Source organism: Ascaphus truei, chromosome 1, assembly GCF_040206685.1.
Source record: "Ascaphus truei isolate aAscTru1 chromosome 1, aAscTru1.hap1, whole genome shotgun sequence".
NCBI lineage: Eukaryota > Metazoa > Chordata > Amphibia > Anura > Ascaphidae > Ascaphus > Ascaphus truei.
The window spans coordinates 294,015,864-294,087,952 of record NC_134483.1 but is presented as its reverse complement, the minus strand read 5'-3'; positions in this window follow the sequence as shown (position 1 = coordinate 294,087,952).

The window sequence follows — 72,089 nt, the reverse complement described above, 5'->3', positions numbered from 1 at the left end:
ATACGCCCAGAACCATGGACCCGGTACTTGTGGTTCGGACTGTCTCCAACCAGCCATAATGTTGTGAGAGTGAAATTATGTCTAAGTCCAGCTTTGGTACATTAGAAGCAACTCTGAAACTCAACCTAAGCGTTTTTCGAAGCTACTTTTTGGCTAACTTCTTATAGGAAGGTCTAGGAGCTCTCAAAATGAACGTGCGCGTCTTTCACTCTTCCCGAGGGACTTAGAAGAATTTTGTGATATTTTTTATTAAAATGGTGTATAAGGGTATATATATAAATATATTTTATGCACTGTATATGAGCTGGCGATTTCTAAGTCTGTGGTTCCGAGAGGGGGTAACCAGGCTCACTAATAAAGGTCAAGCCACTTGGCTGCCAGAATGCCCTGCTTCAGCACAGACCAGAAAGGCATTGTGATAAGCGTATCCCCGGTATAGTCAGGGGTTAATGGGAGTCGTCCCCGTCCCCCCAGTATACGGCCAGAACCATGGACCCGGTACTTGTGGTTCGGACTGTCTCCAACCAGCCATAATGTTGTGAGAGTGAAATTATGTCTAAGTCCAGCTTTGGTACATTAGAAGCAACTCTGAAACTTAACCTAAGCGTTTTTCGAAGCTACTTTTTGGCTAACTTCTTATAGGAAGGTCTTGGAGCTCTGAAAATGAACGTGCGCGTCTTTCACTCTTCCCGAGGGACTTAGAAGAATTTTGTGATATTTTTTATTAAAATGGTGTATAAGGGTATATATATAAATATATTTTATGCACTGTATATGAGCTGGCGATTTCTAAGTCTGTGGTTCCGAGAGGGGGTAACCAGGCTCACTAATAAAGGTCAAGCCACTTGGCTGCCAGAATGCCCTGCTTCAGCACAGACCAGAAAGTCATTGTGATAAGCGTATCCCCGGTATAGTCAGGGGTTAATGGGAGTCGTCCCCGTCCCCCCCAGTATACGCCCAGAACCATGGACCCGGTACTTGTGGTTCGGACTGTCTCCAACCAGCCATAATGTTGTGAGAGTGAAATTATGTCTAAGTCCAGCTTTGGTACATTAGAAGCAACTCTGAAACTCAACCTAAGCGTTTTTCGAAGCTACTTTTTGGCTAACTTCTTATAGGAAGGTCTAGGAGCTCTCAAAATGAACGTGCGCGTCTTTCACTCTTCCCGAGGGACTTAGAAGAATTTTGTGATATTTTTTATTAAAATGGTGTATAAGGGTATATATATAAATATATTTTATGCACTGTATATGAGCTGGCGATTTCTAAGTCTGTGGTTCCGAGAGGGGGTAACCAGGCTCACTAATAAAGGTCAAGCCACTTGGCTGCCAGAATGCCCTGCTTCAGCACAGACCAGAAAGTCATTGTGATAAGCGTATCCCCGGTATAGTCAGGGGTTAATGGGAGTCGTCCCCGTCCCCCCCAGTATACGCCCAGAACCATGGACCCGGTACTTGTGGTTCGGACTGTCTCCAACCAGCCATAATGTTGTGAGAGTGAAATTATGTCTAAGTCCAGCTTTGGTACATTAGAAGCAACTCTGAAACTCAACCTAAGCGTTTTTCGAAGCTACTTTTTAGCTAACTTCTTATAGGAAGGTCTAGGAGCTTTCAAAATGAACGTGCGCGTCTTTCACTCTTCCCGAGGGACTTAGAAGAATTTTGTGATATTTTTTATTAAAATGGTGTATAAGGGTATATATATAAATATATTTTATGCACTGTATATGAGCTGGCGATTTTTAAGTCTGTGGTTCCGAGAGGGGGTAACCAGGCTCACTAATAAAGGTCAAGCCACTTGGCTGCCAGAATGCCCTGCTTCAGCACAGACCAGAAAGTCATTGTGATAAGCGTATCCCCGGTATAGTCAGGGGTTAATGGGAGTCGTCCCCGTCCCCCCCAGTATACGCCCAGAACCATGGACCCGGTACTTGTGGTTCGGACTGTCTCCAACCAGCCATAATGTTGTGAGAGTGAAATTATGTCTAAGTCCAGCTTTGGTACATTAGAAGCAACTCTGAAACTCAACCTAAGCGTTTTTCGAAGCTACTTTTTGGCTAACTTCTTATAGGAAGGTCTAGGAGCTCTCAAAATGAACGTGCGCGTGTTTCACTCTTTCCGAGGGACTTAGAAGAATTTTGTGATATTTTTTATTAAAATGGTGTATAAGGGTATATATATAAATATATTTTATGCACTGTATATGAGCTGGCGATTTCTAAGTCTGTGGTTCCGAGAGGGGGTAACCAGGCTCACTAATAAAGGTCAAGCCACTTGGCTGCCAGAATGCCCTGCTTCAGCACAGACCAGAAAGTCATTGTGATAAGCGTATATCCGGTATAGTCAGGGGTTAATGGGAGTCGTCCCCGTCCCCCCCAGTATACGCCCAGAACCATGGACCCGGTACTTGTGGTTCGGACTGTCTCCAACCAGCCATAATGTTGTGAGAGTGAAATTATGTCTAAGTCCAGCTTTGGTACATTAGAAGCAACTCTGAAACTCAACCTAAGCGTTTTTCGAAGCTACTTTTTGGCTAACTTCTTATAGGAAGGTCTAGGAGCTCTCAAAATGAACGTGCGCGTCTTTCACTCTTCCCGAGGGACTTAGAAGAATTTTGTGATATTTTTTATTAAAATGGTGTATAAGGGTATATATATAAATATATTTTATGCACTGTATATGAGCTGGCGATTTCTAAGTCTGTGGTTCCGAGAGGGGGTAACCAGGCTCACTAATAAAGGTCAAGCCACTTGGCTGCCAGAATGCCCTGCTTCAGCACAGACCAGAAAGGCATTGTGATAAGCGTATCCCCGGTATAGTCAGGGGTTAATGGGAGTCGTCCCCGTCCCCCCAGTATACGGCCAGAACCATGGACCCGGTACTTGTGGTTCGGACTGTCTCCAACCAGCCATAATGTTGTGAGAGTGAAATTATGTCTAAGTCCAGCATTGGTACATTAGAAGCAACTCTGAAACTTAACCTAAGCGTTTTTCGAAGCTACTTTTTGGCTAACTTCTTATAGGAAGGTCTTGGAGCTCTGAAAATGAACGTGCGCGTCTTTCACTCTTCCCGAGGGACTTAGAAGAATTTTGTGATATTTTTTATTAAAATGGTGTATAAGGGTATATATATAAATATATTTTATGCACTGTATATGAGCTGGCGATTTCTAAGTCTGTGGTTCCGAGAGGGGGTAACCAGGCTCACTAATAAAGGTCAAGCCACTTGGCTGCCAGAATGCCCTGCTTCAGCACAGACCAGAAAGTCATTGTGATAAGCGTATCCCCGGTATAGTCAGGGGTTAATGGGAGTCGTCCCCGTCCCCCCCAGTATACGCCCAGAACCATGGACCCGGTACTTGTGGTTCGGACTGTCTCCAACCAGCCATAATGTTGTGAGAGTGAAATTATGTCTAAGTCCAGCTTTGGTACATTAGAAGCAACTCTGAAACTCAACCTAAGCGTTTTTCGAAGCTACTTTTTGGCTAACTTCTTATAGGAAGGTCTAGGAGCTCTCAAAATGAACGTGCGCGTCTTTCACTCTTCCCGAGGGACTTAGAAGAATTTTGTGATATTTTTTATTAAAATGGTGTATAAGGGTATATATATAAATATATTTTATGCACTGTATATGAGCTGGCGATTTCTAAGTCTGTGGTTCCGAGAGGGGGTAACCAGGCTCACTAATAAAGGTCAAGCCACTTGGCTGCCAGAATGCCCTGCTTCAGCACAGACCAGAAAGTCATTGTGATAAGCGTATCCCCGGTATAGTCAGGGGTTAATGGGAGTCGTCCCCGTCCCCCCCAGTATACGCCCAGAACCATGGACCCGGTACTTGTGGTTCGGACTGTCTCCAACCAGCCATAATGTTGTGAGAGTGAAATTATGTCTAAGTCCAGCTTTGATACATTAGAAGCAACTCTGAAACTCAACCTAAGCGTTTTTCGAAGCTACTTTTTGGCTAACTTCTTATAGGAAGGTCTAGGAGCTCTCAAAATGAACGTGCGCGTCTTTCACTCTTCCCGAGGGACTTAGAAGAATTTTGTGATATTTTTTATTAAAATGGTGTATAAGGGTATATATATAAATATATTTTATGCACTGTATATGAGCTGGCGATTTCTAAGTCTGTGGTTCCGAGAGGGGGTAACCAGGCTCACTAATAAAGGTCAAGCCACTTGGCTGCCAGTATGCCCTGCTTCAGCACAGACCAGAAAGGCATTGTGATAAGCGTATCCCCGGTATAGTCAGGGGTTAATGGGAGTCGTCCCCGTCCCCCCAGTATACGGCCAGAACCATGGACCCGGTACTTGTGGTTCGGACTGTCTCCAACCAGCCATAATGTTGTGAGAGTGAAATTATGTCTAAGTCCAGCTTTGGTACATTAGAAGCAACTCTGAAACTCAACCTAAGCGTTTTTCGAAGCTACTTTTTGGCTAACTTCTTATAGGAAGGTGTAGGAGCTCTGAAAATGAACGTGCGCGTCTTTCACTCTTCCCGAGGGACTTAGAAGAATTTTGTGATATTTTTTATTAAAATGGTGTATAAGGGTATATATATAAATATATTTTATGCACTGTATATGAGCTGGCGATTTCTAAGTCTGTGGTTCCGAGAGGGGGTAACCAGGCTCACTAATAAAGGTCAAGCCACTTGGCTGCCAGAATGCCCTGCTTCAGCACAGACCAGAAAGTCATTGTGATAAGCGTATATCCGGTATAGTCAGGGGTTAATGGGAGTCGTCCCCGTCCCCCCAGTATACGCCCAGAACCATGGACCCGGTACTTGTGGTTCAGACTGTCTCCAACCAGCCATAATGTTGTGAGAGTGAAATTATGTCTAAGTCCAGCATTGGTACATTAGAAGCAACTCTGAAACTTAACCTAAGCGTTTTTCGAAGCTACTTTTTGGCTAACTTCTTATAGGAAGGTCTTGGAGCTCTGAAAATGAACGTGCGCGTCTTTCACTCTTCCCGAGGGACTTAGAAGAAGTTTGTGATATTTTTTATTAAAATGGTGTATAAGGGTATATATATAAATATATTTTATGCACTGTATATGAGCTGGCGATTTCTAAGTCTGTGGTTCCGAGAGGGGGTAACCAGGCTCACTAATAAAGGTCAAGCCACTTGGCTGCCAGAATGCCCTGCTTCAGCACAGACCAGAAAGTCATTGTGATAAGCGTATCCCCGGTATAGTCAGGGGTTAATGGGAGTCGTCCCCGTCCCCCCCAGTATACGCCCAGAACCATGGACCCGGTACTTGTGGTTCGGACTGTCTCCAACCAGCCATAATGTTGTGAGAGTGAAATTATGTCTAAGTCCAGCTTTGGTACATTAGAAGCAACTCTGAAACTCAACCTAAGCGTTTTTCGAAGCTACTTTTTGGCTAACTTCTTATAGGAAGGTCTAGGAGCTCTCAAAATGAACGTGCGCGTCTTTCACTCTTCCCGAGGGACTTAGAAGAATTTTGTGATATTTTTTATTAAAATGGTGTATAAGGGTATATATATAAATATATTTTATGCACTGTATATGAGCTGGCGATTTCTAAGTCTGTGGTTCCGAGAGGGGGTAACCAGGCTCACTAATAAAGGTCAAGCCACTTGGCTGCCAGAATGCCCTGCTTCAGCACAGACCAGAAAGTCATTGTGATAAGCGTATATCCGGTATAGTCAGGGGTTAATGGGAGTCGTCCCCGTCCCCCCCAGTATACGCCCAGAACCATGGACCCGGTACTTGTGGTTCGGACTGTCTCCAACCAGCCATAATGTTGTGAGAGTGAAATTATGTCTAAGTCCAGCTTTGGTACATTAGAAGCAACTCTGAAACTCAACCTAAGCGTTTTTCGAAGCTACTTTTTAGCTAACTTCTTATAGGAAGGTCTAGGAGCTTTCAAAATGAACGTGCGCGTCTTTCACTCTTCCCGAGGGACTTAGAAGAATTTTGTGATATTTTTTATTAAAATGGTGTATAAGGGTATATATATAAATATATTTTATGCACTGTATATGAGCTGGCGATTTTTAAGTCTGTGGTTCCGAGAGGGGGTAACCAGGCTCACTAATAAAGGTCAAGCCACTTGGCTGCCAGAATGCCCTGCTTCAGCACAGACCAGAAAGTCATTGTGATAAGCGTATCCCCGGTATAGTCAGGGGTTAATGGGAGTCGTCCCCGTCCCCCCCAGTATACGCCCAGAACCATGGACCCGGTACTTGTGGTTCGGACTGTCTCCAACCAGCCATAATGTTGTGAGAGTGAAATTATGTCTAAGTCCAGCTTTGGTACATTAGAAGCAACTCTGAAACTCAACCTAAGCGTTTTTCGAAGCTACTTTTTGGCTAACTTCTTATAGGAAGGTCTAGGAGCTCTCAAAATGAACGTGCGCGTGTTTCACTCTTTCCGAGGGACTTAGAAGAATTTTGTGATATTTTTTATTAAAATGGTGTATAAGGGTATATATATAAATATATTTTATGCACTGTATATGAGCTGGCGATTTCTAAGTCTGTGGTTCCGAGAGGGGGTAACCAGGCTCACTAATAAAGGTCAAGCCACTTGGCTGCCAGAATGCCCTGCTTCAGCACAGACCAGAAAGTCATTGTGATAAGCGTATATCCGGTATAGTCAGGGGTTAATGGGAGTCGTCCCCGTCCCCCCCAGTATACGCCCAGAACCATGGACCCGGTACTTGTGGTTCGGACTGTCTCCAACCAGCCATAATGTTGTGAGAGTGAAATTATGTCTAAGTCCAGCTTTGGTACATTAGAAGCAACTCTGAAACTCAACCTAAGCGTTTTTCGAAGCTACTTTTTGGCTAACTTCTTATAGGAAGGTCTAGGAGCTCTCAAAATGAACGTGCGCGTCTTTCACTCTTCCCGAGGGACTTAGAAGAATTTTGTGATATTTTTTATTAAAATGGTGTATAAGGGTATATATATAAATATATTTTATGCACTGTATATGAGCTGGCGATTTCTAAGTCTGTGGTTCCGAGAGGGGGTAACCAGGCTCACTAATAAAGGTCAAGCCACTTGGCTGCCAGAATGCCCTGCTTCAGCACAGACCAGAAAGGCATTGTGATAAGCGTATCCCCGGTATAGTCAGGGGTTAATGGGAGTCGTCCCCGTCCCCCCAGTATACGGCCAGAACCATGGACCCGGTACTTGTGGTTCGGACTGTCTCCAACCAGCCATAATGTTGTGAGAGTGAAATTATGTCTAAGTCCAGCATTGGTACATTAGAAGCAACTCTGAAACTTAACCTAAGCGTTTTTCGAAGCTACTTTTTGGCTAACTTCTTATAGGAAGGTCTTGGAGCTCTGAAAATGAACGTGCGCGTCTTTCACTCTTCCCGAGGGACTTAGAAGAATTTTGTGATATTTTTTATTAAAATGGTGTATAAGGGTATATATATAAATATATTTTATGCACTGTATATGAGCTGGCGATTTCTAAGTCTGTGGTTCCGAGAGGGGGTAACCAGGCTCACTAATAAAGGTCAAGCCACTTGGCTGCCAGAATGCCCTGCTTCAGCACAGACCAGAAAGTCATTGTGATAAGCGTATCCCCGGTATAGTCAGGGGTTAATGGGAGTCGTCCCCGTCCCCCCCAGTATACGCCCAGAACCATGGACCCGGTACTTGTGGTTCGGACTGTCTCCAACCAGCCATAATGTTGTGAGAGTGAAATTATGTCTAAGTCCAGCTTTGGTACATTAGAAGCAACTCTGAAACTCAACCTAAGCGTTTTTCGAAGCTACTTTTTGGCTAACTTCTTATAGGAAGGTCTAGGAGCTCTCAAAATGAACGTGCGCGTCTTTCACTCTTCCCGAGGGACTTAGAAGAATTTTGTGATATTTTTTATTAAAATGGTGTATAAGGGTATATATATAAATATATTTTATGCACTGTATATGAGCTGGCGATTTCTAAGTCTGTGGTTCCGAGAGGGGGTAACCAGGCTCACTAATAAAGGTCAAGCCACTTGGCTGCCAGAATGCCCTGCTTCAGCACAGACCAGAAAGTCATTGTGATAAGCGTATCCCCGGTATAGTCAGGGGTTAATGGGAGTCGTCCCCGTCCCCCCCAGTATACGCCCAGAACCATGGACCCGGTACTTGTGGTTCGGACTGTCTCCAACCAGCCATAATGTTGTGAGAGTGAAATTATGTCTAAGTCCAGCTTTGATACATTAGAAGCAACTCTGAAACTCAACCTAAGCGTTTTTCGAAGCTACTTTTTGGCTAACTTCTTATAGGAAGGTCTAGGAGCTCTCAAAATGAACGTGCGCGTCTTTCACTCTTCCCGAGGGACTTAGAAGAATTTTGTGATATTTTTTATTAAAATGGTGTATAAGGGTATATATATAAATATATTTTATGCACTGTATATGAGCTGGCGATTTCTAAGTCTGTGGTTCCGAGAGGGGGTAACCAGGCTCACTAATAAAGGTCAAGCCACTTGGCTGCCAGTATGCCCTGCTTCAGCACAGACCAGAAAGGCATTGTGATAAGCGTATCCCCGGTATAGTCAGGGGTTAATGGGAGTCGTCCCCGTCCCCCCAGTATACGGCCAGAACCATGGACCCGGTACTTGTGGTTCGGACTGTCTCCAACCAGCCATAATGTTGTGAGAGTGAAATTATGTCTAAGTCCAGCTTTGGTACATTAGAAGCAACTCTGAAACTCAACCTAAGCGTTTTTCGAAGCTACTTTTTGGCTAACTTCTTATAGGAAGGTGTAGGAGCTCTGAAAATGAACGTGCGCGTCTTTCACTCTTCCCGAGGGACTTAGAAGAATTTTGTGATATTTTTTATTAAAATGGTGTATAAGGGTATATATATAAATATATTTTATGCACTGTATATGAGCTGGCGATTTCTAAGTCTGTGGTTCCGAGAGGGGGTAACCAGGCTCACTAATAAAGGTCAAGCCACTTGGCTGCCAGAATGCCCTGCTTCAGCACAGACCAGAAAGTCATTGTGATAAGCGTATATCCGGTATAGTCAGGGGTTAATGGGAGTCGTCCCCGTCCCCCCAGTATACGCCCAGAACCATGGACCCGGTACTTGTGGTTCAGACTGTCTCCAACCAGCCATAATGTTGTGAGAGTGAAATTATGTCTAAGTCCAGCATTGGTACATTAGAAGCAACTCTGAAACTTAACCTAAGCGTTTTTCGAAGCTACTTTTTGGCTAACTTCTTATAGGAAGGTCTTGGAGCTCTGAAAATGAACGTGCGCGTCTTTCACTCTTCCCGAGGGACTTAGAAGAAGTTTGTGATATTTTTTATTAAAATGGTGTATAAGGGTATATATATAAATATATTTTATGCACTGTATATGAGCTGGCGATTTCTAAGTCTGTGGTTCCGAGAGGGGGTAACCAGGCTCACTAATAAAGGTCAAGCCACTTGGCTGCCAGAATGCCCTGCTTCAGCACAGACCAGAAAGTCATTGTGATAAGCGTATCCCCGGTATAGTCAGGGGTTAATGGGAGTCGTCCCCGTCCCCCCCAGTATACGCCCAGAACCATGGACCCGGTACTTGTGGTTCGGACTGTCTCCAACCAGCCATAATGTTGTGAGAGTGAAATTATGTCTAAGTCCAGCTTTGGTACATTAGAAGCAACTCTGAAACTCAACCTAAGCGTTTTTCGAAGCTACTTTTTGGCTAACTTCTTATAGGAAGGTCTAGGAGCTCTCAAAATGAACGTGCGCGTCTTTCACTCTTCCCGAGGGACTTAGAAGAATTTTGTGATATTTTTTATTAAAATGGTGTATAAGGGTATATATATAAATATATTTTATGCACTGTATATGAGCTGGCGATTTCTAAGTCTGTGGTTCCGAGAGGGGGTAACCAGGCTCACTAATAAAGGTCAAGCCACTTGGCTGCCAGAATGCCCTGCTTCAGCACAGACCAGAAAGTCATTGTGATAAGCGTATATCCGGTATAGTCAGGGGTTAATGGGAGTCGTCCCCGTCCCCCCCAGTATACGCCCAGAACCATGGACCCGGTACTTGTGGTTCGGACTGTCTCCAACCAGCCATAATGTTGTGAGAGTGAAATTATGTCTAAGTCCAGCTTTGGTACATTAGAAGCAACTCTGAAACTCAACCTAAGCGTTTTTCGAAGCTACTTTTTGGCTAACTTCTTATAGGAAGGTCTAGGAGCTCTCAAAATGAACGTCCGCGTCTTTCACTCTTCCCGAGGGACTTAGAAGAATTTTGTGATATTTTTTATTAAAATGGTGTATAAGGGTATATATATAAATATATTTTATGCACTGTATATGAGCTGGCGATTTCTAAGTCTGTGGTTCCGAGAGGGGGTAACCAGGCTCACTAATAAAGGTCAAGCCACTTGGCTGCCAGAATGCCCTGCTTCAGCACAGACCAGAAAGTCATTGTGATAAGCGTATCCCCGGTATAGTCAGGGGTTAATGGGAGTCGTCCCCGTCCCCCCCTAGTATACGGCCAGAACCATGGACCCGGTACTTGTGGTTCGGACTGTCTCCAACCAGCCATAATGTTGTGAGAGTGAAATTATGTCTAAGTCCAGCTTTGGTACATTAGAAGCAACTCTGAAACTCAACCTAAGCGTTTTTCGAAGCTACTTTTTGGCTAACTTCTTATAGGAAGGTGTAGGAGCTCTGAAAATGAACGTGCGCGTCTTTCACTCTTCCCGAGGGACTTAGAAGAATTTTGTGATATTTTTTATTAAAATGGTGTATAAGGGTATATATATAAATATATTTTATGCACTGTATATGAGCTGGCGATTTCTAAGTCTGTGGTTCCGAGAGGGGGTAACCAGGCTCACTAATAAAGGTCAAGCCACTTGGCTGCCAGAATGCCCTGCTTCAGCACAGACCAGAAAGTCATTGTGATAAGCGTATATCCGGTATAGTCAGGGGTTAATGGGAGTCGTCCCCGTCCCCCCAGTATACGCCCAGAACCATGGACCCGGTACTTGTGGTTCAGACTGTCTCCAACCAGCCATAATGTTGTGAGAGTGAAATTATGTCTAAGTCCAGCATTGGTACATTAGAAGCAACTCTGAAACTTAACCTAAGCGTTTTTCGAAGCTACTTTTTGGCTAACTTCTTATAGGAAGGTCTTGGAGCTCTGAAAATGAACGTGCGCGTCTTTCACTCTTCCCGAGGGACTTAGAAGAAGTTTGTGATATTTTTTATTAAAATGGTGTATAAGGGTATATATATAAATATATTTTATGCACTGTATATGAGCTGGCGATTTCTAAGTCTGTGGTTCCGAGAGGGGGTAACCAGGCTCACTAATAAAGGTCAAGCCACTTGGCTGCCAGAATGCCCTGCTTCAGCACAGACCAGAAAGTCATTGTGATAAGCGTATCCCCGGTATAGTCAGGGGTTAATGGGAGTCGTCCCCGTCCCCCCCAGTATACGCCCAGAACCATGGACCCGGTACTTGTGGTTCGGACTGTCTCCAACCAGCCATAATGTTGTGAGAGTGAAATTATGTCTAAGTCCAGCTTTGGTACATTAGAAGCAACTCTGAAACTCAACCTAAGCGTTTTTCGAAGCTACTTTTTGGCTAACTTCTTATAGGAAGGTCTAGGAGCTCTCAAAATGAACGTGCGCGTTTTTCACTCTTCCCGAGGGACTTAGAAGAATTTTGTGATATTTTTTATTAAAATGGTGTATAAGGGTATATATATAAATATATTTTATGCACTGTATATGAGCTGGCGATTTCTAAGTCTGTGGTTCCGAGAGGGGGTAACCAGGCTCACTAATAAAGGTCAAGCCACTTGGCTGCCAGAATGCCCTGCTTCAGCACAGACCAGAAAGTCATTGTGATAAGCGTATCCCCGGTATTGTCAGGGGTTAATGGGAGTCGTCCCCGTCCCCCCCAGTATACGCCCAGAACCATGGACCCGGTACTTGTGGTTCGGACTGTCTCCAACCAGCCATAATGTTGTGAGAGTGAAATTATGTCTAAGTCCAGCTTTGGTACATTAGAAGCAACTCTGAAACTCAACCTAAGCGTTTTTCGAAGCTACTTTTTGGCTAACTTCTTATAGGAAGGTCTAGGAGCTCTCAAAATGAACGTGCGCGTGTTTCACTCTTCCCGAGGGACTTAGAAGAATTTTGTGATATTTTTTATTAAAATGGTGTATAAGGGTATATATATAAATATATTTTATGCACTGTATATGAGCTGGCGATTTCTAAGTCTGTGGTTCCGAGAGGGGGTAACAAGGCTCACTAATAAAGGTCAAGCCACTTGGCTGCCAGAATGCCCTGCTTCAGCACAGACCAGAAAGTCATTGTGATAAGCGTATATCCGGTATAGTCAGGGGTTAATGGGAGTCGTCCCCGTCCCCCCCAGTATACGCCCAGAACCATGGACCCGGTACTTGTGGTTCGGACTGTCTCCAACCAGCCATAATGTTGTGAGAGTGAAATTATGTCTAAGTCCAGCTTTGGTACATTAGAAGCAACTCTGAAACTCAACCTAAGCGTTTTTCGAAGCTACTTTTTGGCTAACTTCTTATAGGAAGGTCTAGGAGCTCTCAAAATGAACGTGCGCGTCTTTCACTCTTCCCGAGGGACTTAGAAGAATTTTGTGATATTTTTTATTAAAATGGTGTATAAGGGTACAGTATATATATAAATATATTTTATGCACTGTATATGAGCTGGCGATTTCTAAGTCTGTGGTTCCGAGAGGGGGTAACCAGGCTCACTAATAAAGGTCAAGCCACTTGGCTGCCAGAATGCCCTGCTTCAGCACAGACCAGAAAGGCATTGTGATAAACTTATCCCCGGTATAGTCAGGGGTTAATGGGAGTCGTCCCCGTCCCCCCAGTATACGGCCAGAACCATGGACCCGGTACTTGTGGTTCGGACTGTCTCCAACCAGCCATAATGTTGTGAGAGTGAAATTATGTCTAAGTCCAGCTTTGGTACATTAGAAGCAACTCTGAAACTTAACCTAAGCGTTTTTCGAAGCTACTTTTTGGCTAACTTCTTATAGGAAGGTCTTGGAGCTCTGAAAATGAACGTGCGCGTCTTTCACTCTTCCCGAGGGACTTAGAAGAAGTTTGTGATATTTTTTATTAAAATGGTGTATAAGGGTATATATATAAATATATTTTATGCACTGTATATGAGCTGGCGATTTCTAAGTCTGTGGTTCCGAGAGGGGGTAACCAGGCTCACTAATAAAGGTCAAGTCACTTGGCTGCCAGAAGGCCCTGCTTCAGCACAGACCAGAAAGTCATTGTGATAAGCGTATCCCCGGTATAGTCAGGGGTTAATGGGAGTCGTCCCCGTCCCCCCCAGTATACGGCCAGAACCATGGACCCGGTACTTGTGGTTCGGACTGTCTCCAACCAGCCATAATGTTGTGAGAGTGAAATTATGTCTAAGTCCAGCATTGGTACATTAGAAGCAACTCTGAAACTTAACCTAAGCGTTTTTCGAAGCTACTTTTTGGCTAACTTCTTATAGGAAGGTCTTGGAGCTCTGAAAATGAACGTGCGCGTCTTTCACTCTTCCCGAGGGACTTAGAAGAATTTTGTGATATTTTTTATTAAAATGGTGTATAAGGGTATATATATAAATATATTTTATGCACTGTATATGAGCTGGCGATTTCTAAGTCTGTGGTTCCGAGAGGGGGTAACCAGGCTCACTAATAAAGGTCAAGCCACTTGGCTGCCAGAATGCCCTGCTTCAGCACAGACCAGAAAGTCATTGTGATAAGCGTATCCCCGGTATAGTCAGGGGTTAATGGGAGTCGTCCCCGTCCCCCCCAGTATACGCCCAGAACCATGGACCCGGTACTTGTGGTTCGGACTGTCTCCAACCAGCCATAATGTTGTGAGAGTGAAATTATGTCTAAGTCCAGCTTTGGTACATTAGAAGCAACTCTGAAACTCAACCTAAGCGTTTTTCGAAGCTACTTTTTGGCTAACTTCTTATAGGAAGGTCTAGGAGCTCTCAAAATGAACGTGCGCGTCTTTCACTCTTCCCGAGGGACTTAGAAGAATTTTGTGATATTTTTTATTAAAATGGTGTATAAGGGTATATATATAAATATATTTTATGCACTGTATATGAGCTGGCGATTTCTAAGTCTGTGGTTCCGAGAGGGGGTAACCAGGCTCACTAATAAAGGTCAAGCCACTTGGCTGCCAGAATGCCCTGCTTCAGCACAGACCAGAAAGTCATTGTGATAAGCGTATCCCCGGTATAGTCAGGGGTTAATGGGAGTCGTCCCCGTCCCCCCCAGTATACGCCCAGAACCATGGACCCGGTACTTGTGGTTCGGACTGTCTCCAACCAGCCATAATGTTGTGAGAGTGAAATTATGTCTAAGTCCAGCTTTGATACATTAGAAGCAACTCTGAAACTCAACCTAAGCGTTTTTCGAAGCTACTTTTTGGCTAACTTCTTATAGGAAGGTCTAGGAGCTCTCAAAATGAACGTGCGCGTCTTTCACTCTTCCCGAGGGACTTAGAAGAATTTTGTGATATTTTTTATTAAAATGGTGTATAAGGGTATATATATAAATATATTTTATGCACTGTATATGAGCTGGCGATTTCTAAGTCTGTGGTTCCGAGAGGGGGTAACCAGGCTCACTAATAAAGGTCAAGCCACTTGGCTGCCAGTATGCCCTGCTTCAGCACAGACCAGAAAGGCATTGTGATAAGCGTATCCCCGGTATAGTCAGGGGTTAATGGGAGTCGTCCCCGTCCCCCCAGTATACGGCCAGAACCATGGACCCGGTACTTGTGGTTCGGACTGTCTCCAACCAGCCATAATGTTGTGAGAGTGAAATTATGTCTAAGTCCAGCTTTGGTACATTAGAAGCAACTCTGAAACTCAACCTAAGCGTTTTTCGAAGCTACTTTTTGGCTAACTTCTTATAGGAAGGTCTAGGAGCTCTCAAAATGTACGTCCGCGTCTTTCACTCTTCCCGAGGGACTTAGAAGAATTTTGTGATATTTTTTATTAAAATGGTGTATAAGGGTATATATATAAATATATTTTATGCACTGTATATGAGCTGGCGATTTCTAAGTCTGTGGTTCCGAGAGGGGGTAACCAGGCTCACTAATAAAGGTCAAGCCACTTGGCTGCCAGAATGCCCTGCTTCAGCACAGACCAGAAAGTCATTGTGATAAGCGTATCCCCGGTATAGTCAGGGGTTAATGGGAGTCGTCCCCGTCCCCCCCAGTATACGGCCAGAACCATGGACCCGGTACTTGTGGTTCGGACTGTCTCCAACCAGCCATAATGTTGTGAGAGTGAAATTATGTCTAAGTCCAGCTTTGGTACATTAGAAGCAACTCTGAAACTCAACCTAAGCGTTTTTCGAAGCTACTTTTTGGCTAACTTCTTATAGGAAGGTTTAGGAGCTCTGAAAATGAACGTGCGCGTCTTTCACTCTTCCCGAGGGACTTAGAAGAATTTTGTGATATTTTTTATTAAAATGGTGTATAAGGGTATATATAAATATATTTTATGCACTGTATATGAGCTGGCGATTTCTAAGTCTGTGGTTCCGAGAGGGGGTAACCAGGCTCACTAATAAAGGTCAAGCCACTTGGCTGCCAGAATGCCCTGCTTCAGCACAGACCAGAAAGTCATTGTGATAAGCGTATATCCGGTATAGTCAGGGGTTAATGGGAGTCGTCCCCGTCCCCCCCAGTATACGCCCAGAACCATGGACCCGGTACTTGTGGTTCGGACTGTCTCCAACCAGCCATAATGTTGTGAGAGTGAAATTATGTCTAAGTCCAGCTTTGGTACATTAGAAGCAACTCTGAAACTCAACCTAAGCGTTTTTCGAAGCTACTTTTTGGCTAACTTCTTATAGGAAGGTCTAGGAGCTCTCAAAATGAACGTGCGCGTCTTTCACTCTTCCCGAGGGACTTAGAAGAATTTTGTGATATTTTTTATTAAAATGGTGTATAAGGGTATATATATAAATATATTTTATGCACTGTATATGAGCTGGCGATTTCTAAGTCTGTGGTTCCGAGAGGGGGTAACCAGGCTCACTAATAAAGGTCAAGCCACTTGGCTGCCAGAATGCCCTGCTTCAGCACAGACCAGAAAGTCATTGTGATAAGCGTATCCCCGGTATAGTCAGGGGTTAATGGGAGTCGTCCCCGTCCCCCCCAGTATACGCCCAGAACCATGGACCCGGTACTTGTGGTTCGGACTGTCTCCAACCAGCCATAATGTTGTGAGAGTGAAATTATGTCTAAGTCCAGCTTTGGTACATTAGAAGCAACTCTGAAACTTAACCTAAGCGTTTTTCGAAGCTACTTTTTGGCTAACTTCTTATAGGAAGGTCTAGGAGATCTAAAAATGAACGTGCGCGTCTTTCACTCTTCCCGAGGGACTTAGAAGAATTTTGTGATATTTTTTAATTAAAATGGTGTATAAGGGTATATATATAAATATATTTTATGCACTGTATATGAGCTGGCGATTTCTAAGTCTGTGGTTCCGAGAGGGGGTAACCAGGCTCACTAATAAAGGTCAAGCCACTTGGCTGCCAGAATGCCCTGCTTCAGCACAGACCAGAAAGTCATTGTGATAAGCGTATCCCCGGTATAGTCAGGGGTTAATGGGAGTCGTCCCCGTCCCCCCCAGTATACGCCCAGAACCATGGACCCGGTACTTGTGGTTCGGACTGTCTCCAACCAGCCATAATGTTGTGAGAGTGAAATTATGTCTAAGTCCAGCTTTGGTACATTAGAAGCAACTCTGAAACTCAACCTAAGCGTTTTTCGAAGCTACTTTTTGGCTAACTTCTTATAGGAAGGTCTAGGAGCTCTCAAAATGAACGTGCGCGTCTTTCACTCTTCCCGAGGGACTTAGAAGAATTTTGTGATATTTTTTATTAAAATGGTGTACTGGTATAAGGGTATATATATAAATATATTTTATGCACTGTATATGAGCTGGCGATTTCTAAGTCTGTGGTTCCGAGAGGGGGTAACCAGGCTCACTAATAAAGGTCAAGCCACTTGGCTGCCAGAATGCCCTGCTTCAGCACAGACCAGAAAGTCATTGTGATAAGCGTATCCCCGGTATAGTCAGGGGTTAATGGGAGTCGTCCCCGTCCCCCCCAGTATACGCCCAGAACCATGGACCCGGTACTTGTGGTTCGGACTGTCTCCAACCAGCCATAATGTTGTGAGAGTGAAATTATGTCTAAGTCCAGCTTTGGTACATTAGAAGCAACTCTGAAACTCAACCTAAGCGTTTTTCGAAGCTACTTTTTGGCTAACTTCTTATAGGAAGGTCTAGGAGCTCTCAAAATGAACGTGCGCGTCTTTCACTCTTCCCGAGGGACTTAGAAGAATTTTGTGATATTTTTTATTAAAATGGTGTATAAGGGTATATATATAAATATATTTTATGCACTGTATATGAGCTGGCGATTTCTAAGTCTGTGGTTCCGAGAGGGGGTAACCAGGCTCACTAATAAAGGTCAAGCCACTTGGCTGCCAGAATGCCCTGCTTCAGCACAGACCAGAAAGTCATTGTGATAAGCGTATCCCCGGTATAGTCAGGGATTAATGGGAGTCGTCCCCGTCCCCCCCAGTATACGCCCAGAACCATGGACCCGGTACTTGTGGTTCGGACTGTCTCCAACCAGCCATAATGTTGTGAGAGTGAAATTATGTCTAAGTCCAGCTTTGGTACATTAGAAGCAACTCTGAAACTCAACCTAAGCGTTTTTCGAAGCTACTTTTTGGCTAACTTCTTATAGGAAGGTCTAGGAGCTCTGAAAATGAACGTGCGCGTCTTTCACTCTTCCCGAGGGACTTAGAAGAATTTTGTGATATTTGTTATTAAAATGGTGTATAAGGGTATATATATAAATATATTTTATGCACTGTATATGAGCTGGCGATTTCTAAGTCTGTGGTTCCGAGAGGGGGTAACCAGGCTCACTAATAAAGGTCAAGCCACTTGGCTGCCAGAATGCCCTGCTTCAGCACAGACCAGAAAGTCATTGTGATAAGCGTATATCCGGTATAGTCAGGGGTTAATGGGAGTCGTCCCCGTCCCCCCCAGTATACGCCCAGAACCATGGACCCGGTACTTGTGGTTCGGACTGTCTCCAACCAGCCATAATGTTGTGAGAGTGAAATTATGTCTAAGTCCAGCTTTGGTACATTAGAAGCAACTCTGAAACTCAACCTAAGCGTTTTTCGAAGCTACTTTTTGGCTAACTTCTTATAGGAAGGTTTAGGAGCTCTCAAAATGAACGTGCGCGTCTTTCACTCTTCCCGAGGGACTTAGAAGAATTTTGTGATATTTTTTATTAAAATGGTGTATAAGGGTATATATATAAATATATTTTATGCACTGTATATGAGCTGGCGATTTCTAAGTCTGTGGTTCCGAGAGGGGGTAACCAGGCTCACTAATAAAGGTCAAGCCACTTGGCTGCCAGAATGCCCTGCTTCAGCACAGACCAGAAAGTCATTGTGATAAGCGTATCCCCGGTATAGTCAGGGGTTAATGGGAGTCGTCCCCGTCCCCCCCAGTATACGCCCAGAACCATGGACCCGGTACTTGTGGTTCGGACTGTCTCCAACCAGCCATAATGTTGTGAGAGTGAAATTATGTCTAAGTCCAGCTTTGGTACATTAGAAGCAACTCTGAAACTCAACCTAAGCGTTTATCGAAGCTACTTTTTGGCTAACTTCTTATAGGAAGGTCTAGGAGCTCTCAAAATGAACGTGCGCGTCTTTCACTCTTCCCGAGGGACTTAGAAGAATTTTGTGATATTTTTTATTAAAATGGTGTATAAGGGTATATATATAAATATATTTTATGCACTGTATATGAGCTGGCGATTTCTAAGTCTGTGGTTCCGAGAGGGGGTAACCAGGCTCACTAATAAAGGTCAAGCCACTTGGCTGCCAGAATGCCCTGCTTCAGCACAGACCAGAAAGGCATTGTGATAAGCGTATCCCCGGTATAGTCAGGGGTTAATGGGAGTCGTCCCCGTCCCCCCAGTATACGGCCAGAACCATGGACCCGGTACTTGTGGTTCGGACTGTCTCCAACCATCCATAATGTTGTGAGAGTGAAATTATGTCTAAGTCCAGCTTTGGTACATTAGAAGCAACTCTGAAACTTAACCTAAGCGTTTTTCGAAGCTACTTTTTGGCTAACTTCTTATAGGAAGGTCTAGGAGCTCTAAAAATGAACGTGCGCGTCTTTCACTCTTCCCGAGGGACTTAGAAGAATTTTGTGATATTTTTTAATTAAAATGGTGTATAAGGGTATATATATAAATATATTTTATGCACTGTATATGAGCTGGCGATTTCTAAGTCTGTGGTTCCGAGAGGGGTTAACCAGGCTCACTAATAAAGGTCAAGCCACTTGGCTGCCAGAATGCCCTGCTTCAGCACAGACCAGAAAGTCATTGTGATAAGCGTATCCCCGGTATAGTCAGGGGTTAATGGGAGTCGTCCCCGTCCCCCCCAGTATACGCCCAGAACCATGGACCCGGTACTTGTGGTTCGGACTGTCTCCAACCAGCCATAATGTTGTGAGAGTGAAATTATGTCTAAGTCCAGCTTTGGTACATTAGAAGCAACTCTGAAACTCAACCTAAGCGTTTTTCGAAGCTACTTTTTGGCTAACTTCTTATAGGAAGGTCTAGGAGCTTTCAAAATGAACGTGCGCGTCTTTCACTCTTCCCGAGGGACTTAGAAGAATTTTGTGATATTTTTTATTAAAATGGTGTATAAGGGTATATTATATAAATATATTTTATGCACTGTATATGAGCTGGCGATTTCTAAGTCTGTGGTTCCGAGAGGGGGTAACCAGGCTCACTAATAAAGGTCAAGCCACTTGGCTGCCAGAATGCCCTGCTTCAGCACAGACCAGAAAGTCATTGTGATAAGCGTATCCCCGGTATAGTCAGGGGTTAATGGGAGTCGTCCCCGTCCCCCCCAGTATACGCCCAGAACCATGGACCCGGTACTTGTGGTTCGGACTGTCTCCAACCAGCCATAATGTTGTGAGAGTGAAATTATGTCTAAGTCCAGCTTTGGTACATTAGAAGCAACTCTGAAACTCAACCTAAGCGTTTTTCGAAGCTACTTTTTGGCTAACTTCTTATAGGAAGGTCTAGGAGCTCTCAAAATGAACGTGCGCGTCTTTCACTCTTCCCGAGGGACTTAGAAGAATTTTGTGATATTTTTTATTAAAATGGTGTATAAGGGTATATATATAAATATATTTTATGCACTGTATATGAGCTGGCGATTTCTAAGTCTGTGGTTCCGAGAGGGGGTAACCAGGCTCACTAATAAAGGTCAAGCCACTTGGCTGCCAGAATGCCCTGCTTCAGCACAGACCAGAAAGTCATTGTGATAAGCGTATCCCCGGTATAGTCAGGGGTTAATGGGAGTCCCCCCCGTCCCCCCCAGTATACGCCCAGAACCATGGACCCGGTACTTGTGGTTCGGACTGTCTCCAACCAGCCATAATGTTGTGAGAGTGAAATTATGTCTAAGTCCAGCTTTGGTACATTAGAAGCAACTCTGAAACTCAACCTAAGCGTTTTTCGAAGCTACTTTTTGGCTAACTTCTTATAGGAAGGTCTAGGAGCTCTCAAAATGAACGTGCGCGTCTTTCACTCTTCCCGAGGGACTTAGAAGAATTTTGTGATATTTTTTATTAAAATGGTGTATAAGGGTATATATATAAATATATTTTATGCACTGTATATGAGCTGGCGATTTCTAAGTCTGTGGTTCCGAGAGGGGGTAACCAGGCTCACTAATAAAGGTCAAGCCACTTGGCTGCCAGAATGCCCTGCTTCAGCACAGACCAGAAAGGCATTGTGATAAGCGTATCCCCGGTATAGTCAGGGGTTAATGGGAGTCGTCCCCGTCCCCCCAGTATACGGCCAGAACCATGGACCCGGTACTTGTGGTTCGGACTGTCTCCAACCAGCCATAATGTTGTGAGAGTGAAATTATGTCTAAGTCCAGCTTTGGTACATTAGAAGCAACTCTGAAACTCAACCTAAGCGTTTTTCGAAGCTACTTTTTGGCTAACTTCTTATAGGAAGGTCTAGGAGCTCTCAAAATGAACGTCCGCGTCTTTCACTCTTCCCGAGGGACTTAGAAGAATTTTGTGATATTTTTTATTAAAATGGTGTATAAGGGTATATATATAAATATATTTTATGCACTGTATATGAGCTGGCGATTTCTAAGTCTGTGGTTCCGAGAGGGGGTAACCAGGCTCACTAATAAAGGTCAAGCCACTTGGCTGCCAGAATGCCCTGCTTCAGCACAGACCAGAAAGTCATTGTGATAAGCGTATCCCCGGTATAGTCAGGGGTTAATGGGAGTCGTCCCCGTCCCCCCCAGTATACGGCCAGAACCATGGACCCGGTACTTGTGGTTCGGACTGTCTCCAACCAGCCATAATGTTGTGAGAGTGAAATTATGTCTAAGTCCAGCTTTGGTACATTAGAAGCAACTCTGAAACTCAACCTAAGCGTTTTTCGAAGCTACTTTTTGGCTAACTTCTTATAGGAAGGTCTACAGTAGGAGCTCTGAAAATGAACGTGCGCGTCTTTCACTCTTCCCGAGGGACTTAGAAGAATTTTGTGATATTTTTTATTAAAATGGTGTATAAGGGTATATATATAAATATATTTTATGCACTGTATATGAGCTGGCGATTTCTAAGTCTGTGGTTCCGAGAGGGGGTAACCAGGCTCACTAATAAAGGTCAAGCCACTTGGCTGCCAGAATGCCCTGCTTCAGCACAGACCAGAAAGGCATTGTGATAAGCGTATCCCCGGTATAGTCAGGGGTTAATGGGAGTCGTCCCCGTCCCCCCAGTATACGGCCAGAACCATGGACCCGGTACTTGTGGTTCGGACTGTCTCCAACCAGCCATAATGTTGTGAGAGTGAAATTATGTCTAAGTCCAGCTTTGGTACATTAGAAGCAACTCTGAAACTCAACCTAAGCGTTTTTCGAAGCTACTTTTTGGCTAACTTCTTATAGGAAGGTCTAGGAGCTCTCAAAATGAACGTCCGCGTCTTTCACTCTTCCCGAGGGACTTAGAAGAATTTTGTGATATTTTTTATTAAAATGGTGTATAAGGGTATATATATAAATATATTTTATGCACTGTATATGAGCTGGCGATTTCTAAGTCTGTGGTTCCGAGAGGGGGTAACCAGGCTCACTAATAAAGGTCAAGCCACTTGGCTGCCAGAATGCCCTGCTTCAGCACAGACCAGAAAGTCATTGTGATAAGCGTATCCCCGGTATAGTCAGGGGTTAATGGGAGTCGTCCCCGTCCCCCCCAGTATACGGCCAGAACCATGGACCCGGTACTTGTGGTTCGGACTGTCTCCAACCAGCCATAATGTTGTGAGAGTGAAATTATGTCTAAGTCCAGCTTTGGTACATTAGAAGCAACTCTGAAACTCAACCTAAGCGTTTTTCGAAGCTACTTTTTGGCTAACTTCTTATAGGAAGGTCTAGGAGCTCTGAAAATGAACGTGCGCGTCTTTCACTCTTCCCGAGGGACTTAGAAGAATTTTGTGATATTTTTTATTAAAATGGTGTATAAGGGTATATATATAAATATATTTTATGCACTGTATATGAGCTGGCGATTTCTAAGTCTGTGGTTCCGAGAGGGGGTAACCAGGCTCACTAATAAAGGTCAAGCCACTTGGCTGCCAGAATGCCCTGCTTCAGCACAGACCAGAAAGTCATTGTGATAAGCGTATATCCGGTATAGTCAGGGGTTAATGGGAGTCGTCCCCGTCCCCCCCAGTATACGCCCAGAACCATGGACCCGGTACTTGTGGTTCGGACTGTCTCCAACCAGCCATAATGTTGTGAGAGTGAAATTATGTCTAAGTCCAGCTTTGGTACATTAGAAGCAACTCTGAAACTCAACCTAAGCGTTTTTCGAAGCTACTTTTTGGCTAACTTCTTATAGGAAGGTCTAGGAGCTCTCAAAATGAACGTGCGCGTCTTTCACTCTTCCCGAGGGACTTAGAAGAATTTTGTGATATTTTTTATTAAAATGGTGTATAAGGGTATATATATAAATATATTTTATGCACTGTATATGAGCTGGCGATTTCTAAGTCTGTGGTTCCGAGAGGGGGTAACCAGGCTCACTAATAAAGGTCAAGCCACTTGGCTGCCAGAATGCCCTGCTTCAGCACAGACCAGAAAGTCATTGTGATAAGCGTATCCCCGGTATAGTCAGGGGTTAATGGGAGTCGTCCCCGTCCCCCCCAGTATACGCCCAAAACCATGGACCCGGTACTTGTGGTTCGGACTGTCTCCAACTAGCCATAATGTTGTGAGAGTGAAATTATGTCTAAGTCCAGCTTTGGTACATTAGAAGCAACTCTGAAACTCAACCTAAGCGTTTTTCGAAGCTACTTTTTGGCTAACTTCTTATAGGAAGGTCTAGGAGCTCTCAAAATGAACGTGCGCGTCTTTCACTCTTCCCGAGGGACTTAGAAGAATTTTGTGATATTTTTTATTAAAATGGTGTATAAGGGTATATATATAAATATATTTTATGCACTGTATATGAGCTGGCGATTTCTAAGTCTGTGGTTCCGAGAGGGGGTAACCAGGCTCACTAATAAAGGTCAAGCCACTTGGCTGCCAGAATGCCCTGCTTCAGCACAGACCAGAAAGTCATTGTGATAAGCGTATCCCCGGTATAGTCAGGGGTTAATGGGAGTCGTCCCCGTCCCCCCCAGTATACGCCCAGAACCATGGACCCGGTACTTGTGGTTCGGACTGTCTCCAACCAGCCATAATGTTGTGAGAGTGAAATTATGTCTAAGTCCAGCTTTGGTACATTAGAAGCAACTCTGAAACTCAACCTAAGCGTTTTTCGAAGCTACTTTTTGGCTAACTTCTTATAGGAAGGTCTAGGAGCTCTCAAAATGAACGTGCGCGTCTTTCACTCTTCCCGAGGGACTTAGAAGAATTTTGTGATATTTTTTATTAAAATGGTGTATAAGGGTATATATATAAATATATTTTATGCACTGTATATGAGCTGGCGATTTCTAAGTCTGTGGTTCCGAGAGGGGGTAACCAGGCTCACTAATAAAGGTCAAGCCACTTGGCTGCCAGAATGCCCTGCTTCAGCACAGACCAGAAAGTCATTGTGATAAGCGTATCCCCGGTATAGTCAGGGGTTAATGGGAGTCGTCCCCGTCCCCCCCAGTATACGCCCAGAACCATGGACCCGGTACTTGTGGTTCGGACTGTCTCCAACCAGCCATAATGTTGTGAGAGTGAAATTATGTCTAAGTCCAGCTTTGGTACATTAGAAGCAACTCTGAAACTCAACCTAAGCGTTTTTCGAAGCTACTTTTTGGCTAACTTCTTATAGGAAGGTCTAGGAGCTCTCAAAATGAACGTGCGCGTCTTTCACTCTTCCCGAGGGACTTAGAAGAATTTTGTGATATTTTTTATTAAAATGGTGTATAAGGGTATATATATAAATATATTTTATGCACTGTATATGAGCTGGCGATTTCTAAGTCTGTGGTTCCGAGAGGGGGTAACCAGGCTCACTAATAAAGGTCAAGCCACTTGGCTGCCAGAATGCCCTGCTTCAGCACAGACCAGAAAGGCATTGTGATAAGCGTATCCCCGGTATAGTCAGGGGTTAATGGGAGTCGTCCCCGTCCCCCCAGTATACGGCCAGAACCATGGACCCGGTACTTGTGGTTCGGACTGTCTCCAACCAGCCATAATGTTGTGAGAGTGAAATTATGTCTAAGTCCAGCTTTGGTACATTAGAAGCAACTCTGAAACTTAACCTAAGCGTTTTTCGAAGCTACTTTTTGGCTAACTTCTTATAGGAAGGTCTTGGAGCTCTGAAAATGAACGTGCGCGTCTTTCACTCTTCCCGAGGGACTTAGAAGAAGTTTGTGATATTTTTTATTAAAATGGTGTATAAGGGTATATATATAAATATATTTTATGCACTGTATATGAGCTGGCGATTTCTAAGTCTGTGGTTCCGAGAGGGGGTAACCAGGCTCACTAATAAAGGTCAAGTCACTTGGCTGCCAGAAGGCCCTGCTTCAGCACAGACCAGAAAGTCATTGTGATAAGCGTATCCCCGGTATAGTCAGGGGTTAATGGGAGTCGTCCCCGTCCCCCCCAGTATACGGCCAGAACCATGGACCCGGTACTTGTGGTTCGGACTGTCTCCAACCAGCCATAATGTTGTGAGAGTGAAATTATGTCTAAGTCCAGCATTGGTACATTAGAAGCAACTCTGAAACTTAACCTAAGCGTTTTTCGAAGCTACTTTTTGGCTAACTTCTTATAGGAAGGTCTTGGAGCTCTGAAAATGAACGTGCGCGTCTTTCACTCTTCCCGAGGGACTTAGAAGAATTTTGTGATATTTTTTATTAAAATGGTGTATAAGGGTATATATATAAATATATTTTATGCACTGTATATGAGCTGGCGATTTCTAAGTCTGTGGTTCCGAGAGGGGGTAACCAGGCTCACTAATAAAGGTCAAGCCACTTGGCTGCCAGAATGCCCTGCTTCAGCACAGACCAGAAAGTCATTGTGATAAGCGTATCCCCGGTATAGTCAGGGGTTAATGGGAGTCGTCCCCGTCCCCCCCAGTATACGCCCAAAACCATGGACCCGGTACTTGTGGTTCGGACTGTCTCCAACCAGCCATAATGTTGTGAGAGTGAAATTATGTCTAAGTCCAGCTTTGGTACATTAGAAGCAACTCTGAAACTCAACCTAAGCGTTTTTCGAAGCTACTTTTTGGCTAACTTCTTATAGGAAGGTCTAGGAGCTCTCAAAATGAACGTGCGCGTCTTTCACTCTTCCCGAGGGACTTAGAAGAATTTTGTGATATTTTTTATTAAAATGGTGTATAAGGGTATATATATAAATATATTTTATGCACTGTATATGAGCTGGCGATTTCTAAGTCTGTGGTTCCGAGAGGGGGTAACCAGGCTCACTAATAAAGGTCAAGCCACTTGGCTGCCAGAATGCCCTGCTTCAGCACAGACCAGAAAGTCATTGTGATAAGCGTATCCCCGGTATAGTCAGGGGTTAATGGGAGTCGTCCCCGTCCCCCCCAGTATACGCCCAGAACCATGGACCCGGTACTTGTGTTTCGGACTGTCTCCAACCAGCCATAATGTTGTGAGAGTGAAATTATGTCTAAGTCCAGCTTTGGTACATTAGAAGCAACTCTGAAACTCAACCTAAGCGTTTTTCGAAGCTACTTTTTGGCTAACTTCTTATAGGAAGGTCTAGGAGCTCTCAAAATGAACGTGCGCGTCTTTCACTCTTCCCGAGGGACTTAGAAGAATTTTGTGATATTTTTTATTAAAATGGTGTATAAGGGTATATATATAAATATATTTTATGCACTGTATATGAGCTGGCGATTTCTAAGTCTGTGGTTCCGAGAGGGGGTAACCAGGCTCACTAATAAAGGTCAAGCCACTTGGCTGCCAGAATGCCCTGCTTCAGCACAGACCAGAAAGTCATTGTGATAAGCGTATCCCCGGTATAGTCAGGGGTTAATGGGAGTCGTCCCCGTCCCCCCCAGTATACGCCCAGAACCATGGACCCGGTACTTGTGGTTCGGACTGTCTCCAACCAGCCATAATGTTGTGAGAGTGAAATTATGTCTAAGTCCAGCTTTGGTACATTAGAAGCAACTCTGAAACTTAACCTAAGCGTTTTTCGAAGCTACTTTTTGGCTAACTTCTTATAGGAAGGTCTAGAAGCTCTAAAAATGAACGTGCGCGTCTTTCACTCTTCCCGAGGGACTTAGAAGAATTGTGTGATATTTTTTAATTAAAATGGTGTATAAGGGTATATATATAAATATATTTTATGCACTGTATATGAGCTGGCGATTTCTAAGTCTGTGGTTCCGAGAGGGGTTAACCAGGCTCACTAATAAAGGTCAAGCCACTTGGCTGCCAGAATGCCCTGCTTCAGCACAGACCAGAAAGTCATTGTGATAAGCGTATCCCCGGTATAGTCAGGGGTTAATGGGAGTCGTCCCCGTCCCCCCCAGTATACGCCCAGAACCATGGACCCGGTACTTGTGGTTCGGACTGTCTCCAACCAGCCATAATGTTGTGAGAGTGAAATTATGTCTAAGTCCAGCTTTGGTACATTAGAAGCAACTCTGAAACTCAACCTAAGCGTTTTTCGAAGCTACTTTTTGGCTAACTTCTTATAGGAAGGTCTAGGAGCTTTCAAAATGAACGTGCGCGTCTTTCACTCTTCCCGAGGGACTTAGAAGAATTTTGTGATATTTTTTATTAAAATGGTGTATAAGGGTATATATATAAATATATTTTATGCACTGTATATGAGCTGGCGATTTCTAAGTCTGTGGTTACGAGAGGGGGTAACCAGGCTCACTAATAAAGGTCAAGCCACTTGGCTGCCAGAATGCCCTGCTTCAGCACAGACCAGAAAGTCATTGTGATAAGCGTATCCCCGGTATAGTCAGGGGTTAATGGGAGTCGTCCCCGTCCCCCCCAGTATACGCCCAGAACCATGGACCCGGTACTTGTGGTTCGGACTGTCTCCAACCAGCCATAATGTTGTGAGAGTGAAATTATGTCTAAGTCCAGCTTTGGTACATTAGAAGCAACTCTGAAACTCAACCTAAGCGTTTTTCGAAGCTACTTTTTGGCTAACTTCTTATAGGAAGGTCTAGGAGCTCTCAAAATGAACGTGCGCGTCTTTCACTCTTCCCGAGGGACTTAGAAGAATTTTGTGATATTTTTTATTAAAATGGTGTATAAGGGTATATATATAAATATATTTTATGCACTGTATATGAGCTGGCGATTTCTAAGTCTGTGGTTCCGAGAGGGGGTAACCAGGCTCACTAATAAAGGTCAAGCCACTTGGCTGCCAGAATGCCCTGCTTCAGCACAGACCAGAAAGTCATTGTGATAAGCGTATCCCCGGTATAGTCAGGGGTTAATGGGAGTCGTCCCCGTCCCCCCCAGTATACGCCCAGAACCATGGACCCGGTACTTGTGGTTCGGACTGTCTCCAACCAGCCATAATGTTGTGAGAGTGAAATTATGTCTAAGTCCAGCTTTGGTACATTAGAAGCAACTCTGAAACTCAACCTAAGCGTTTTTCGAAGCTACTTTTTGGCTAACTTCTTATAGGAAGGTCTAGGATCTCTCAAAATGAACGTGCGCGTCTTTCACTCTTCCCGAGGGACTTAGAAGAATTTTGTGATATTTTTTATTAAAATGGTGTATAAGGGTATATATATAAATATATTTTATGCACTGTATATGAGCTGGCGATTTCTAAGTCTGTGGTTCCGAGAGGGGGTAACCAGGCTCACTAATAAAGGTCAAGCCACTTGGCTGCCAGAATGCCCTGCTTCAGCACAGACCAGAAAGGCATTGTGATAAGCGTATCCCCGGTATAGTCAGGGGTTAATGGGAGTCGTCCCCGTCCCCCCAGTATACGGCCAGAACCATGGACCCGGTACTTGTGGTTCGGACTGTCTCCAACCAGCCATAATGTTGTGAGAGTGAAATTATGTCTAAGTCCAGCTTTGGTACATTAGAAGCAACTCTGAAACTCAACCTAAGCGTTTTTCGAAGCTACTTTTTGGCTAACTTCTTATAGGAAGGTCTAGGAGCTCTCAAAATGAACGTGCGCGTCTTTCACTCTTCCCGAGGGACTTAGAAGAATTTTGTGATATTTTTTATTAAAATGGTGTATAAGGGTATATATATAAATATATTTTATGCACTGTATATGAGCTGGCGATTTCTAAGTCTGTGGTTCCGAGAGGGGGTAACCAGGCTCACTAATAAAGGTCAAGCCACTTGGCTGCCAGAATGCCCTGCTTCAGCACAGACCAGAAAGGCATTGTGATAAGCGTATCCCCGGTATAGTCAGGGGTTAATGGGAGTCGTCCCCGTCCCCCCAGTATACGGCCAGAACCATGGACCCGGTACTTGTGGTTCGGACTGTCTCCAACCAGCCATAATGTTGTGAGAGTGAAATTATGTCTAAGTCCAGCTTTGGTACATTAGAAGCAACTCTGAAACTTAACCTAAGCGTTTTTCGAAGCTACTTTTTGGCTAACTTCTTATAGGAAGGTCTTGGAGCTCTGAAAATGAACGTGCGCGTCTTTCACTCTTCCCGAGGGACTTAGAAGAAGTTTGTGATATTTTTTATTAAAATGGTGTATAAGGGTATATATATAAATATATTTTATGCACTGTATATGAGCTGGCGATTTCTAAGTCTGTGGTTCCGAGAGGGGGTAACCAGGCTCACTAATAAAGGTCAAGTCACTTGGCTGCCAGAAGGCCCTGCTTCAGCACAGACCAGAAAGTCATTGTGATAAGCGTATCCCCGGTATAGTCAGGGGTTAATGGGAGTCGTCCCCGTCCCCCCCAGTATACGCCCAGAACCATGGACCCGGTACTTGTGGTTCGGACTGTCTCCAACCAGCCATAATGTTGTGAGAGTGAAATTATGTCTAAGTCCAGCATTGGTACATTAGAAGCAACTCTGAAACTTAACCTAAGCGTTTTTCGAAGCTACTTTTTGGCTAACTTCTTATAGGAAGGTCTTGGAGCTCTGAAAATGAACGTGCGCGTCTTTCACTCTTCCCGAGGGACTTAGAAGAATTTTGTGATATTTTTTATTAAAATGGTGTATAAGGGTATATATATAAATATATTTTATGCACTGTATATGAGCTGGCGATTTCTAAGTCTGTGGTTCCGAGAGGGGGTAACCAGGCTCACTAATAAAGGTCAAGCCACTTGGCTGCCAGAATGCCCTGCTTCAGCACAGACCAGAAAGTCATTGTGATAAGCGTATCCCCGGTATAGTCAGGGGTTAATGGGAGTCGTCCCCGTCCCCCCCAGTATACGCCCAAAACCATGGACCCGGTACTTGTGGTTCGGACTGTCTCCAACCAGCCATAATGTTGTGAGAGTGAAATTATGTCTAAGTCCAGCTTTGGTACATTAGAAGCAACTCTGAAACTCAACCTAAGCGTTTTTCGAAGCTACTTTTTGGCTAACTTCTTATAGGAAGGTCTAGGAGCTCTCAAAATGAACGTGCGCGTCTTTCACTCTTCCCGAGGGACTTAGAAGAATTTTGTGATATTTTTTATTAAAATGGTGTATAAGGGTATATATATAAATATATTTTATGCACTGTATATGAGCTGGCGATTTCTAAGTCTGTGGTTCCGAGAGGGGGTAACCAGGCTCACTAATAAAGGTCAAGCCACTTGGCTGCCAGAATGCCCTGCTTCAGCACAGACCAGAAAGTCATTGTGATAAGCGTATCCCCGGTATAGTCAGGGGTTAATGGGAGTCGTCCCCGTCCCCCCCAGTATACGCCCAGAACCATGGACCCGGTACTTGTGTTTCGGACTGTCTCCAACCAGCCATAATGTTGTGAGAGTGAAATTATGTCTAAGTCCAGCTTTGGTACATTAGAAGCAACTCTGAAACTCAACCTAAGCGTTTTTCGAAGCTACTTTTTGGCTAACTTCTTATAGGAAGGTCTAGGAGCTCTCAAAATGAACGTGCGCGTCTTTCACTCTTCCCGAGGGACTTAGAAGAATTTTGTGATATTTTTTATTAAAATGGTGTATAAGGGTATATATATAAATATATTTTATGCACTGTATATGAGCTGGCGATTTCTAAGTCTGTGGTTCCGAGAGGGGGTAACCAGGCTCACTAATAAAGGTCAAGCCACTTGGCTGCCAGAATGCCCTGCTTCAGCACAGACCAGAAAGTCATTGTGATAAGCGTATCCCCGGTATAGTCAGGGGTTAATGGGAGTCGTCCCCGTCCCCCCCAGTATACGCCCAGAACCATGGACCCGGTACTTGTGGTTCGGACTGTCTCCAACCAGCCATAATGTTGTGAGAGTGAAATTATGTCTAAGTCCAGCTTTGGTACATTAGAAGCAACTCTGAAACTTAACCTAAGCGTTTTTCGAAGCTACTTTTTGGCTAACTTCTTATAGGAAGGTCTAGAAGCTCTAAAAATGAACGTGCGCGTCTTTCACTCTTCCCGAGGGACTTAGAAGAATTTTGTGATATTTTTTAATTAAAATGGTGTATAAGGGTATATATATAAATATATTTTATGCACTGTATATGAGCTGGCGATTTCTAAGTCTGTGGTTCCGAGAGGGGTTAACCAGGCTCACTAATAAAGGTCAAGCCACTTGGCTGCCAGAATGCCCTGCTTCAGCACAGACCAGAAAGTCATTGTGATAAGCGTATCCCCGGTATAGTCAGGGGTTAATGGGAGTCGTCCCCGTCCCCCCCAGTATACGCCCAGAACCATGGACCCGGTACTTGTGGTTCGGACTGTCTCCAACCAGCCATAATGTTGTGAGAGTGAAATTATGTCTAAGTCCAGCTTTGGTACATTAGAAGCAACTCTGAAACTCAACCTAAGCGTTTTTCGAAGCTACTTTTTGGCTAACTTCTTATAGGAAGGTCTAGGAGCTTTCAAAATGAACGTGCGCGTCTTTCACTCTTCCCGAGGGACTTAGAAGAATTTTGTGATATTTTTTATTAAAATGGTGTATAAGGGTATATATATAAATATATTTTATGCACTGTATATGAGCTGGCGATTTCTAAGTCTGTGGTTACGAGAGGGGGTAACCAGGCTCACTAATAAAGGTCAAGCCACTTGGCTGCCAGAATGCCCTGCTTCAGCACAGACCAGAAAGTCATTGTGATAAGCGTATCCCCGGTATAGTCAGGGGTTAATGGGAGTCGTCCCCGTCCCCCCCAGTATACGCCCAGAACCATGGACCCGGTACTTGTGGTTCGGACTGTCTCCAACCAGCCATAATGTTGTGAGAGTGAAATTATGTCTAAGTCCAGCTTTGGTACATTAGAAGCAACTCTGAAACTCAACCTAAGCGTTTTTCGAAGCTACTTTTTGGCTAACTTCTTATAGGAAGGTCTAGGAGCTCTCAAAATGAACGTGCGCGTCTTTCACTCTTCCCGAGGGACTTAGAAGAATTTTGTGATATTTTTTATTAAAATGGTGTATAAGGGTATATATATAAATATATTTTATGCACTGTATATGAGCTGGCGATTTCTAAGTCTGTGGTTCCGAGAGGGGGTAACCAGGCTCACTAATAAAGGTCAAGCCACTTGGCTGCCAGAATGCCCTGCTTCAGCACAGACCAGAAAGTCATTGTGATAAGCGTATCCCCGGTATAGTCAGGGGTTAATGGGAGTCGTCCCCGTCCCCCCCAGTATACGCCCAGAACCATGGACCCGGTACTTGTGGTTCGGACTGTCTCCAACCAGCCATAATGTTGTGAGAGTGAAATTATGTCTAAGTCCAGCTTTGGTACATTAGAAGCAACTCTGAAACTCAACCTAAGCGTTTTTCGAAGCTACTTTTTGGCTAACTTCTTATAGGAAGGTCTAGGAGCTCTCAAAATGAACGTGCGCGTCTTTCACTCTTCCCGAGGGACTTAGAAGAATTTTGTGATATTTTTTATTAAAATGGTGTATAAGGGTATATATATAAATATATTTTATGCACTGTATATGAGCTGGCGATTTCTAAGTCTGTGGTTCCGAGAGGGGGTAACCAGGCTCACTAATAAAGGTCAAGCCACTTGGCTGCCAGAATGCCCTGCTTCAGCACAGACCAGAAAGTCATTGTGATAAGCGTATCCCCGGTATAGTCAGGGGTTAATGGGAGTCGTCCCCGTCCCCCCCAGTATACGCCCAGAACCATGGACCCGGTACTTGTGGTTCGGACTGTCTCCAACCAGCCATAATGTTGTGAGAGTGAAATTATGTCTAAGTCCAGCTTTGGTACATTAGAAGCAACTCTGAAACTCAACCTAAGCGTTTTTCGAAGCTACTTTTTGGCTAACTTCTTATAGGAAGGTCTAGGAGCTCTCAAAATGAACGTGCGCGTCTTTCACTCTTCCCGAGGGACTTAGAAGAATTTTGTGATATTTTTTATTAAAATGGTGTATAAGGGTATATATATAAATATATTTTATGCACTGTATATGAGCTGGCGATTTCTAAGTCTGTGGTTCCGAGAGGGGGTAACCAGGCTCACTAATAAAGGTCAAGCCACTTGGCTGCCAGAATGCCCTGCTTCAGCACAGACCAGAAAGGCATTGTGATAAGCGTATCCCCGGTATAGTCAGGGGTTAATGGGAGTCGTCCCCGTCCCCCCAGTATACGGCCAGAACCATGGACCCGGTACTTGTGGTTCGGACTGTCTCCAACCAGCCATAATGTTGTGAGAGTGAAATTATGTCTAAGTCCAGCTTTGGTACATTAGAAGCAACTCTGAAACTTAACCTAAGCGTTTTTCGAAGCTACTTTTTGGCTAACTTCTTATAGGAAGGTCTAGGAGCTCTAAAAATGAACGTGCGCGTCTTTCACTCTTCCCGAGGGACTTAGAAGAATTTTGTGATATTTTTTAATTAAAATGGTGTATAAGGGTATACAGTATATATAAATATATTTTATGCACTGTATATGAGCTGGCGATTTCTAAGTCTGTGGTTCCGAGAGGGGTTAACCAGGCTCACTAATAAAGGTCAAGCCACTTGGCTGCCAGAATGCCCTGCTTCAGCACAGACCAGAAAGTCATTGTGATAAGCGTATCCCCGGTATAGTCAGGGGTTAATGGGAGTCGTCCCCGTCCCCCCCAGTATACGCCCAGAACCATGGACCCGGTACTTGTGGTTCGGACTGTCTCCAACCAGCCATAATGTTTTGAGAGTGAAATTATGTCTAAGTCCAGCTTTGGTACATTAGAAGCAACTCTGAAACTCAACCTAAGCGTTTTTCGAAGCTACTTTTTGGCTAACTTCTTATAGGAAGGTCTAGGAGCTCTCAAAATGAACGTGCGCGTCTTTCACTCTTCCCGAGGGACTTAGAAGAATTTTGTGATATTTTTTATTAAAATGGTGTATAAGGGTATATATATAAATATATTTTATGCACTGTATATGAGCTGGCGATTTCTAAGTCTGTGGTTCCGAGAGGGGGTAACCAGGCTCACTAATAAAGGTCAAGCCACTTGGCTGCCAGAATGCCCTGCTTCAGCACAGACCAGAAAGTCATTGTGATAAGCGTATCCCCGGTATAGTCAGGGGTTAATGGGAGTCGTCCCCGTCCCCCCCAGTATACGCCCAGAACCATGGACCCGGTACTTGTGGTTCGGACTGTCTCCAACCAGCCATAATGTTGTGAGAGTGAAATTATGTCTAAGTCCAGCTTTGGTACATTAGAAGCAACTCTGAAACTCAACCTAAGCGTTTTTCGAAGCTACTTTTTGGCTAACTTCTTATAGGAAGGTCTAGGAGCTCTCAAAATGAACGTGCGCGTCTTTCACTCTTCCCGAGGGACTTAGAAGAATTTTGTGATATTTTTTATTAAAATGGTGTATAAGGGTATATATATAAATATATTTTATGCACTGTATATGAGCTGGCGATTTCTAAGTCTGTGGTTCCGAGAGGGGGTAACCAGGCTCACTAATAAAGGTCAAGCCACTTGGCTGCCAGAATGCCCTGCTTCAGCACAGACCAGAAAGGCATTGTGATAAGCGTATCCCCGGTATAGTCAGGGGTTAATGGGAGTCGTCCCCGTCCCCCCAGTATACGGCCAGAACCATGGACCCGGTACTTGTGGTTCGGACTGTCTCCAACCAGCCATAATGTTGTGAGAGTGAAATTATGTCTAAGTCCAGCTTTGGTACATTAGAAGCAACTCTGAAACTTAACCTAAGCGTTTTTCGAAGCTACTTTTTGGCTAACTTCTTATAGGAAGGTCTAGGAGCTCTAAAAATGAACGTGCGCGTCTTTCACTCTTCCCGAGGGACTTAGAAGAATTTTGTGATATTTTTTAATTAAAATGGTGTATAAGGGTATACAGTATATATAAATATATTTTATGCACTGTATATGAGCTGGCGATTTCTAAGTCTGTGGTTCCGAGAGGGGTTAACCAGGCTCACTAATAAAGGTCAAGCCACTTGGCTGCCAGAATGCCCTGCTTCAGCACAGACCAGAAAGTCATTGTGATAAGCGTATCCCCGGTATAGTCAGGGGTTAATGGGAGTCGTCCCCGTCCCCCCCAGTATACGCCCAGAACCATGGACCCGGTACTTGTGGTTCGGACTGTCTCCAACCAGCCATAATGTTTTGAGAGTGAAATTATGTCTAAGTCCAGCTTTGGTACATTAGAAGCAACTCTGAAACTCAACCTAAGCGTTTTTCGAAGCTACTTTTTGGCTAACTTCTTATAGGAAGGTCTAGGAGCTTTCAAAATGAACGTGCGCGTCTTTCACTCTTCCCAAGGGACTTAGAAGAATTTTGTGATATTTTTTATTAAAATGGTGTATAAGGGTATATATATAAATATATTTTATGCACTGTATATGAGCTGGCGATTTCTAAGTCTGTGGTTCCGAGAGGGGGTAACCAGGCTCACTAATAAAGGTCAAGCCACTTGGCTGCCAGAATGCCCTGCTTCAGCACAGACCAGAAAGTCATTGTGATAAGCGTATCCCCGGTATAGTCAGGGGTTAATGGGAGTCGTCCCCGTCCCCCCCAGTATACGCCCAGAACCATGGACCCGGTACTTGTGGTTCGGACTGTCTCCAACCAGCCATAATGTTGTGAGAGTGAAATTATGTCTAAGTCCAGCTTTGGTACATTAGAAGCAACTCTGAAACTCAACCTAAGCGTTTTTCGAAGCTACTTTTTGGCTAACTTCTTATAGGAAGGTCTTGGAGCTCTCAAAATGAACGTGCGCGTCTTTCACTCTTCCCGAGGGACTTAGAAGAATTTTGTGATATTTTTTATTAAAATGGTGTATAAGGGTATATATATAAATATATTTTATGCACTGTATATGAGCTGGCGATTTCTAAGTCTGTGGTTCCGAGAGGGGGTAACCAGGCTCACTAATAAAGGTCAAGCCACTTGGCTGCCAGAATGCCCTGCTTCAGCACAGACCAGAAAGGCATTGTGATAAGCGTATCCCCGGTATAGTCAGGGGTTAATGGGAGTCGTCCCCGTCCCCCCAGTATACGGCCAGAACCATGGACCCGGTACTTGTGGTTCGGACTGTCTCCAACCAGCCATAATGTTGTGAGAGTGAAATTATGTCTAAGTCCAGCTTTGGTACATTAGAAGCAACTCTGAAACTTAACCTAAGCGTTTTTCGAAGCTACTTTTTGGCTAACTTCTTATAGGAAGGTCTAGGAGCTCTAAAAATGAACGTGCGCGTCTTTCACTCTTCCCGAGGGACTTAGAAGAATTTTGTGATATTTTTTAATTAAAATGGTGTATAAGGGTATACAGTATATATAAATATATTTTATGCACTGTATATGAGCTGGCGATTTCTAAGTCTGTGGTTCCGAGAGGGGTTAACCAGGCTCACTAATAAAGGTCAAGCCACTTGGCTGCCAGAATGCCCTGCTTCAGCACAGACCAGAAAGTCATTGTGATAAGCGTATCCCCGGTATAGTCAGGGGTTAATGGGAGTCGTCCCCGTCCCCCCCAGTATACGCCCAGAACCATGGACCCGGTACTTGTGGTTCGGACTGTCTCCAACCAGCCATAATGTTTTGAGAGTGAAATTATGTCTAAGTCCAGCTTTGGTACATTAGAAGCAACTCTGAAACTCAACCTAAGCGTTTTTCGAAGCTACTTTTTGGCTAACTTCTTATAGGAAGGTCTAGGAGCTTTCAAAATGAACGTGCGCGTCTTTCACTCTTCCCGAGGGACTTAGAAGAATTTTGTGATATTTTTTATTAAAATGGTGTATAAGGGTATATATATAAATATATTTTATGCACTGTATATGAGCTGGCGATTTCTAAGTCTGTGGTTCCGAGAGGGGGTAACCAGGCTCACTAATAAAGGTCAAGCCACTTGGCTGCCAGAATGCCCTGCTTCAGCACAGACCAGAAAGTCATTGTGATAAGCGTATCCCCGGTATAGTCAGGGGTTAATGGGAGTCGTCCCCGTCCCCCCCAGTATACGCCCAGAACCATGGACCCGGTACTTGTGGTTCGGACTGTCTCCAACCAGCCATAATGTTGTGAGAGTGAAATTATGTCTAAGTCCAGCTTTGGTACATTAGAAGCAACTCTGAAACTCAACCTAAGCGTTTTTCGAAGCTACTTTTTGGCTAACTTCTTATAGGAAGGTCTAGGAGCTCTCAAAATGAACGTGCGCGTCTTTCACTCTTCCCGAGGGACTTAGAAGAATTTTGTGATATTTTTTATTAAAATGGTGTATAAGGGTATATATATAAATATATTTTATGCACTGTATATGAGCTGGCGATTTCTAAGTCTGTGGTTCCGAGAGGGGGTAACCAGGCTCACTAATAAAGGTCAAGCCACTTGGCTGCCAGAATGCCCTGCTTCAGCACAGACCAGAAAGGCATTGTGATAAGCGTATCCCCGGTATAGTCAGGGGTTAATGGGAGTCGTCCCCGTCCCCCCAGTATACGGCCAGAACCATGGACCCGGTACTTGTGGTTCGGACTGTCTCCAACCAGCCATAATGTTGTGAGAGTGAAATTATGTCTAAGTCCAGCTTTGGTACATTAGAAGCAACTCTGAAACTTAACCTAAGCGTTTTTCGAAGCTACTTTTTGGCTAACTTCTTATAGGAAGGTCTTGGAGCTCTGAAAATGAACGTGCGCGTCTTTCACTCTTCCCGAGGGACTTAGAAGAAGTTTGTGATATTTTTTATTAAAATGGTGTATAAGGGTATATATATAAATATATTTTATGCACTGTATATGAGCTGGCGATTTCTAAGTCTGTGGTTCCGAGAGGGGGTAACCAGGCTCACTAATAAAGGTCAAGCCACTTGGCTGCCAGAAGGCCCTGCTTCAGCACAGACCAGAAAGTCATTGTGATAAGCGTATCCCCGGTATAGTCAGGGGTTAATGGGCGTCGTCCCCGTCCCCCCCAGTATACGGCCAGAACCATGGACCCGGTACTTGTGGTTCGGACTGTCTCCAACCAGCCATAATGTTGTGAGAGTGAAATTATGTCTAAGTCCAGCATTGGTACATTAGAAGCAACTCTGAAACTTAACCTAAGCGTTTTTCGAAGCTACTTTTTGGCTAACTTCTTATAGGAAGGTCTTGGAGCTCTGAAAATGAACGTGCGCGTCTTTCACTCTTCCCGAGGGACTTAGAAGAATTTTGTGATATTTTTTATTAAAATGGTGTATAAGGGTATATATATAAATATATTTTATGCACTGTATATGAGCTGGCGATTTCTAAGTCTGTGGTTCCGAGAGGGGGTAACCAGGCTCACTAATAAAGGTCAAGCCACTTGGCTGCCAGAATGCCCTGCTTCAGCACAGACCAGAAAGTCATTGTGATAAGCGTATCCCCGGTATAGTCAGGGGTTAATGGGAGTCGTCCCCGTCCCCCCCAGTATACGCCCAGAACCATGGACCCGGTACTTGTGGTTCGGACTGTCTCCAACCAGCCATAATGTTGTGAGAGTGAAATTATGTCTAAGTCCAGCTTTGGTACATTAGAAGCAACTCTGAAACTCAACCTAAGCGTTTTTCGAAGCTACTTTTTGGCTAACTTCTTATAGGAAGGTCTAGGAGCTCTCAAAATGAACGTGCGCGTCTTTCACTCTTCCCGAGGGACTTAGAAGAATTTTGTGATATTTTTTATTAAAATGGTGTATAAGGGTATATATATAAATATATTTTATGCACTGTATATGAGCTGGCGATTTCTAAGTCTGTGGTTCCGAGAGGGGGTAACCAGGCTCACTAATAAAGGTCAAGCCACTTGGCTGCCAGAATGCCCTGCTTCAGCACAGACCAGAAAGTCATTGTGATAAGCGTATCCCCGGTATAGTCAGGGGTTAATGGGAGTCGTCCCCGTCCCCCCCAGTATACGCCCAGAACCATGGACCCGGTACTTGTGGTTCGGACTGTCTCCAACCAGCCATAATGTTGTGAGAGTGAAATTATGTCTAAGTCCAGCTTTGGTACATTAGAAGCAACTCTGAAACTCAACCTAAGCGTTTTTCGAAGCTACTTTTTGGCTAACTTCTTATAGGAAGGTCTAGGAGCTCTCAAAATGAACGTGCGCGTCTTTCACTCTTCCCGAGGGACTTAGAAGAATTTTGTGATATTTTTTATTAAAATGGTGTATAAGGGTATATATATAAATATATTTTATGCACTGTATATGAGCTGGCGATTTCTAAGTCTGTGGTTCCGAGAGGGGGTAACCAGGCTCACTAATAAAGGTCAAGCCACTTGGCTGCCAGAATGCCCTGCTTCAGCACAGACCAGAAAGTCATTGTGATAAGCGTATCCCCGGTATAGTCAGGGGTTAATGGGAGTCGTCCCCGTCCCCCCCAGTATACGCCCAGAACCATGGACCCGGTACTTGTGGTTCGGACTGTCTCCAACCAGCCATAATGTTGTGAGAGTGAAATTATGTCTAAGTCCAGCTTTGGTACATTAGAAGCAACTCTGAAACTCAACCTAAGCGTTTTTCGAAGCTACTTTTTGGCTAACTTCTTATAGGAAGGTCTAGGAGCTCTCAAAATGAACGTGCGCGTCTTTCACTCTTCCCGAGGGACTTAGAAGAATTTTGTGATATTTTTTATTAAAATGGTGTATAAGGGTATATATATAAATATATTTTATGCACTGTATATGAGCTGGCGATTTCTAAGTCTGTGGTTCCGAGAGGGGGTAACCAGGCTCACTAATAAAGGTCAAGCCACTTGGCTGCCAGAATGCCCTGCTTCAGCACAGACCAGAAAGTCATTGTGATAAGCGTATCCCCGGTATAGTCAGGGGTTAATGGGAGTCGTCCCCGTCCCCCCCAGTATACGCCCAGAACCATGGACCCGGTACTTGTGGTTCGGACTGTCTCCAACCAGCCATAATGTTGTGAGAGTGAAATTATGTCTAAGTCCAGCTTTGGTACATTAGAAGCAACTCTGAAACTCAACCTAAGCGTTTTTCGAAGCTACTTTTTGGCTAACTTCTTATAGGAAGGTCTAGGAGCTTTCAAAATGAACGTGCGCGTCTTTCACTCTTCCCGAGGGACTTAGAAGAATTTTGTGATATTTTTTATTAAAATGGTGTATAAGGGTATATATATAAATATATTTTATGCACTGTATATGAGCTGGCGATTTCTAAGTCTGTGGTTACGAGAGGGGGTAACCAGGCTCACTAATAAAGGTCAAGCCACTTGGCTGCCAGAATGCCCTGCTTCAGCACAGACCAGAAAGTCATTGTGATAAGCGTATCCCCGGTATAGTCAGGGGTTAATGGGAGTCGTCCCCGTTACCCCCAGTATACGCCCAGAACCATGGACCCGGTACTTGTGGTTCGGACTGTCTCCAACCAGCCATAATGTTGTGAGAGTGAAATTATGTCTAAGTCCAGCATTGGTACATTAGAAGCAACTCTGAAACTTAACCTAAGCGTTTTTCGAAGCTACTTTTTGGCTAACTTCTTATAGGAAGGTCTTGGAACTCTGAAAATGAACGTGCGCGTCTCTCACTCTTCCCGAGGGACTTAGAAGAATTTTGTGATATTTTTTATTAAAATGGTGTATAAGGGTATATATATAAATATATTTTATGCACTGTATATGAGCTGGCGATTTCTAAGTCTGTGGTTCCGAGAGGGGGTAACCAGGCTCACTAATAAAGGTCAAGCCACTTGGCTGCCAGAATGCCCTGCTTCAGCACAGACCAGAAAGTCATTGTGATAAGCGTATCCCCGGTATAGTCAGGGGTTAATGGGAGTCGTCCCCGTCCCCCCCAGTATACGCCCAGAACCATGGACCCGGTACTTGTGGTTCGGACTGTCTCCAACCAGCCATAATGTTGTGAGAGTGAAATTATGTCTAAGTCCAGCTTTGGTACATTAGAAGCAACTCTGAAACTCAACCTAAGCGTTTTTCGAAGCTACTTTTTGGCTAACTTCTTATAGGAAGGTCTAGGAGCTCTCAAAATGAACGTGCGCGTCTTTCACTCTTCCCGAGGGACTTAGAAGAATTTTGTGATATTTTTTAATTAAAATGGTGTATAAGGGTATATATATAAATATATTTTATGCACTGTATATGAGCTGGCGATTTCTAAGTCTGTGGTTCCGAGATGGGGTAACCAGGCTCACTAATAAAGGTCAAGCCACTTGGCTGCCAGAATGCCCTGCTTCAGCACAGACCAGAAAGGCATTGTGATAAGCGTATCCCCGGTATAGTCAGGGGTTAATGGGAGTCGTCCCCGTCCCCCCCAGTATACTCCCAGAACCATGGACCTGGTACTTGTGGTTCGGACTGTCTCCAACCAGCCATAATGTTGTGAGAGTGAAATTATGTCTAAGTCCAGCTTTGGTACATTAGAAGCAACTCTGAAACTCAACCTAAGCGTTTTTCGAAGCTACTTTTTGGCTAACTTCTTATAGGAAGGTCTAGGAGCTCTCAAAATGAACGTGCGCGTCTTTCACTCTTCCCGAGGGACTTAGAAGAATTTTGTGATATTTTTTATTAAAATGGTGTATAAGGGTATATATATAAATATATTTTATGCACTGTATATGAGCTGGCGATTTCTAAGTCTGTGGTTCCGAGAGGGGGTAACCAGGCTCACTGATAAAGGTCAAGCCACTTGGCTGCCAGAATGCCCTGCTTCAGCACAGACCAGAAAGTCATTGTGATAAGCGTATCCCCGGTATAGTCAGGGGTTAATGGGAGTCGTCCCCGTCCCCCCCAGTATACGCCCAGAACCATGGACCCGGTAATTGTGGTTCGGAGTGTCTCCAACCAGCCATAATGTTGTGAGAGTGAAATTATGTCTAAGTCCAGCTTTGGTACATTAGAAGCAACTCTGAAACTTAACCTAAGCGTTTTTCGAAGCTACTTTTTGGCTAACTTCTTATAGGAAGGTCTAGGAGCTCTCAAAATGAACGTGCGCGTCTTTCACTCTTCCCGAGGGACTTAGAAGAATTTTGTGATATTTTTTATTAAAATGGTGTATAAGGGTATATATATAAATATATTTTATGCACTGTATATGAGCTGGCGATTTCTAAGTCTGTGGTTCCGAGAGGGGGTAACCAGGCTCACTAATAAAGGTCAAGCCACTTGGCTGCCAGAATGCCCTGCTTCAGCACAGACCAGAAAGGCATTGTGATAAGCGTATCCCCGGTATAGTCAGGGGTTAATGGGAGTCGTCCCCGTCCCCCCAGTATACGGCCAGAACCATGGACCCGGTACTTGTGGTTCGGACTGTCTCCAACCAGCCATAATGTTGTGAGAGTGAAATTATGTCTAAGTCCAGCATTGGTACATTAGAAGCAACTCTGAAACTTAACCTAAGCGTTTTTCGAAGCTACTTTTTGGCTAACTTCTTATAGGAAGGTCTTGGAGCTCTGAAAATGAACGTGCGCGTCTTTCACTCTTCCCGAGGGACTTAGAAGAATTTTGTGATATTTTTTATTAAAATGGTGTATAAGGGTATATATATAAATATATTTTATGCACTGTATATGAGCTGGCGATTTCTAAGTCTGTGGTTCCGAGAGGGGGTAACCAGGCTCACTAATAAAGGTCAAGCCACTTGGCTGCCAGAATGCCCTGCTTCAGCACAGACCAGAAAGTCATTGTGATAAGCGTATCCCCGGTATAGTCAGGGGTTAATGGGAGTCGTCCCCGTCCCCCCCAGTATACGCCCAGAACCATGGACCCGGTACTTGTGGTTCGGACTGTCTCCAACCAGCCATAATGTTGTGAGAGTGAAATTATGTCTAAGTCCAGCTTTGGTACATTAGAAGCAACTCTGAAACTCAACCTAAGCGTTTTTCGAAGCTACTTTTTGGCTAACTTCTTATAGGAAGGTCTAGGAGCTCTCAAAATGAACGTGCGCGTCTTTCACTCTTCCCGAGGGACTTAGAAGAATTTTGTGATATTTTTTAATTAAAATGGTGTATAAGGGTATATATATAAATATATTTTATGCACTGTATATGAGCTGGCGATTTCTAAGTCTGTGGTTCCGAGAGGGGGTAACCAGGCTCACTAATAAAGGTCAAGCCACTTGGCTGCCAGAATGCCCTGCTTCAGCACAGACCAGAAAGGCATTGTGATAAGCGTATCCCCGGTATAGTCAGGGGTTAATGGGAGTCGTCCCCGTCCCCCCCAGTATACTCCCAGAACCATGGACCTGGTACTTGTGGTTCGGACTGTCTCCAACCAGCCATAATGTTGTGAGAGTGAAATTATGTCTAAGTCCAGCTTTGGTACATTAGAAGCAACTCTGAAACTCAACCTAAGCGTTTTTCGAAGCTACTTTTTGGCTAACTTCTTATAGGAAGGTCTAGGAGCTCTCAAAATGAACGTGCGCGTCTTTCACTCTTCCCGAGGGACTTAGAAGAATTTTGTGATATTTTTTATTAAAATGGTGTATAAGGGTATATATATAAATATATTTTATGCACTGTATATGAGCTGGCGATTTCTAAGTCTGTGGTTCCGAGAGGGGGTAACCAGGCTCACTGATAAAGGTCAAGCCACTTGGCTGCCAGAATGCCCTGCTTCAGCACAGACCAGAAAGTCATTGTGATAAGCGTATCCCCGGTATAGTCAGGGGTTAATGGGAGTCGTCCCCGTCCCCCCCAGTATACGCCCAGAACCATGGACCCGGTAATTGTGGTTCGGAGTGTCTCCAACCAGCCATAATGTTGTGAGAGTGAAATTATGTCTAAGTCCAGCTTTGGTACATTAGAAGCAACTCTGAAACTTAACCTAAGCGTTTTTCGAAGCTACTTTTTGGCTAACTTCTTATAGGAAGGTCTAGGAGCTCTCAAAATGAACGTGCGCGTCTTTCACTCTTCTTGAGGGACTTAGAAGAATTTTGTGATATTTTTTATTAAAATGGTGTATAAGGGTATATATATAAATATATTTTATGCACTGTATATGAGCTGGCGATTTCTAAGTCTGTGGTTCCGAGAGGGGGTAACCAGGCTCACTAATAAAGGTCAAGCCACTTGGCTGCCAGAATGCCCTGCTTCAGCACAGACCAGAAAGGCATTGTGATAAGCGTATCCCCGGTATAGTCAGGGGTTAATGGGAGTCGTCCCCGTCCCCCCAGTATACGGCCAGAACCATGGACCCGGTACTTGTGGTTCGGACTGTCTCCAACCAGCCATAATGTTGTGAGAGTGAAATTATGTCTAAGTCCAGCATTGGTACATTAGAAGCAACTCTGAAACTTAACCTAAGCGTTTTTCGAAGCTACTTTTTGGCTAACTTCTTATAGGAAGGTCTTGGAGCTCTGAAAATGAACGTGCGCGTCTTTCACTCTTCCCGAGGGACTTAGAAGAAGTTTGTGATATTTTTTATTAAAATGGTGTACAGTATAAGGGTATATATATAAATATATTTTATGCACTGTATATGAGCTGGCGATTTCTAAGTCTGTGGTTCCGAGAGGGGGTAACCAGGCTCACTAATAAAGGTCAAGCCACTTGGCTGCCAGAATGCCCTGCTTCAGCACAGACCAGAAAGTCATTGTGATAAGTGTATCCCCGGTATAGTCAGGGGTTAATGGGAGTCGTCCCCGTCCCCCCCAGTATACGCCCAGAACCATGGACCCGGTACTTGTGGTTCGGACTGTCTCCAACCAGCCATAATGTTGTGAGAGTGAAATTATGTCTAAGTCCAGCTGTGGTACATTAGAAGCAACTCTGAAACTTAACCTAAGCGTTTTTCGAAGCTACTTTTTGGCTAACTTCTTATAGGAAGGTCTAGGAGCTCTAAAAATGAACGTGCGCGTCTTTCACTCTTCCCGAGGGACTTAGAAGAATTTTGTGATATTTTTTAATTAAAATGGTGTATAAGGGTATATATATAAATATATTTTATGCACTGTATATGAGCTGGCGATTTCTAAGTCTGTGGTTCCGAGAGGGGGTAACCAGGCTCACTAATAAAGGTCAAGCCACTTGGCTGCCAGAATGCCCTGCTTCAGCACAGACCAAAAAGGCATTGTGATAAGCGTATCCCCGGTATAGTCAGGGGTTAATGGGAGTCGTCCCCGTCCCCCCCAGTATACGCCCAGAACAATGGACCTGGTACTTGTGGTTCGGACTGTCTCCAACCAGCCATAATGTTGTGAGAGTGAAATTATGTCTAAGTCCAGCTTTGGTACATTAGAAGCAACTCTGAAACTCAACCTAAGCGTTTTTCGAAGCTACTTTTTGGCTAACTTCTTATAGGAAGGTCTTGGAGCTCTGAAAATGAACGTGCGCGTCTTTCACTCTTCCCGAGGGACTTAGAAGAAGTTTGTGATATTTTTTATTAAAATGGTGTATAAGGGTATATATATAAATATATTTTATGCACTGTATATGAGCTGGCGATTTCTAAGTCTGTGGTTCCGAGAGGGGGTAACCAGGCTCACTAATAAAGGTCAAGCCACTTGGCTGCCAGAATGCCCTGCTTCAGCACAGACCAGAAAGTCATTGTGATAAGCGTATCCCCGGTATAGTCAGGGGTTAATGGGAGTCGTCCCCGTCCCCCCAGTATACGGCCAGAACCATGGACCCGGTACTTGTGGTTCGGACTGTCTCCAACCAGCCATAATGTTGTGAGAGTGAAATTATGTCTAAGTCCAGCATTGGTACATTAGAAGCAACTCTGAAACTTAACCTAAGCGTTTTTCGAAGCTACTTTTTAGCTAACTTCTTATAGGAAGGTCTTGGAGCTCTGAAAATGAACGTGCGCGTCTCTCACTCTTCCCGAGGGACTTAGAAGAAGTTTGTGATATTTTTTTATTAAAATGGTGTATAAGGGTATATATATAAATATATTTTATGCACTGTATATGAGCTGGCGATTTCTAAGTCTGTGGTTCCGAGAGGGGGTAACCAGGCTCACTAATAAAGGTCAAGCCACTTGGCTGCCAGAATGCCCTGCTTCAGCACAGACCAGAAAGGCATTGTGATAAGCGTATCCCCGGTATAGTCAGGGGTTAATGGGAGTCGTCCCCGTCCCCCCAGTATACGGCCAGAACCATGGACCCGGTACTTGTGGTTCGGACTGTCTCCAACCAGCCATAATGTTGTGAGAGTGAAATTATGTCTAAGTCCAGCATTGGTACATTAGAAGCAACTCTGAAACTTAACCTAAGCGTTTTTCGAAGCTACTTTTTGGCTAACTTCTTATAGGAAGGTCTTGGAGCTCTGAAAATGAACGTGCGCGTCTTTCACTCTTCCCGAGGGACTTAGAAGAATTTTGTGATATTTTTTATTAAAATGGTGTATAAGGGTATATATATAAATATATTTTATGCACTGTATATGAGCTGGCGATTTCTAAGTCTCTGGTTCCGAGAGGGGGTAACCAGGCTCACTAATAAAGGTCAAGCCACTTGGCTGCCAGAATGCCCTGCTTCAGCACAGACCAGAAAGTCATTGTGATAAGCGTATCCCCGGTATAGTCAGGGGTTAATGGGAGTCGTCCCCGTCCCCCCCAGTATACGCCCAGAACCATGGACCCGGTACTTGTGGTTCGGACTGTCTCCAACCAGCCATAATGTTGTGAGAGTGAAATTATGTCTAAGTCCAGCTTTGGTACATTAGAAGCAACTCTGAAACTCAACCTAAGCGTTTTTCGAAGCTACTTTTTGGCTAACTTCTTATAGGAAGGTCTAGGAGCTCTCAAAATGAACGTGCGCGTCTTTCACTCTTCCCGAGGGACTTAGAAGAATTTTGTGATATTTTTTATTAAAATGGTGTATAAGGGTATATATATAAATATATTTTATGCACTGTATATGAGCTGGCGATTTCTAAGTCTGTGGTTCCGAGAGGGGGTAACCAGGCTCACTAATAAAGGTCAAGCCACTTGGCTGCCAGAATGCCCTGCTTCAGCACAGACCAGAAAGGCATTGTGATAAGCGTATCCCCGGTATAGTCAGGGGTTAATGGGAGTCGTCCCCGTCCCCCCAGTATACGGCCAGAACCATGGACCCGGTACTTGTGGTTCGGACTGTCTCCAACCAGCCATAATGTTGTGAGAGTGAAATTATGTCTAAGTCCAGCATTGGTACATTAGAAGCAACTCTGAAACTTAACCTAAGCGTTTTTCGAAGCTACTTTTTAGCTAACTTCTTATAGGAAGGTCTTGGAGCTCTGAAAATGAACGTGCGCGTCTCTCACTCTTCCCGAGGGACTTAGAAGAAGTTTGTGATATTTTTTATTAAAATGGTGTATAAGGGTATATATATAAATATATTTTATGCACTGTATATGAGCTGGCGATTTCTAAATCTGTGGTTCCGAGAGGGGGTAACCAGGCTCACTAATAAAGGTCAAGCCACTTGGCTGCCAGAATGCCCTGCTTCAGCACAGACCAGAAAGGCATTGTGATAAGCGTATCCCCGGTATAGTCAGGGGTTAATGGGAGTCGTCCCCGTCCCCCCAGTATACGGCCAGAACCATGGACCCGGTACTTGTGGTTCGGACTGTCTCCAACCAGCCATAATGTTGTGAGAGTGAAATTATGTCTAAGTCCAGCTTTGGTACATTAGAAGCAACTCTGAAACTCAACCTAAGCGTTTTTCGAAGCTACTTTTTAGCTAACTTCTTATAGGAAGGTCTTGGAGCTCTGAAAATGAACGTGCGCGTCTCTCACTCTTCCCGAGGGACTTAGAAGAATTTTGTGATATTTTTTATTAAAATGGTGTATAAGGGTATATATATAAATATATTTTATGCACTGTATATGAGCTGGCGATTTCTAAGTCTGTGGTTCCGAGAGGGGGTAACCAGGCTCACTAATAAAGGTCAAGCCACTTGGCTGCCAGAATGCCCTGCTTCAGCACAGACCAGAAAGGCATTGTGATAAGCGTATCCCCGGTATAGTCAGGGGTTAATGGGAGTCGTCCCCGTCCCCCCAGTATACGGCCAGAACCATGGACCCGGTACTTGTGGTTCGGACTGTCTCCAACCAGCCATAATGTTGTGAGAGTGAAATTATGTCTAAGTCCAGCATTGGTACATTAGAAGCAACTCTGAAACTTAACCTAAGCGTTTTTCGAAGCTACTTTTTAGCTAACTTCTTATAGGAAGGTCTTGGAGCTCTGAAAATGAACGTGCGCGTCTCTCACTCTTCCCGAGGGACTTAGAAGAAGTTTGTGATATTTTTTATTAAAATGGTGTATAAGGGTATATATATAAATATATTTTATGCACTGTATATGAGCTGGCGATTTCTAAGTCTGTGGTTCCGAGAGGGGGTAACCAGGCTCACTAATAAAGGTCAAGCCACTTGGCTGCCAGAATGCCCTGCTTCAGCACAGACCAGAAAGGCATTGTGATAAGCGTATCCCCGGTATAGTCAGGGGTTAATGGGAGTCGTCCCCGTCCCCCCAGTATACGGCCAGAACCATGGACCCGGTACTTGTGGTTCGGACTGTCTCCAACCAGCCATAATGTTGTGAGAGTGAAATTATGTCTAAGTCCAGCATTGGTACATTAGAAGCAACTCTGAAACTTAACCTAAGCGTTTTTCGAAGCTACTTTTTGGCTAACTTCTTATAGGAAGGTCTTGGAGCTCTGAAAATGAACGTGCGCGTCTTTCACTCTTCCCGAGGGACTTAGAAGAATTTTGTGATATTTTTTATTAAAATGGTGTATAAGGGTATATATATAAATATATTTTATGCACTGTATATGAGCTGGCGATTTCTAAGTCTGTGGTTCCGAGAGGGGGTAACCAGGCTCACTAATAAAGGTCAAGCCACTTGGCTGCCAGAATGCCCTGCTTCAGCACAGACCAGAAAGGCATTGTGATAAGCGTATCCCCGGTATAGTCAGGGGTTAATGGGAGTCGTCCCCGTCCCCCCAGTATACGGCCAGAACCATGGACCCGGTACTTGTGGTTCGGACTGTCTCCAACCAGCCATAATGTTGTGAGAGTGAAATTATGTCTAAGTCCAGCATTGGTACATTAGAAGCAACTCTGAAACTTAACCTAAGCGTTTTTCGAAGCTACTTTTTAGCTAACTTCTTATAGGAAGGTCTTGGAGCTCTGAAAATGAACGTGCGCGTCTCTCACTCTTCCCGAGGGACTTAGAAGAAGTTTGTGATATTTTTTATTAAAATGGTGTATAAGGGTATATATATAAATATATTTTATGCACTGTATATGAGCTGGCGATTTCTAAGTCTGTGGTTCCGAGAGGGGGTAACCAGGCTCACTAATAAAGGTCAAGCCACTTGGCTGCCAGAATGCCCTGCTTCAGCACAGACCAGAAAGTCATTGTGATAAGCGTATCCCCGGTATAGTCAGGGGTTAATGGGAGTCGTCCCCGTCCCCCCCAGTATACGCCCAGAACCATGGACCCGGTACTTGTGGTTCGGACTGTCTCCAACCAGCCATAATGTTGTGAGAGTGAAATTATGTCTAAGTCCAGCATTGGTACATTAGAAGCAACTCTGAAACTTAACCTAAGCGTTTTTCGAAGCTACTTTTTGGCTAACTTCTTATAGGAAGGTCTTGGAGCTCTGAAAATGAACGTGCGCGTCTCTCACTCTTCCCGAGGGACTTAGAAGAATTTTGTGATATTTTTTATTAAAATGGTGTATAAGGGTATATATATAAATATATTTTATGCACTGTATATGAGCTGGCGATTTCTAAGTCTGTGGTTCCGAGAGGGGGTAACCAGGCTCACTAATAAAGGTCAAGCCACTTGGCTGCCAGAATGCCCTGCTTCAGCACAGACCAGAAAGTCATTGTGATAAGCGTATCCCCGGTATAGTCAGGGGTTAATGGGAGTCGTCCCCGTCCCCCCCAGTATACGCCCAGAACCATGGACCCGGTACTTGTGGTTCGGACTGTCTCCAACCAGCCATAATGTTGTGAGAGTGAAATTATGTCTAAGTCCAGCTTTGGTACATTAGAAGCAACTCTGAAACTCAACCTAAGCGTTTTTCGAAGCTACTTTTTGGCTAACTTCTTATAGGAAGGTCTAGGAGCTCTCAAAATGAACGTGCGCGTCTTTCACTCTTCCCGAGGGACTTAGAAGAATTTTGTGATATTTTTTAATTAAAATGGTGTATAAGGGTATATATATAAATATATTTTATGCACTGTATATGAGCTGGCGATTTCTAAGTCTGTGGTTCCGAGAGGGGGTAACCAGGCTCACTAATAAAGGTCAAGCCACTTGGCTGCCAGAATGCCCTGCTTCAGCACAGACCAGAAAGTCATTGTGATAAGCGTATCCCCGGTATAGTCAGGGGTTAATGGGAGTCGTCCCCGTCCCCCCCAGTATACGCCCAGAACCATGGACCCGGTACTTGTGGTTCGGACTGTCTCCAACCAGCCATAATGTTGTGAGAGTGAAATTATGTCTAAGTCCAGCTTTGGTACATTAGAAGCAACTCTGAAACTCAACCTAAGCGTTTTTCGAAGCTACTTTTTGGCTAACTTCTTATAGGAAGGTCTAGGAGCTCTCAAAATGAACGTGCGCGTCTTTCACTCTTCCCGAGGGACTTAGAAGAATTTTGTGATATTTTTTAATTAAAATGGTGTATAAGGGTATATATATAAATATATTTTATGCACTGTATATGAGCTGGCGATTTCTAAGTCTGTGGTTCCGAGAGGGGGTAACCAGGCTCACTAATAAAGGTCAAGCCACTTGGCTGCCAGAATGCCCTGCTTCAGCACAGACCAGAAAGGCATTGTGATAAGCGTATCCCCGGTATAGTCAGGGGTTAATGGGAGTCGTCCCCGTCCCCCCCAGTATACTCCCAGAACCATGGACCTGGTACTTGTGGTTCGGACTGTCTCCAACCAGCCATAATGTTGTGAGAGTGAAATTATGTCTAAGTCCAGCTTTGGTACATTAGAAGCAACTCTGAAACTCAACCTAAGCGTTTTTCGAAGCTACTTTTTGGCTAACTTCTTATAGGAAGGTCTAGGAGCTCACAAAATGAACGTGCGCGTCTTTCACTCTTCCCGAGGGACTTAGAAGAATTTTGTGATATTTTTTATTAAAATGGTGTATAAGGGTATATATATAAATATATTTTATGCACTGTATATGAGCTGGCGATTTCTAAGTCTGTGGTTCCGAGAGGGGGTAACCAGGCTCACTAATAAAGGTCAAGCCACTTGGCTGCCAGAATGCCCTGCTTCAGCACAGACCAGAAAGGCATTGTGATAAGCGTATCCCCGGTATAGTCAGGGGTTAATGGGAGTCGTCCCCGTCCCCCCAGTATACGGCCAGAACCATGGACCCGGTACTTGTGGTTCGGACTGTCTCCAACCAGCCATAATGTTGTGAGAGTGAAATTATGTCTAAGTCCAGCATTGGTACATTAGAAGCAACTCTGAAACTTAACCTAAGCGTTTTTCGAAGCTACTTTTTAGCTAACTTCTTATAGGAAGGTCTTGGAGCTCTGAAAATGAACGTGCGCGTCTCTCACTCTTCCCGAGGGACTTAGAAGAAGTTTGTGATATTTTTTTATTAAAATGGTGTATAAGGGTATATATATAAATATATTTTATGCACTGTATATGAGCTGGCGATTTCTAAGTCTGTGGTTCCGAGAGGGGGTAACCAGGCTCACTAATAAAGGTCAAGCCACTTGGCTGCCAGAATGCCCTGCTTCAGCACAGACCAGAAAGGCATTGTGATAAGCGTATCCCCGGTATAGTCAGGGGTTAATGGGAGTCGTCCCCGTCCCCCCAGTATACGGCCAGAACCATGGACCCGGTACTTGTGGTTCGGACTGTCTCCAACCAGCCATAATGTTGTGAGAGTGAAATTATGTCTAAGTCCAGCATTGGTACATTAGAAGCAACTCTGAAACTTAACCTAAGCGTTTTTCGAAGCTACTTTTTGGCTAACTTCTTATAGGAAGGTCTTGGAGCTCTGAAAATGAACGTGCGCGTCTTTCACTCTTCCCGAGGGACTTAGAAGAATTTTGTGATATTTTTTATTAAAATGGTGTATAAGGGTATATATATAAATATATTTTATGCACTGTATATGAGCTGGCGATTCTAAGTCTGTGGTTCCGAGAGGGGGTAACCAGGCTCACTAATAAAGGTCAAGCCACTTGGCTGCCAGAATGCCCTGCTTCAGCACAGACCAGAAAGGCATTGTGATAAGCGTATCCCCGGTATAGTCAGGGGTTAATGGGAGTCGTCCCCGTCCCCCCAGTATACGGCCAGAACCATGGACCCGGTACTTGTGGTTCGGACTGTCTCCAACCAGCCATAATGTTGTGAGAGTGAAATTATGTCTAAGTCCAGCATTGGTACATTAGAAGCAACTCTGAAATTTAACCTAAGCGTTTTTCGAAGCTACTTTTTGGCTAACTTCTTATAGGAAGGTCTTGGAGCTCTTAAAATGAACGTGCGCGTCTTTCACTCTTCCCGAGGGACTTAGAAGAATTTTGTGATATTTTTTATTAAAATGGTGTATAAGGGTATATATATAAATATATTTTATGCACTGTATATGAGCTGGCGATTTCTAAGTCTCTGGTTCCGAGAGGGGGTAACCAGGCTCACTAATAAAGGTCAAGCCACTTGGCTGCCAGAATGCCCTGCTTCAGCACAGACCAGAAAGTCATTGTGATAAGCGTATCCCCGGTATAGTCAGGGGTTAATGGGAGTCGTCCCCGTCCCCCCCAGTATACGCCCAGAACCATGGACCCGGTACTTGTGGTTCGGACTGTCTCCAACCAGCCATAATGTTGTGAGAGTGAAATTATGTCTAAGTCCAGCTTTGGTACATTAGAAGCAACTCTGAAACTCAACCTAAGCGTTTTTCGAAGCTACTTTTTGGCTAACTTCTTATAGGAAGGTCTAGGAGCTCTCAAAATGAACGTGCGCGTCTTTCACTCTTCCCGAGGGACTTAGAAGAATTTTGTGATATTTTTTATTAAAATGGTGTATAAGGGTATATATATAAATATATTTTATGCACTGTATATGAGCTGGCGATTTCTAAGTCTGTGGTTCCGAGAGGGGGTAACCAGGCTCACTAATAAAGGTCAAGCCACTTGGCTGCCAGAATGCCCTGCTTCAGCACAGACCAGAAAGGCATTGTGATAAGCGTATCCCCGGTATAGTCAGGGGTTAATGGGAGTCGTCCCCGTCCCCCCAGTATACGGCCAGAACCATGGACCCGGTACTTGTGGTTCGGACTGTCTCCAACCAGCCATAATGTTGTGAGAGTGAAATTATGTCTAAGTCCAGCATTGGTACATTAGAAGCAACTCTGAAACTTAACCTAAGCGTTTTTCGAAGCTACTTTTTAGCTAACTTCTTATAGGAAGGTCTTGGAGCTCTGAAAATGAACGTGCGCGTCTCTCACTCTTCCCGAGGGACTTAGAAGAAGTTTGTGATATTTTTTATTAAAATGGTGTATAAGGGTATATATATAAATATATTTTATGCACTGTATATGAGCTGGCGATTTCTAAGTCTGTGGTTCCGAGAGGGGGTAACCAGGCTCACTAATAAAGGTCAAGCCACTTGGCTGCCAGAATGCCCTGCTTCAGCACAGACCAGAAAGGCATTGTGATAAGCGTATCCCCGGTATAGTCAGGGGTTAATGGGAGTCGTCCCCGTCCCCCCAGTTTACGGCCAGAACCATGGACCCGGTACTTGTGGTTCGGACTGTCTCCAACCAGCCATAATGTTGTGAGAGTGAAATTATGTCTAAGTCCAGCATTGGTACATTAGAAGCAACTCTGAAACTTAACCTAAGCGTTTTTCGAAGCTACTTTTTGGCTAACTTCTTATAGGAAGGTCTTGGAGCTCTGAAAATGAACGTGCGCGTCTTTCACTCTTCCCGAGGGACTTAGAAGAATTTTGTGATATTTTTTATTAAAATGGTGTATAAGGGTATATATATAAATATATTTTATGCACTGTATATGAGCTGGCGATTTCTAAGTCTCTGGTTCCGAGAGGGGGTAACCAGGCTCACTAATAAAGGTCAAGCCACTTGGCTGCCAGAATGCCCTGCTTCAGCACAGACCAGAAAGGCATTGTGATAAGCGTATCCCCGGTATAGTCAGGGGTTAATGGGAGTCGTCCCCGTCCCCCCAGTTTACGGCCAGAACCATGGACCCGGTACTTGTGGTTCGGACTGTCTCCAACCAGCCATAATGTTGTGAGAGTGAAATTATGTCTAAGTCCAGCATTGGTACATTAGAAGCAACTCTGAAACTTAACCTAAGCGTTTTTCGAAGCTACTTTTTGGCTAACTTCTTATAGGAAGGTCTTGGAGCTCTGAAAATGAACGTGCGCGTCTTTCACTCTTCCCGAGGGACTTAGAAGAATTTTGTGATATTTTTTATTAAAATGGTGTATAAGGGTATATATATAAATATATTTTATGCACTGTATATGAGCTGGCGATTTCTAAGTCTCTGGTTCCGAGAGGGGGTAACCAGGCTCACTAATAAAGGTCAAGCCACTTGGCTGCCAGAATGCCCTGCTTCAGCACAGACCAGAAAGTCATTGTGATAAGCGTATCCCCGGTATAGTCAGGGGTTAATGGGAGTCGTCCCCGTCACCCCCAGTATACGCCCAGAACCATGGACCCGGTACTTGTGGTTCGGACTGTCTCCAACCAGCCATAATGTTGTGAGAGTGAAATTATGTCTAAGTCCAGCTTTGGTACATTAGAAGCAACTCTGAAACTCAACCTAAGCGTTTTTCGAAGCTACTTTTTGGCTAACTTCTTATAGGAAGGTCTAGGAGCTCTCAAAATGAACGTGCGCGTCTTTTACTCTTCCCGAGGGACTTAGAAGAATTTTGTGATATTTTTTATTAAAATGGTGTATAAGGGTATATATATAAATATATTTTATGCACTGTATATGAGCTGGCGATTTCTAAGTCTGTGGTTCCGAGAGGGGGTAACCAGGCTCACTAATAAAGGTCAAGCCACTTGGCTGCCAGAATGCCCTGCTTCAGCACAGACCAGAAAGGCATTGTGATAAGCGTATCCCCGGTATAGTCAGGGGTTAATGGGAGTCGTCCCCGTCCCCCCAGTTTACGGCCAGAACCATGGACCCGGTACTTGTGGTTCGGACTGTCTCCAACCAGCCATAATGTTGTGAGAGTGAAATTATGTCTAAGTCCAGCATTGGTACATTAGAAGCAACTCTGAAACTTAACCTAAGCGTTTTTCGAAGCTACTTTTTGGCTAACTTCTTATAGGAAGGTCTTGGAGCTCTGAAAATGAACGTGCGCGTCTTTCACTCTTCCCGAGGGACTTAGAAGAATTTTGTGATATTTTTTATTAAAATGGTGTATAAGGGTATATATATAAATATATTTTATGCACTGTATATGAGCTGGCGATTTCTAAGTCTCTGGTTCCGAGAGGGGGTAACCAGGCTCACTAATAAAGGTCAAGCCACTTGGCTGCCAGAATGCCCTGCTTCAGCACAGACCAGAAAGGCATTGTGATAAGCGTATCCCCGGTATAGTCAGGGGTTAATGGGAGTCGTCCCCGTCCCCCCAGTTTACGGCCAGAACCATGGACCCGGTACTTGTGGTTCGGACTGTCTCCAACCAGCCATAATGTTGTGAGAGTGAAATTATGTCTAAGTCCAGCATTGGTACATTAGAAGCAACTCTGAAACTTAACCTAAGCGTTTTTCGAAGCTACTTTTTGGCTAACTTCTTATAGGAAGGTCTTGGAGCTCTGAAAATGAACGTGCGCGTCTTTCACTCTTCCCGAGGGACTTAGAAGAATTTTGTGATATTTTTTATTAAAATGGTGTATAAGGGTATATATATAAATATATTTTATGCACTGTATATGAGCTGGCGATTTCTAAGTCTCTGGTTCCGAGAGGGGGTAACCAGGCTCACTAATAAAGGTCAAGCCACTTGGCTGCCAGAATGCCCTGCTTCAGCACAGACCAGAAAGTCATTGTGATAAGCGTATCCCCGGTATAGTCAGGGGTTAATGGGAGTCGTCCCCGTCACCCCCAGTATACGCCCAGAACCATGGACCCGGTACTTGTGGTTCGGACTGTCTCCAACCAGCCATAATGTTGTGAGAGTGAAATTATGTCTAAGTCCAGCTTTGGTACATTAGAAGCAACTCTGAAACTCAACCTAAGCGTTTTTCGAAGCTACTTTTTGGCTAACTTCTTATAGGAAGGTCTAGGAGCTCTCAAAATGAACGTGCGCGTCTTTTACTCTTCCCGAGGGACTTAGAAGAATTTTGTGATATTTTTTATTAAAATGGTGTATAAGGGTATATATATAAATATATTTTATGCACTGTATATGAGCTGGCGATTTCTAAGTCTGTGGTTCCGAGAGGGGGTAACCAGGCTCACTAATAAAGGTCAAGCCACTTGGCTGCCAGAATGCCCTGCTTCAGCACAGACCAGAAAGGCATTGTGATAAGCGTATCCCCGGTATAGTCAGGGGTTAATGGGAGTCGTCCCCGTCCCCCCAGTATACGGCCAGAACCATGGACCCGGTACTTGTGGTTCGGACTGTCTCCAACCAGCCATAATGTTGTGAGAGTGAAATTATGTCTAAGTCCAGCATTGGTACATTAGAAGCAACTCTGAAACTTAACCTAAGCGTTTTTCGAAGCTACTTTTTAGCTAACTTCTTATAGGAAGGTCTTGGAGCTCTGAAAATGAACGTGCGCGTCTCTCACTCTTCCCGAGGGACTTAGAAGAAGTTTGTGATATTTTTTATTAAAATGGTGTATAAGGGTATATATATAAATATATTTTATGCACTGTATATGAGCTGGCGATTTCTAAGTCTGTGGTTCCGAGAGGGGGTAACCAGGCTCACTAATAAAGGTCAAGCCACTTGGCTGCCAGAATGCCCTGCTTCAGCACAGACCAGAAAGGCATTGTGATAAGCGTATCCCCGGTATAGTCAGGGGTTAATGGGAGTCGTCCCCGTCCCCCCAGTATACGGCCAGAACCATGGACCCGGTACTTGTGGTTCGGACTGTCTCCAACCAGCCATAATGTTGTGAGAGTGAAATTATGTCTAAGTCCAGCATTGGTACATTAGAAGCAACTCTGAAACTTAACCTAAGCGTTTTTCGAAGCTACTTTTTAGCTAACTTCTTATAGGAAGGTCTTGGAGCTCTGAAAATGAACGTGCGCGTCTCTCACTCTTCCCGAGGGACTTAGAAGAAGTTTGTGATATTTTTTTATTAAAATGGTGTATAAGGGTATATATATAAATATATTTTATGCACTGTATATGAGCTGGCGATTTCTAAGTCTGTGGTTCCGAGAGGGGGTAACCAGGCTCACTAATAAAGGTCAAGCCACTTGGCTGCCAGAATGCCCTGCTTCAGCACAGACCAGAAAGGCATTGTGATAAGCGTATCCCCGGTATAGTCAGGGGTTAATGGGAGTCGTCCCCGTCCCCCCAGTATACGGCCAGAACCATGGACCCGGTACTTGTGGTTCGGACTGTCTCCAACCAGCCATAATGTTGTGAGAGTGAAATTATGTCTAAGTCCAGCATTGGTACATTAGAAGCAACTCTGAAACTTAACCTAAGCGTTTTTCGAAGCTACTTTTTGGCTAACTTCTTATAGGAAGGTCTTGGAGCTCTGAAAATGAACGTGCGCGTCTTTCACTCTTCCCGAGGGACTTAGAAGAATTTTGTGATATTTTTTATTAAAATGGTGTATAAGGGTATATATATAAATATATTTTATGCACTGTATATGAGCTGGCGATTCTAAGTCTGTGGTTCCGAGAGGGGGTAACCAGGCTCACTAATAAAGGTCAAGCCACTTGGCTGCCAGAATGCCCTGCTTCAGCACAGACCAGAAAGGCATTGTGATAAGCGTATCCCCGGTATAGTCAGGGGTTAATGGGAGTCGTCCCCGTCCCCCCAGTATACGGCCAGAACCATGGACCCGGTACTTGTGGTTCGGACTGTCTCCAACCAGCCATAATGTTGTGAGAGTGAAATTATGTCTAAGTCCAGCATTGGTACATTAGAAGCAACTCTGAAATTTAACCTAAGCGTTTTTCGAAGCTACTTTTTGGCTAACTTCTTATAGGAAGGTCTTGGAGCTCTGAAAATGAACGTGCGCGTCTTTCACTCTTCCCGAGGGACTTAGAAGAATTTTGTGATATTTTTTATTAAAATGGTGTATAAGGGTATATATATAAATATATTTTATGCACTGTATATGAGCTGGCGATTTCTAAGTCTCTGGTTCCGAGAGGGGGTAACCAGGCTCACTAATAAAGGTCAAGCCACTTGGCTGCCAGAATGCCCTGCTTCAGCACAGACCAGAAAGTCATTGTGATAAGCGTATCCCCGGTATAGTCAGGGGTTAATGGGAGTCGTCCCCGTCCCCCCCAGTATACGCCCAGAACCATGGACCCGGTACTTGTGGTTCGGACTGTCTCCAACCAGCCATAATGTTGTGAGAGTGAAATTATGTCTAAGTCCAGCTTTGGTACATTAGAAGCAACTCTGAAACTCAACCTAAGCGTTTTTCGAAGCTACTTTTTGGCTAACTTCTTATAGGAAGGTCTAGGAGCTCTCAAAATGAACGTGCGCGTCTTTCACTCTTCCCGAGGGACTTAGAAGAATTTTGTGATATTTTTTATTAAAATGGTGTATAAGGGTATATATATAAATATATTTTATGCACTGTATATGAGCTGGCGATTTCTAAGTCTGTGGTTCCGAGAGGGGGTAACCAGGCTCACTAATAAAGGTCAAGCCACTTGGCTGCCAGAATGCCCTGCTTCAGCACAGACCAGAAAGGCATTGTGATAAGCGTATCCCCGGTATAGTCAGGGGTTAATGGGAGTCGTCCCCGTCCCCCCAGTATACGGCCAGAACCATGGACCCGGTACTTGTGGTTCGGACTGTCTCCAACCAGCCATAATGTTGTGAGAGTGAAATTATGTCTAAGTCCAGCATTGGTACATTAGAAGCAACTCTGAAACTTAACCTAAGCGTTTTTCGAAGCTACTTTTTAGCTAACTTCTTATAGGAAGGTCTTGGAGCTCTGAAAATGAACGTGCGCGTCTCTCACTCTTCCCGAGGGACTTAGAAGAAGTTTGTGATATTTTTTATTAAAATGGTGTATAAGGGTATATATATAAATATATTTTATGCACTGTATATGAGCTGGCGATTTCTAAGTCTGTGGTTCCGAGAGGGGGTAACCAGGCTCACTAATAAAGGTCAAGCCACTTGGCTGCCAGAATGCCCTGCTTCAGCACAGACCAGAAAGGCATTGTGATAAGCGTATCCCCGGTATAGTCAGGGGTTAATGGGAGTCGTCCCCGTCCCCCCAGTATACGGCCAGAACCATGGACCCGGTACTTGTGGTTCGGACTGTCTCCAACCAGCCATAATGTTGTGAGAGTGAAATTATGTCTAAGTCCAGCATTGGTACATTAGAAGCAACTCTGAAATTTAACCTAAGCGTTTTTCGAAGCTACTTTTTGGCTAACTTCTTATAGGAAGGTCTTGGAGCTCTGAAAATGAACGTGCGCGTCTTTCACTCTTCCCGAGGGACTTAGAAGAATTTTGTGATATTTTTTATTAAAATGGTGTATAAGGGTATATATATAAATATATTTTATGCACTGTATATGAGCTGGCGATTTCTAAGTCTCTGGTTCCGAGAGGGGGTAACCAGGCTCACTAATAAAGGTCAAGCCACTTGGCTGCCAGAATGCCCTGCTTCAGCACAGACCAGAAAGTCATTGTGATAAGCGTATCCCCGGTATAGTCAGGGGTTAATGGGAGTCGTCCCCGTCCCCCCCAGTATACGCCCAGAACCATGGACCCGGTACTTGTGGTTCGGACTGTCTCCAACCAGCCATAATGTTGTGAGAGTGAAATTATGTCTAAGTCCAGCTTTGGTACATTAGAAGCAACTCTGAAACTCAACCTAAGCGTTTTTCGAAGCTACTTTTTGGCTAACTTCTTATAGGAAGGTCTAGGAGCTCTCAAAATGAACGTGCGCGTCTTTCACTCTTCCCGAGGGACTTAGAAGAATTTTGTGATATTTTTTATTAAAATGGTGTATAAGGGTATATATATAAATATATTTTATGCACTGTATATGAGCTGGCGATTTCTAAGTCTGTGGTTCCGAGAGGGGGTAACCAGGCTCACTAATAAAGGTCAAGCCACTTGGCTGCCAGAATGCCCTGCTTCAGCACAGACCAGAAAGGCATTGTGATAAGCGTATCCCCGGTATAGTCAGGGGTTAATGGGAGTCGTCCCCGTCCCCCCAGTATACGGCCAGAACCATGGACCCGGTACTTGTGGTTCGGACTGTCTCCAACCAGCCATAATGTTGTGAGAGTGAAATTATGTCTAAGTCCAGCATTGGTACATTAGAAGCAACTCTGAAACTTAACCTAAGCGTTTTTCGAAGCTACTTTTTAGCTAACTTCTTATAGGAAGGTCTTGGAGCTCTGAAAATGAACGTGCGCGTCTCTCACTCTTCCCGAGGGACTTAGAAGAAGTTTGTGATATTTTTTATTAAAATGGTGTATAAGGGTATATATATAAATATATTTTATGCACTGTATATGAGCTGGCGATTTCTAAGTCTGTGGTTCCGAGAGGGGGTAACCAGGCTCACTAATAAAGGTCAAGCCACTTGGCTGCCAGAATGCCCTGCTTCAGCACAGACCAGAAAGGCATTGTGATAAGCGTATCCCCGGTATAGTCAGGGGTTAATGGGAGTCGTCCCCGTCCCCCCAGTTTACGGCCAGAACCATGGACCCGGTACTTGTGGTTCGGACTGTCTCCAACCAGCCATAATGTTGTGAGAGTGAAATTATGTCTAAGTCCAGCATTGGTACATTAGAAGCAACTCTGAAACTTAACCTAAGCGTTTTTCGAAGCTACTTTTTGGCTAACTTCTTATAGGAAGGTCTTGGAGCTCTGAAAATGAACGTGCGCGTCTTTCACTCTTCCCGAGGGACTTAGAAGAATTTTGTGATATTTTTTATTAAAATGGTGTATAAGGGTATATATATAAATATATTTTATGCACTGTATATGAGCTGGCGATTTCTAAGTCTCTGGTTCCGAGAGGGGGTAACCAGGCTCACTAATAAAGGTCAAGCCACTTGGCTGCCAGAATGCCCTGCTTCAGCACAGACCAGAAAGTCATTGTGATAAGCGTATCCCCGGTATAGTCAGGGGTTAATGGGAGTCGTCCCCGTCCCCCCCAGTATACGCCCAGAACCATGGACCCGGTACTTGTGGTTCGGACTGTCTCCAACCAGCCATAATGTTGTGAGAGTGAAATTATGTCTAAGTCCAGCTTTGGTACATTAGAAGCAACTCTGAAACTCAACCTAAGCGTTTTTCGAAGCTACTTTTTGGCTAACTTCTTATAGGAAGGTCTAGGAGCTCTCAAAATGAACGTGCGCGTCTTTTACTCTTCCCGAGGGACTTAGAAGAATTTTGTGATATTTTTTATTAAAATGGTGTATAAGGGTATATATATAAATATATTTTATGCACTGTATATGAGCTGGCGATTTCTAAGTCTGTGGTTCCGAGAGGGGGTAACCAGGCTCACTAATAAAGGTCAAGCCACTTGGCTGCCAGAATGCCCTGCTTCAGCACAGACCAGAAAGGCATTGTGATAAGCGTATCCCCGGTATAGTCAGGGGTTAATGGGAGTCGTCCCCGTCCCCCCAGTATACGGCCAGAACCATGGACCCGGTACTTGTGGTTCGGACTGTCTCCAACCAGCCATAATGTTGTGAGAGTGAAATTATGTCTAAGTCCAGCATTGGTACATTAGAAGCAACTCTGAAACTTAACCTAAGCGTTTTTCGAAGCTACTTTTTAGCTAACTTCTTATAGGAAGGTCTTGGAGCTCTGAAAATGAACGTGCGCGTCTCTCACTCTTCCCGAGGGACTTAGAAGAAGTTTGTGATATTTTTTATTAAAATGGTGTATAAGGGTATATATATAAATATATTTTATGCACTGTATATGAGCTGGCGATTTCTAAGTCTGTGGTTCCGAGAGGGGGTAACCAGGCTCACTAATAAAGGTCAAGCCACTTGGCTGCCAGAATGCCCTGCTTCAGCACAGACCAGAAAGGCATTGTGATAAGCGTATCCCCGGTATAGTCAGGGGTTAATGGGAGTCGTCCCCGTCCCCCCAGTATACGGCCAGAACCATGGACCCGGTACTTGTGGTTCGGACTGTCTCCAACCAGCCATAATGTTGTGAGAGTGAAATTATGTCTAAGTCCAGCATTGGTACATTAGAAGCAACTCTGAAACTTAACCTAAGCGTTTTTCGAAGCTACTTTTTGGCTAACTTCTTATAGGAAGGTCTTGGAGCTCTGAAAATGAACGTGCGCGTCTTTCACTCTTCCTGAGGGACTTAGAAGAATTTTGTGATATTTTTTATTAAAATGGTGTATAAGGGTATATATATAAATATATTTTATGCACTGTATATGAGCTGGCGATTTCTAAGTCTGTGGTTCCGAGAGGGGGTAACCAGGCTCACTAATAAAGGTCAAGCCACTTGGCTGCCAGAAAGCCCTGCTTCAGCACAGACCAGAAAGGCATTGTGATAAGCGTATCCCCGGTATAGTCAGGGGTTAATGGGAGTCGTCCCCGTCCCCCCAGTATACGGCCAGAACCATGGACCCGGTACTTGTGGTTCGGACTGTCTCCAACCAGCCATAATGTTGTGAGAGTGAAATTATGTCTAAGTCCAGCATTGGTACATTAGAAGCAACTCTGAAACTTAACCTAAGCGTTTTTCGAAGCTACTTTTTAGCTAACTTCTTATAGGAAGGTCTTGGAGCTCTGAAAATGAACGTGCGCGTCTCTCACTCTTCCCGAGGGACTTAGAAGAAGTTTGTGATATTTTTTATTAAAATGGTGTATAAGGGTATATATATAAATATATTTTATGCACTGTATATGAGCTGGCGATTTCTAAGTCTGTGGTTCCGAGAGGGGGTAACCAGGCTCACTAATAAAGGTCAAGCCACTTGGCTGCCAGAATGCCCTGCTTCAGCACAGACCAGAAAGTCATTGTGATAAGCGTATCCCCGGTATAGTCAGGGGTTAATGGGAGTCCCCCCCGTCCCCCCCAGTATACGCCCAGAACCATGGACCCGGTACTTGTGGTTCGGACTGTCTCCAACCAGCCATAATGTTGTGAGAGTGAAATTATGTCTAAGTCCAGCATTGGTACATTAGAAGCAACTCTGAAACTTAACCTAAGCGTTTTTCGAAGCTACTTTTTGGCTAACTTCTTATAGGAAGGTCTTGGAGCTCTGAAAATGAACGTGCGCGTCTCTCACTCTTCCCGAGGGACTTAGAAGAATTTTGTGATATTTTTTATTAAAATGGTGTATAAGGGTATATATATAAATATATTTTATGCACTGTATATGAGCTGGCGATTTCTAAGTCTGTGGTTCCGAGAGGGGGTAACCAGGCTCACTAATAAAGGTCAAGCCACTTGGCTGCCAGAATGCCCTGCTTCAGCACAGACCAGAAAGGCATTGTGATAAGCGTATCCCCGGTATAGTCAGGGGTTAATGGGAGTCGTCCCCGTCCCCCCAGTATACGGCCAGAACCATGGACCCGGTACTTGTGGTTCGGACTGTCTCCAACCAGCCATAATGTTGTGAGAGTGAAATTATGTCTAAGTCCAGCATTGGTACATTAGAAGCAACTCTGAAACTTAACCTAAGCGTTTTTCGAAGCTACTTTTTAGCTAACTTCTTATAGGAAGGTCTTGGAGCTCTGAAAATGAACGTGCGCGTCTCTCACTCTTCCCGAGGGACTTAGAAGAAGTTTGTGATATTTTTTATTAAAATGGTGTATAAGGGTATATATATAAATATATTTTATGCACTGTATATGAGCTGGCGATTTCTAAGTCTGTGGTTCCGAGAGGGGGTAACCAGGCTCACTAATAAAGGTCAAGCCACTTGGCTGCCAGAATGCCCTGCTTCAGCACAGACCAGAAAGGCATTGTGATAAGCGTATCCCCGGTATAGTCAGGGGTTAATGGGAGTCGTCCCCGTCCCCCCAGTATACGGCCAGAACCATGGACCCGGTACTTGTGGTTCGGACTGTCTCCAACCAGCCATAATGTTGTGAGAGTGAAATTATGTCTAAGTCCAGCATTGGTACATTAGAAGCAACTCTGAAACTTAACCTAAGCGTTTTTCGAAGCTACTTTTTGGCTAACTTCTTATAGGAAGGTCTTGGAGCTCTGAAAATGAACGTGCGCGTCTTTCACTCTTCCCGAGGGACTTAGAAGAATTTTGTGATATTTTTTATTAAAATGGTGTATAAGGGTATATATATAAATATATTTTATGCACTGTATATGAGCTGGCGATTTCTAAGTCTGTGGTTCCGAGAGGGGGTAACCAGGCTCACTAATAAAGGTCAAGCCACTTGGCTGCCAGAATGCCCTGCTTCAGCACAGACCAGAAAGGCATTGTGATAAGCGTATCCCCGGTATAGTCAGGGGTTAATGGGAGTCGTCCCCGTCCCCCCAGTATACGGCCAGAACCATGGACCCGGTACTTGTGGTTCGGACTGTCTCCAACCAGCCATAATGTTGTGAGAGTGAAATTATGTCTAAGTCCAGCATTGGTACATTAGAAGCAACTCTGAAACTTAACCTAAGCGTTTTTCGAAGCTACTTTTTAGCTAACTTCTTATAGGAAGGTCTTGGAGCTCTGAAAATGAACGTGCGCGTCTCTCACTCTTCCCGAGGGACTTAGAAGAAGTTTGTGATATTTTTTATTAAAATGGTGTATAAGGGTATATATATAAATATATTTTATGCACTGTATATGAGCTGGCGATTTCTAAGTCTGTGGTTCCGAGAGGGGGTAACCAGGCTCACTAATAAAGGTCAAGCCACTTGGCTGCCAGAATGCCCTGCTTCAGCACAGACCAGAAAGTCATTGTGATAAGCGTATCCCCGGTATAGTCAGGGGTTAATGGGAGTCCCCCCCGTCCCCCCCAGTATACGCCCAGAACCATGGACCCGGTACTTGTGGTTCGGACTGTCTCCAACCAGCCATAATGTTGTGAGAGTGAAATTATGTCTAAGTCCAGCATTGGTACATTAGAAGCAACTCTGAAACTTAACCTAAGCGTTTTTCGAAGCTACTTTTTGGCTAACTTCTTATAGGAAGGTCTTGGAGCTCTGAAAATGAACGTGCGCGTCTCTCACTCTTCCCGAGGGACTTAGAAGAATTTTGTGATATTTTTTATTAAAATGGTGTATAAGGGTATATATATAAATATATTTTATGCACTGTATATGAGCTGGCGATTTCTAAGTCTGTGGTTCCGAGAGGGGGTAACCAGGCTCACTAATAAAGGTCAAGCCACTTGGCTGCCAGAATGCCCTGCTTCAGCACAGACCAGAAAGTCATTGTGATAAGCGTATCCCCGGTATAGTCAGGGGTTAATGGGAGTCGTCCCCGTCCCCCCCAGTATACGCCCAGAACCATGGACCCGGTACTTGTGGTTCGGACTGTCTCCAACCAGCCATAATGTTGTGAGAGTGAAATTATGTCTAAGTCCAGCTTTGGTACATTAGAAGCAACTCTGAAACTCAACCTAAGCGTTTTTCGAAGCTACTTTTTGGCTAACTTCTTATAGGAAGGTCTAGGAGCTCTCAAAATGAACGTGCGCGTCTTTCACTCTTCCCGAGGGACTTAGAAGAATTTTGTGATATTTTTTAATTAAAATGGTGTATAAGGGTATATATATAAATATATTTTATGCACTGTATATGAGCTGGCGATTTCTAAGTCTGTGGTTCCGAGAGGGGGTAACCAGGCTCACTAATAAAGGTCAAGCCACTTGGCTGCCAGAATGCCCTGCTTCAGCACAGACCAGAAAGGCATTGTGATAAGCGTATCCCCGGTATAGTCAGGGGTTAATGGGAGTCGTCCCCGTCCCCCCCAGTATACTCCCAGAACCATGGACCTGGTACTTGTGGTTCGGACTGTCTCCAACCAGCCATAATGTTGTGAGAGTGAAATTATGTCTAAGTCCAGCTTTGGTACATTAGAAGCAACTCTGAAACTCAACCTAAGCGTTTTTCGAAGCTACTTTTTGGCTAACTTCTTATAGGAAGGTCTAGGAGCTCTCAAAATGAACGTGCGCGTCTTTCACTCTTCCCGAGGGACTTAGAAGAATTTTGTGATATTTTTTATTAAAATGGTGTATAAGGGTATATATATAAATATATTTTATGCACTGTATATGAGCTGGCGATTTCTAAGTCTGTGGTTCCGAGAGGGGGTAACCAGGCTCACTAATAAAGGTCAAGCCACTTGGCTGCCAGAATGCCCTGCTTCAGCACAGACCAGAAAGTCATTGTGATAAGTGTATCCCCGGTATAGTCAGGGGTTAATGGGAGTCGTCCCCGTCCCCCCCAGTATACGCCCAGAACCATGGACCCGGTACTTGTGGTTCGGACTGTCTCCAACCAGCCATAATGTTGTGAGAGTGAAATTATGTCTAAGTCCAGCTGTGGTACATTAGAAGCAACTCTGAAACTTAACCTAAGCGTTTTTCGAAGCTACTTTTTGGCTAACTTCTTATAGGAAGGTCTAGGAGCTCTAAAAATGAACGTGCGCGTCTTTCACTCTTCCCGAGGGACTTAGAAGAATTTTGTGATATTTTTTAATTAAAATGGTGTATAAGGGTATATATATAAATATATTTTATGCACTGTATATGAGCTGGCGATTTCTAAGTCTGTGGTTCCGAGAGGGGGTAACCAGGCTCACTAATAAAGGTCAAGCCACTTGGCTGCCAGAATGCCCTGCTTCAGCACAGACCAAAAAGGCATTGTGATAAGCGTATCCCCGGTATAGTCAGGGGTTAATGGGAGTCGTCCCCGTCCCCCCCAGTATACGCCCAGAACAATGGACCTGGTACTTGTGGTTCGGACTGTCTCCAACCAGCCATAATGTTGTGAGAGTGAAATTATGTCTAAGTCCAGCTTTGGTACATTAGAAGCAACTCTGAAACTCAACCTAAGCGTTTTTCGAAGCTACTTTTTGGCTAACTTCTTATAGGAAGGTCTTGGAGCTCTGAAAATGAACGTGCGCGTCTTTCACTCTTCCCGAGGGACTTAGAAGAAGTTTGTGATATTTTTTATTAAAATGGTGTATAAGGGTATATATATAAATATATTTTATGCACTGTATATGAGCTGGCGATTTCTAAGTCTGTGGTTCCGAGAGGGGGTAACCAGGCTCACTAATAAAGGTCAAGCCACTTGGCTGCCAGAATGCCCTGCTTCAGCACAGACCAGAAAGTCATTGTGATAAGCGTATCCTCGGTATAGTCAGGGGTTAATGGGAGTCGTCCCCGTCCCCCCCAGTATACGCCCAGAACCATGGACCCGATACTTGTGGTTCGGACTGTCTCCAACCAGCCATAATGTTGTGAGAGTGAAATTATGTCTAAGTCCAGCTGTGGTACATTAGAAGCAACTCTGAAACTTAACCTAAGCGTTTTTCGAAGCTACTTTTTGGCTAACTTCTTATAGGAAGGTCTAGGAGCTCTAAAAATGAACGTGCGCGTCTTTCACTCTTCCCGAGGGACTTAGAAGAATTTTGTGATATTTTTTAATTAAAATGGTGTATAAGGGTATATATATAAATATATTTTATGCACTGTATATGAGCTGGCGATTTCTAAGTCTGTGGTTCCGAGAGGGGGTAACCAGGCTCACTAATAAAGGTCAAGCCACTTGGCTGCCAGAATGCCCTGCTTCAGCACAGACCAGAAAGGCATTGTGATAAGCGTATCCCCGGTATAGTCAGGGGTTAATGGGAGTCGTCCCCGTCCCCCCCAGTATACGCCCAGAACAATGGACCTGGTACTTGTGGTTCGGACTGTCTCCAACCAGCCATAATGTTGTGAGAGTGAAATTATGTCTAAGTCCAGCTTTGGTACATTAGAAGCAACTCTGAAACTCAACCTAAGCGTTTTTCGAAGCTACTTTTTGGCTAACTTCTTATAGGAAGGTCTAGGAGCTCTCAAAATGAACGTGCGCGTCTTTCACTCTTCCCGAGGGACTTAGAAGGATTTTGTGATATTTTTTATTAAAATGGTGTATAAGGGTATATATATAAATATATTTTATGCACTGTATATGAGCTGGCGATTTCTAAGTCTGTGGTTCCGAGAGGGGGTAACCAGGCTCACTAATAAAGGTCAAGCCACTTAGCTGCCAGAATGCCCTGCTTCAGCACAGACCAGAAAGGCATTGTGATAAGCGTATCCCCGGTATAGTCAGGGGTTAATGGGAGTCGTCCCCGTCCCCCCAGTATACGGCCAGAACCATGGACCCGGTACTTGTGGTTCGGACTGTCTCCAACCAGCCATAATGTTGTGAGAGTGAAATTATGTCTAAGTCCAGCATTGGTACATTAGAAGCAACTCTGAAACTTAACCTAAGCGTTTTTCGAAGCTACTTTTTAGCTAACTTCTTATAGGAAGGTCTTGGAGCTCTGAAAATGAACGTGCGCGTCTCTCACTCTTCCCGAGGGACTTAGAAGAAGTTTGTGATATTTTTTTATTAAAATGGTGTATAAGGGTATATATATAAATATATTTTATGCACTGTATATGAGCTGGCGATTTCTAAGTCTGTGGTTCCGAGAGGGGGTAACCAGGCTCACTAATAAAGGTCAAGCCACTTGGCTGCCAGAATGCCCTGCTTCAGCACAGACCAGAAAGGCATTGTGATAAGCGTATCCCCGGTATAGTCAGGGGTTAATGGGAGTCGTCCCCGTCCCCCCAGTATACGGCCAGAACCATGGACCCGGTACTTGTGGTTCGGACTGTCTCCAACCAGCCATAATGTTGTGAGAGTGAAATTATGTCTAAGTCCAGCATTGGTACATTAGAAGCAACTCTGAAACTTAACCTAAGCGTTTTTCGAAGCTACTTTTTGGCTAACTTCTTATAGGAAGGTCTTGGAGCTCTGAAAATGAACGTGCGCGTCTTTCACTCTTCCCGAGGGACTTAGAAGAATTTTGTGATATTTTTTATTAAAATGGTGTATAAGGGTATATATATAAATATATTTTATGCACTGTATATGAGCTGGCGATTTCTAAGTCTCTGGTTCCGAGAGGGGGTAACCAGGCTCACTAATAAAGGTCAAGCCACTTGGCTGCCAGAATGCCCTGCTTCAGCACAGACCAGAAAGTCATTGTGATAAGCGTATCCCCGGTATAGTCAGGGGTTAATGGGAGTCGTCCCCGTCCCCCCCAGTATACGCCCAGAACCATGGACCCGGTACTTGTGGTTCGGACTGTCTCCAACCAGCCATAATGTTGTGAGAGTGAAATTATGTCTAAGTCCAGCTGTGGTACATTAGAAGCAACTCTGAAACTTAACCTAAGCGTTTTTCGAAGCTACTTTTTGGCTAACTTCTTATAGGAAGGTCTAGGAGCTCTAAAAATGAACGTGCGCGTCTTTCACTCTTCCCGAGGGACTTAGAAGAATTTTGTGATATTTTTTAATTAAAATGGTGTATAAGGGTATATATATAAATATATTTTATGCACTGTATATGAGCTGGCGATTTCTAAGTCTGTGGTTCCGAGAGGGGGTAACCAGGCTCACTAATAAAGGTCAAGCCACTTGGCTGCCAGAATGCCCTGCTTCAGCACAGACCAGAAAGGCATTGTGATAAGCGTATCCCCGGTATAGTCAGGGGTTAATGGGAGTCGTCCCCGTCCCCCCCAGTATACGCCCAGAACAATGGACCTGGTACTTGTGGTTCGGACTGTCTCCAACCAGCCATAATGTTGTGAGAGTGAAATTATGTCTAAGTCCAGCTTTGGTACATTAGAAGCAACTCTGAAACTCAACCTAAGCGTTTTTCGAAGCTACTTTTTGGCTAACTTCTTATAGGAAGGTCTAGGAGCTCTCAAAATGAACGTGCGCGTCTTTCACTCTTCCCGAGGGACTTAGAAGGATTTTGTGATATTTTTTATTAAAATGGTGTATAAGGGTATATATATAAATATATTTTATGCATTGTATATGAGCTGGCGATTTCTAAGTCTGTGGTTCCGAGAGGGGGTAACCAGGCTCACTAATAAAGGTCAAGCCACTTAGCTGCCAGAATGCCCTGCTTCAGCACAGACCAGAAAGGCATTGTGATAAGCGTATCCCCGGTATAGTCAGGGGTTAATGGGAGTCGTCCCCGTCCCCCCAGTATACGGCCAGAACCATGGACCCGGTACTTGTGGTTCGGACTGTCTCCAACCAGCCATAATGTTGTGAGAGTGAAATTATGTCTAAGTCCAGCATTGGTACATTAGAAGCAACTCTGAAACTTAACCTAAGCGTTTTTCGAAGCTACTTTTTGGCTAACTTCTTATAGGAAGGTCTTGGAGCTCTGAAAATGAACGTGCGCGTCTTTCACTCTTCCCGAGGGACTTAGAAGAATTTTGTGATATTTTTTATTAAAATGGTGTATAAGGGTATATATATAAATATATTTTATGCACTGTATATGAGCTGGCGATTTCTAAGTCTGTGGTTCCGAGAGGGGGTAACCAGGCTCACTAATAAAGGTCAAGCCACTTGGCTGCCAGAATGCCCTGCTTCAGCACAGACCAGAAAGGCATTGTGATAAGCGTATCCCCGGTATAGTCAGGGGTTAATGGGAGTCGTCCCCGTCCCCCCAGTATACGGCCAGAACCATGGACCCGGTACTTGTGGTTCGGACTGTCTCCAACCAGCCATAATGTTGTGAGAGTGAAATTATGTCTAAGTCCAGCATTGGTACATTAGAAGCAACTCTGAAACTTAACCTAAGCGTTTTTCGAAGCTACTTTTTGGCTAACTTCTTATAGGAAGGTCTTGGAGCTCTGAAAATGAACGTGCGCGTCTTTCACTCTTCCCGAGGGACTTAGAAGAATTTTGTGATATTTTTTATTAAAATGGTGTATAAGGGTATATATATAAATATATTTTATGCACTGTATATGAGCTGGCGATTTCTAAGTCTCTGGTTCCGAGAGGGGGTAACCAGGCTCACTAATAAAGGTCAAGCCACTTGGCTGCCAGAATGCCCTGCTTCAGCACAGACCAGAAAGTCATTGTGATAAGCGTATCCCCGGTATAGTCAGGGGTTAATGGGAGTCGTCCCCGTCCCCCCCAGTATACGCCCAGAACCATGGACCCGGTACTTGTGGTTCGGACTGTCTCCAACCAGCCATAATGTTGTGAGAGTGAAATTATGTCTAAGTCCAGCTGTGGTACATTAGAAGCAACTCTGAAACTTAACCTAAGCGTTTTTCGAAGCTACTTTTTGGCTAACTTCTTATAGGAAGGTCTAGGAGCTCTAAAAATGAACGTGCGCGTCTTTCACTCTTCCCGAGGGACTTAGAAGAATTTTGTGATATTTTTTAATTAAAATGGTGTATAAGGGTATATATATAAATATATTTTATGCACTGTATATGAGCTGGCGATTTCTAAGTCTGTGGTTCCGAGAGGGGGTAACCAGGCTCACTAATAAAGGTCAAGCCACTTGGCTGCCAGAATGCCCTGCTTCAGCACAGACCAGAAAGGCATTGTGATAAGCGTATCCCCGGTATAGTCAGGGGTTAATGGGAGTCGTCCCCGTCCCCCCCAGTATACGCCCAGAACAATGGACCTGGTACTTGTGGTTCGGACTGTCTCCAACCAGCCATAATGTTGTGAGAGTGAAATTATGTCTAAGTCCAGCTTTGGTACATTAGAAGCAACTCTGAAACTCAACCTAAGCGTTTTTCGAAGCTACTTTTTGGCTAACTTCTTATAGGAAGGTCTAGGAGCTCTCAAAATGAACGTGCGCGTCTTTCACTCTT